We start from the raw sequence: 72,089 nt of genomic DNA, 5'->3' as shown, positions 1-72,089 counted from the left end.
GTGAAGATGAAGAATAAAACCTCTTCTGTAGAAATAACTTTACTTTTTCCCATGTCTATTTTTTAATCCTTGTCTGCAAGCTGTCTTTGTGTTTGGATGCTTCCTTCTTTCTCTGAGGCAAGCAACCTCCTCTCCATTTTCCTCTCTCATGAAACTTCACTTCTGGGTAGCTTTCAACTTTAATATAATTTTCTCCTCCTCGTTTCTTGTCTCATTCTGGGTGGCTGTGATAAAAATGAAATAAAGCCATGCTGACAAGATACACTCAAAACTGGAAAGCTACACTTCTGGTTGCTATGTGCTAGATTATATTAATTTATCTTGGAGAGACATATTTCCAAAGGCACATCAGTAACAGTTGGACAGTCCTTCTTGACCTTCTTTGCTAGTGGGGTGTTTTTGAAAATTGTCATCATTCATTGCGCTGGCAATGAATATTCTTTCTTTCAACAGTGGTATAATATTAATAGCAGATAATAACAGATAGAAGTAGCTGCATCTCTGCTTCCTCAGAGTGTTCTCCAAAATGTCAGTCATGCCTTGCCTAAAATGTCACCATTATTGCAATGCTTAATGCTATAGTGATTTTTTTCATTACTAATAAGACCCAAACAGAATGGTTCAGAAGTAATTTGAGTAACTCATAGACTTTTCTTTGATGTGTTGACTGAATTTTGCTAGTTCTGCCTCTTGTTCAAAAAATCAATATTATCTGTTACAGAAACCAATCACCGTGCTGAAGTCTTTGCAGATACATTTCAGCTCCTCTTGGTGTTTACACATTATCCCAGTAAATATGAGGTTTACACAGTAAATAAGAGCACTAGACCCATGGCTATGTTATAGTTATAAATGCAAACACTACCAAAACTGTGAGGTGTTCATGCTACCAAGGTCTTACCATAAAGGCAGCACAAGTCCTATGCCTGTTTACAAATAGCCCTGCACATCACTGCATCACACCAAACCTGCTTCTGTCTCTGCCTAATTATTGCCATCAGTTCAGGGAGATAAGACCCAATTACGCCAATACTAAGTACCCTTTTATGCTCAAGGTCCCTTGCTTGAATGTTTCTCCAAAATGATACCTGCAGTTATTTTAAACACATAACAAGGCAAATGAAAGGTAATAGCAATAATAAAAAGTTGCAACAAACCCACTGAATGTGCTATAACATTTAATTTAGCATTTGGGGATTGTAAAACTCACACTTCAGGATTACGTTTCCAATAAGCAGTGACTCTCTAGGACATTTAATTCTTTTTCATTGAGTTCAAGATACCCATCAAAATACCCATACAGACCTAGGAAGGAATTGCATCAGTATTAGCAGGCAGTTTTACTATAAAACTGTGCTATTGGAAAGCAGTCAGATTGCACCATGTTCATAACTCGTTGATGAAAAAATGCTAGGATGTTCTCAATGCTCTGAACTCTGTTCCTGCATAAAGATGGTATACCTAATATAAGGTATCATATCTGTAGACAATAAAACCTTATTTTTTGTATCTACCATCAGTCTCTCGGAAATAATTATGTTTCAGAAAATGATAGAGTAACATTTGTTCTCGGCTCTCCTCAGGATTTTCCTCAGGCAGTTGCTCTCTCTATTGTCAGCTCTGTAGTTTATTTCCTACATTTTTCTTCACATTCAAGTTTAGTTTAGATTCCAGACCACCCTGCTGATTTGCACAGAGATAAGATTGAGAGAGACAGACTTGCACAGGGCCTTGATATTTTGTGCTTGTTGTGTATAAATTCCAAAGGGATTTGTGGCTTTAAGCTTTTAATACTTTTTGATAGAGGCTTTTGTATGAAGAAAGTAAAAGACAAATAAAAAGACTACTACTAGTACATTTTCTGGTTGTTTATTTAATTTGTCTTGCAAGGGATATGTGAGAAATAGGTGTTGTTTCAATCCATTCATATTGATTACTGAACTGAGAAATAAGTTTGGAAGTTTTGTAGCCAAAATGGAAGATGCCCAGGAATTGCCCAGGATGTAATGATATACTCTTATTTCACATTAAAATGTTCAGAAAGCATCATAATAAATAAATAAATAAATATATATATATAATTTGATTTTTCCTGGAGTATATGAATATCTGAAATTAGGGACTGATGGAAAAAAAAAAGAGAGAGAGAGAGAAAGAGAGAGAGAGAAACTGAAGAGATGCCAACACAAAACAGTATGCAATAAACAAGATCCTTCTTTTTGGGCCTCTTTTAGCCATGCCTAAAATTTCTGTGTCATGATGTTAAGAGTTGTGGCACATGCTGCTTTCTTCTAAACAGGCCCTTGTTAGGTGAAGTTGTAAGACGTGACTCAGATGGTGCTTTTAGCAATCAGGCATTACGTTATTAGATCAGCTCATACAGAAAGCTGTTATTTTTAATGCTTGTGTGTACTGGCTATTGTAGTGATGAATGGGCTGAAGCCACTAACGGGAGAAAGTACCTTCACGTCATCAGAGAACGTACATTAAAGGGCTGTTAGTGGAGTGATTCAGAAGTCATTACCTGTGAATTGATCAGAGCTATACATGTAGACTGCACTTAAAGTTAAGATCATCCTTAAAAGCAGGAAATCATTTAGGATTCCAAGAAAGGAGAGATTCTTACATGGATCCTTTTAGCTCACAAAGGAGAACCCAGAGACTGGTCTTAATACTAATTTTGTGTTTGGTGAAAAATGCTACCATTGATCTATTTGCTGTCTACAGAGCTAAGTAATCCATTTTAGGCTGGTCAGCACTTACCAGAGTGACTTGATTAGCCTGTGGACTGCACCTTTCTCTCAAGAGCTCCTCAAGAATCAGCAGGGCTGCAGGTGGAATGGGTTTCTTTGGAGCCATATAATTTTGGGTCAGGATTTTCTTTAATTTCTGGGAAATGTTACACTTGTGCAGATTAAGAGTGCTGTATACATGTGATACTTCTGGTCACCTGCCAGGGAAGGAACTTCAGGCAATAGAGCTTGAAGAAAGAGGCTCTCCTCTGTTTCTCTGCAGCAAATGTGGCTTAGATGGCAGTGGAAAACTTCAGTTGTTCATGAAGCAGAGAAAAGTTTGAGCAAAAGCTGGGCTTCAGTCAAAGCCCTAATTAAATATAGCTGAGCTTTGGAAAACTTTGGTCTGAGTACTGGTTCACAGCATCTTCCTCATAACTATCTTCCTTTTTTCATCTTCATTATAGTTTGTTCTAGAAAATAAAGTAACTGGCATGTGACAAGGCAATGTTTTCAAACTGGAGAGTGCAATTTATATAAGAAACATCTGCTCTAAAATTTGTGATGGGAATGCCAAATGCCAACAAACCTAATGAAAAGCACGCAGCAATTGCTAAGCCTAATAGCATTTTACCTGAATGGCTGATCTTTGCATAAACATCCAGTCATGGAAGCATAACACCACAGCTGGCCAAAACCCTTCTAATGAAACTGCAAAAGGAAAAAATAAGTGAATATCACAGACAATCATCTATTCAAACTGAGCAGGTATTAGCAAATCTAAACATTCAGTGCCTGAATGTGGTGGTTTTACCTTGCTGGGTCGTAAAACTCAACAGCTGCTTTCTCAATTCCCCTTCTCAGAAGAAGAGGGGGAAAAGAGAGTACGATGGAAAGAACAAGAAAAGGTTTGTGGGCTGAGATAAGGATAATTTAATTAAAAGGAAAAGAAAGATGGAAAACAAACAAACAAACAAACAAACAAAAAAACAACATGAGAAAGCCATGCAGACATACAGAATTGCAGAGAGAGAGAAAAAAAATTATTTTCTACTTCCCATCAATGAATGAAGCTTGACCATATCCCAGGAAGCAGGGCTTAAGTGTAGTGATTCTTTGGGAGAACAGGTATCTTTATATAGAGAGCCACCTACTCTTTCCCCTTTCCCACATTTTATTGCTGAGTGTGACACCACATGGTATGGGGTATCCCTTTGGCCAGTTTAGGCCAGCTGCTCTGGTGATGTCCCCTCCCCACCTCTTGCTCACCCCCAGCCCACTGGCTCTGGCGAGCGTTGGATGGAGACAGAACTGTTCAGCCATAGGCAAAACATTGGTGTGATACCAGAGCTGTTCTAGCTACAAGTGCAGAGCACAACACTGTATTGGACGCTGTGGGGAAAGTTAATTCCATCCCAGCCAAACACAGTACACTGAGAAGTAGCAAACACTGCCTATGTGTAGAACTGAGGTTGCAAAGATGTACAAAATGACATTTTTTCTTTATGTCTATGAATTACCTAATATTGTCTTGCAAGTTAAAAAACCTTAATGAAATAGGAATAGTTACAGGAAAATCAATTCAGTCAAACAATCAGTAGCAAAACCCACCATCCAAATCTTAAATCCCTTTTGTTACCTTTCCATATGATTGTTAGCAGTCTATTGGCTTTTATTCCTCCAGAGACATCCTTCACGTCTTGGTTTTGATGAGGACAGAAGCCTAAAAAAGGTTATTTGGAAGCAACCAAGACCCAGTTTTCAAGGTCTTCCTACTCCAGACAGGTTTTAAACCACACTGTAACAGGATGAATCAAATCTGTAGACAAATACTCACCAAAAAAAAAAAAAAAAAGAAGAATATTACAATCTGGACTTGGACCTTTTCTTTGCAGAACTTCTGCTAAATTGTGAGCAAACTATTTCCTCCTGTGTGATGTCCAGCCTTTTTGGAAATTGTTGGTAGGGAGAATTACAAAAGCTGTAAGAATTCTTGGTGTCAAAATTTCATAATAAAGAATTATGCATTATGGTTGTAAAATTATTCTGAAGACAGCTTATCAGCAAATCTATCCCATTCTTCAGATCAACACACACAATAGTGTGTATATCTGTGTGTATGTTTGCATTCATATTTATATATATATATATGGAAACACATATGGAGCGTGTCTGTTCAGTGTAGTGTTACATTAAGCTACAACAGCAGAATATCCAGCTCTCCTCTTCTTGTCCATCTAACCCTCAGAGTTTAGAAGTTTCACCAGCTTTCTAGTTTTCTTAGTTGCAAAGTTGCTAAATGATTCGGAGCGTCTGATTCTTAAATTTATGTTCCATACCTTTCTTTTTTTCGGTTGATAGACTAACAAAGAGTCTATAAATCAGAGTCTCTAATGGACACTGATTACAACTGAAGTTATGAAATCAAGATCATGACTTTACAATATGACACTGGTAATGGTCTATAACTGATTTATAGTTCATTATTACCGCTCCTGTTTGTAATGTGCTGTGGAGAAAAAAAAGACATTAGAGTAATGGGAATTTGCCTGAATATGAAGAAAATAAAACTTCATTAAAGACTTCCTATGTGACTGTATATAAATTGCATGGAATAAATCCATACACTTTTAAGATGGGTTACTTTGTGATTTTCTTGTCAGGCTTTAACTGGTTATTCCTTCATATTTGAATAAACGCTACTTAGTACAATGAAATACTTAAAGCATAGTAAACTTTTTCTGCATTTCTTGCATTTAGTTAACTAAATAAATTTGGTGATGAAATGATAATCTGAAAGTTATAGACTGAATTATATATGTGCTTGGTAATTTCAACAGGGTATCACAAGTATTACATGTTAACCTGCGTGTCACGAAATCACGGTACATTGCATGTTACAAGATCAGCTTGGAATTGACGAGTATCTCTGTTTCATGACTTCATTTCATTCAGTGAATTTCAGAAGTGGACAATCAGTTAATACTAATAGCATTAAAAATTATCAGTCAACTACTTTATTCTGATAAGGCATAGCCAAAAGCCAATACATTTATTTTGAAGTCTAATAAATCATTTGACTGATGAACTGAAGATTTGTCTTTTTGGTCCTGGAAAATTCAGAACTGTTGATGGACCATAGCTCATCTGATCAGAAATCCTTAATCTGGGTTTCATTCTCTTAACGAATTCCACAAATAATTTGGAATTACATGAGAAGTTTCACACTTTATCTTCAATATCTTCACAGATTTTTTCTACATTATTTCTCTTAACCTTCTTTCTTCTGTTGATAACTACATCTTCCTGGCACAATCAAACTGATACCCTTGACAATGAATCTTGGGATAAAGATAATTGTTGTGGTGAAGAAATATTAATGAATATCTACTGATGAAGAAATATTATTTTGTTTCCAGATGCTGACCTTTTATTTTCCATTTCAGTAACTTCAGTACAAAGTAAAGACCTAGGCTTGTCTTCATTTCAAACTCCAGCAGAATAACACAAACAAGAAAAATCATTTACTGCAGCTATTTTATCTACCACCACCAATTAAAATGTCTTCACAGACTTTACAATCTGTTGAATGAAATCAGACCTATTTTTTACCTTTATAGACATTGTTTCTGTTTCAGAGAACTCTTCATAGCAATAAAAAATATACAAGAGGTGATAAAATTAAATATTATAATTTTTACTGTCACAATAGACTACTGTGTTGCCTATGAATGACAATGTTCATTTTATGACATCAAAATTTGTGAAACAGTGTATAAAAGAATCATTTAATATTACAGCCTTTGCTTATTTCTACTCTTATCTTCACTTTCCTTATGCTTCTCTGGTGTAGCACTTTTGAGAAAAACAATAGTGATTGATATAAGAACAATTTTTTTATGTACTATATAGTTATGATGTTATAAAATCAATATTTTACTTCAAAGAAAATTATTACCTCAGTTCAGCATGACAAAACAATATGTTTAAAAATCAGCAAGGCTTTATTAGTTATACTGCTGAATTGAAATCTGATTTTGTTACACCATTTATTTTACCTCTTTGTGAAATAAAAAGTGTCAGAAATCAAATACCGTGTCTCAATGCATACATTTTTACTGATGTCAGAATGTAGAAAAACAGAAATAATGAAGCATAATAAAAAGATTTAGGGAAGACTGATATGAATTAAGTTTATCTCAGCCTGCTCTAGTTATTGATTTCACTTGTCCTTTAGTCTGTGGAGTAGGGCTTCATAGTAAGCCTCATGTTAACTCATGTTAATATGATTTTTTTTTTTGGGGGGGGGGGAGAGGGGCACTTTTTGATTCAGATATAGCATAGAAATTAGCAAGATAAATTAGAACTTCTTGCAGATGTTGCCTCACTTCTTGGAGAATTTAACCACTGGGGATATTTAAGCTCCATTCTTCTAATCCGTGCTGGGGTTTATTTAGTTCTTTTCATTTCTGTAGCATGCTCTGGCTGGTGACCCAGCAGAGTTTACAGCCTGTCAGGCAGAATTAAAGCTAGGTAGCACGTTTATCTGAACAGCTGCCACCATGGTCGAGTCCTTAATCTTATTATGCAAACAACAGTTAAAAACTTAAAAGCATGGCCATGCCCAGTGATCTCATGTGAGTGTGCCTCCACTTAGCGTCATACAATGTCATCACAGTCACAGGGAAGCACCGAGGCTTGTCAACATTGTGGCTGTGTCCTGTTCCAAGTCTTGAAAGGGTCTATGCTGAGCACCAACTGATTGCAGGTCCCTGTTGGGGTCAGCTATAACAGAGTGCATCAGCCAGTTCATTTTGGCATACAGCTTAATGCAGAACAGAATGTCAACTGAGATTAAGACTGGTTTACATAGATGACAGCTCTCTGTTAAAAGGCAGTGATCCCAGGAAATCTTTCTACAACTCAGGCAATATTTTATCATATGATAAATGGGCTTACACAACCAGATTTATTGGTATATTTAATACTTAAAGATATAGGCAGATTTATAGCGAAGTTTTCTCAGCTGCTTTTTTAGCAAACAGAAAATGTATTTCAGCATTTTTAGAAATGCCCATAAGGGTCTGCCTACTTTTAGGTGCGTAAAACATTCCAGGCACAAGGAAAATTGTGAGAAAGAAGGAAATACTTATGGATGCATAACAGATATATGGATAATTCCTTGTGCGGATAAAAAAAGGATGATCAAAGAGGATTCATGCTTATTTGACATCAGTTCACAGTTCATCAGTATAAAATCTGATAATCTTTTATTGATGTTATTGATGTTCGCCATATTTCGTTTCTTCTTTAATTTGAATAGCCATATTGAAAGAAGTAAATGTGCATTCATTTTTCTAGCAAATTGCTAGTTTCTCTTTTAGTTATATGCCCATAAAAATTCTGATTAAAATCCATGCAGTGATTCATGGTCCACAGCAATCATATTGTAGCTCTCATAAACAGAGTCAGGCATTAAGAGTTTCATACACCTAGCAATTAATGTACACGAAAAGAAATCTGATATAGAATGCGTAAAATTAAAGCAGAAATTATACTCTTTAACAATCTATATTCTTACAAGATTTAATAAGGAAATTAAGATTGCCATCTTGCATTAAGCACATTCTCCTACTAACAGTTATGACTTGTTAGGCAATATTGCTTCTGTGAATAGCCAGTATGTTTGCTTTAAGTAAGTCAGTTTAGCCTTCATTTACCACAACACAGAGAATACTAAATGACATGTCAAGTTTTAAACATTACAGAAAAAAATCCATAGGCAACAAAAAGTTACTGAGCAAAGACTGGTATTGAAAGATGTTTTCTTATAAATTCTAATAATAAGGAAAAAAAATACATTTACATTATAATTTTTTCTTTTAAAAGAAATTCAAGAAATGTGAACAAAAACTTAAACTAAAAAATAAATAAATTGCAGCCTGTACTCTGCATTTATACACACCTCCACTAGCTATATAAACGATTAGAGTGTTTTTCTTGGGACTACACACTTATACATGTAGAATGTTGCATATGGCCAAGTTTAATGAGACACTTTCCAAATATTGTGTAGAAGAGTGTGAGAAAGAGAAATATAAATTTGATAATTTGCAATAGTATATATTTATCCTCTTTAAATTCACTTTACAACCTAGAAGTTCATCTTTTATTTTTACTATTTAAAGCCACTGAATATAATTAATTTGTATACATAAATTTAAATGGCTTGTTTTCACTCTATTTAAAAATTCATGACAAAAAGTTCTGAGATCTTCTCTTTATGCAGATTGTAAGATTTCCTTGCACTATGCATCTGGAAAAAAAGGAATGCAGTAGACTAAGCTTTGAAAGCTAAGAATGAATTTTGAATTGAATAAAAATAGGTAAAGAATAAAAGAAGAAGGGGGGGGGGAGAGGGGGGATGAAGGGAAAAATACAGTTCTATAGACCGAATTCCTTTTATTTAGATTACTTCACACTATTTTAGAATACTCTTTGCAGAGTACAGGTGAGTACTTTGGGATCTGAAGTATCCAAGGGGTATGGCTGGTACTCCCTGGGTGAGAGCAGTGCTAGATATCATTGGAAATCTGACCAGCTCTTCTTTCTGTGAGTATGATACCACAATCAAAGGCCATTTCCAAAGGGAAAGAAAAACAAAACAAAACAACAAAAAAAAAACACTGATTTTTTCACACAATCCTAGTGACTTGACATTCTGTAAGCAAAAACTGTCTTAATTTAACCTCCATTTATGAAATAAAATGATCATGATTTTGCTGCTATGATGATTAAAAAATTAGTCATACTCTACTGAAGCTGATATAAATAGCTATCACTTAGATGACTCTGCAAGAAACATTTTTCTATTGCATTTACCTGAAAGGATATGACAATTTTATCTTGCTGAATGAACATTAATCATGATTCCAGACTCAGGAGCATGCCCATGTCCATGTGAGCTCAATCATATCATTAGGAAGGAAAAACTTAGGTGCCAAATTAGTAAATGCACAATGACTCAGAACACACTATAAACATTCTCTAAAATCTGAGTTAATGAATTAGCTTCTATAGGAAAGAGATTGGCTTACACTCCTTGCAAGGTACAGAGAAGAATATTAGACACCTGCTAAACAGTAATATGCATCCTTTGGAAAGAAGAACACAACTCTGTTGTGCTAATAGTGAAATTTTGCAATAGGTTGAATTTGAAGTAAAATTTTCTTTGTACTAATTCCTTAAAATTTAACTTAAGGTCCTTAAATTCAAGTGTATTCTCGACAGCTGAATCCAAAGACATCAACTGTGTTGCAAGATGTGGCTGGGACAGAGTGATAGCAAATGGCAAGTGGGTTACGTATACATACCTATAAAATCTAAGTACCACTCAGGATTTTAAAAAGCTAAAAAGAGATAGCTTTTAAAGTTTTTGTATAAATTGTTATAATTGGAACATTAGCTCTGCCTGCAGTATTTAATGTCACTTACATATTTTCATTGTCATATTGAGAATTTTCTCACATTTCATCTCCTAGCCTTCAAAAGGTAGGAGGGACACCAGCCCTGGTATCTGCACTCAGAAAAGATCTCTGGCAAATTTCAATGCAGCTATTTAAAGCATTTTAGTGAGAGGGGACCTAGCAGTAAAATAGTGTTTTGTCCTTATAAAAAACCCTGCAATTATTGAAGTGCTCGAATATGCTGAAAGAGCCACAAAATTCAAATTTCAGAGAGAAATAATCCTCTGCAAGGGAAAATGCCATTCAATGATCCATAAAGCAGTGAATTGCTAGAGGTTTAAGACCTCTGAAAGTTCTCTTTTCTGCACACAATTGATGCGACTGCCAAGAGAATTTTAAAAAGTTTTAAGAGTGTAGGAGCCAGAATACTCTGTAAGAACAAGACAGATTAATTGCAGTACTGCTAGAACAAACCTGTAGTATACGTAAGCTCTTTAGGATCCAAATACAGCAAAAGGATCATCTGCTTTGAAACATAATCTATCTCTGTTAGATCTTCTATACAAGGTACTAGAGACCCAAACACTTTGGACATCTGGACATTGTCAGGTGGAAAAGGAACAGTAAGGAAGAAGGGTGATGCTCCAACAAACAAAATCACATATAAAGCAAGTGTTTTAAGAGAATGTGAAAAATGTAAACTGAAACATTTTCTTATTTTCTTTCCCACCAACAGGACTGGGAAACGGGACTTTTTTTTTTTTTTTTGGTTCAAATCAGTCTACATATTTCACTTACCAGTAAGACAATGGTTGGTACTTAGATGCTTCTTCAGCTATTGAAGTTGGTTTGATTCAAAGGAAAGGTTTCCATACATCTAGGCGTACCTTCACACACCTTTTAAAGTAGGATTCCCTCTGTACAGATTTGGATTGTTGTCATGGAACCAATTTTATGTCTTATTTTCTAAATGTTAGTAGTAGATATGTTTGGAAATTTTATTTTCATTATGTAGCCACAGAACTACAAATAGAATTTGCAATCCTGCTAACACCTTTTGTTCTGTGAAGTTATTGTAAAATACTATTTGCCAGGTATTTGTCTAAAAATATTTAACCCACATACTAAACTAATATTCTTTCTGGAAAATATCAGTTTGTTTACTTCTTCTTGTTCCTGACTGAAAACACAGTATTTGCTTTAGATTATAATTTACATAAGTTCAATTCATGTTGCTAGTACAAGCTACAATAATAAACCTTTGTAGTGGGTTTATGTGGCAAGGTTTTGGTAGCAGGGGGCCATAGGGGTGGTTTCTGTGAGAAGGATCTAGAAGCTGCCCCATGTTTGGGAATGGCCCCACTGCTGACCAGAGCCAAGCCAATAAGCGATGTTGTTTTGCGCCTCTGTGAGAGCATATTTAAGACAGGGAAAAAAACCGCTGCAACACACAGCAGCTGGGAGAGTGAGACGAGTGAGGAACAGCCTTGCAGGTGCCAAGGTCAGTGAAGAAGGAGGGGGAGAGGTGCTCCAGGCGCCGGAGCAGAAGTCCCCTGCTGCCTGTGGTGAGGACCATGGTGAAGCAGGATATCCCCCTGCAGCCCATGGAGTACCACGGTGGAGCAGGGTTCCACGCTGCAGCCCGTGGAGGAGACCTCGGTGGAGCAGGTGGCCCTGCACCGATGGAGGCTGCCGCCTGTGGAAGACCCCTGCCGGAGCAGATTCTGGGCCGGACCTGTAGCCCGTGGAGAGGAGACCACGCAGGAGCAGGTGACCTGGCAGGAGCTGCTACCCGTAGGGGAGCAAGGTTGGAGCAGTTTTCTCCTGAGGGACGGACCCTGTGGTATGGACCCATATCTGGAGCAGTTCTGGAAGAGCTGCTGCCTGTGGGAAGCCCACGCTGGATCAGTTCATCAAGGACTGCCTCCCGTGGGTTGGACCCCACAGCACAGGGGACGAGAGTGACCAAGAAGGAGCGGCAGAGAAGAAGTGCTGTAGACTGACCATAACCCCCATTCCCCCGTTCCCCTGCGCCGCTCGGGGGGAGGAGGTGGAAGAGGGTGGATGGGGTGGGGAGGTGCTTTTGGTTTCTTTCCTTTGTTTCTCACTTCTCTAGCTTGTTAGTAATGAGCATTAAATCTTACTATCTTCTTATGCTGAGTCTGTTTTGCCCGTTACAATAATTCTTGCATGATTTTCTCGTCCTTATCTCAACCCTTGAGCCCTTTTTACATATTTTCTCTCTATTCCTCTTTGAGGAGGGGAACTGAGAGAGTGGCTGTGGTGGAGCTCGGCTGCCCACTCGAGTGGAACCACGACAACCTTCTGACAGACCAGAAGAGATGTCACAAAAAAAAAAAAAAAAAAAAAAAAAAAAAAGTAGACTTTGTGTAAGTAATGGTAAATAGAAGAGACTTCTTAGAGTAAATGGAGTAAATGGTGTGCCAAAGTCACAAAACCAACAGACAGTTAAAACAGAGTAGAACCCTTTCATTATCTTTCAAAACATTTTTAAGTCATAGAACTTAAATAGCAAAACATAATAATGATAAAATAATAAAATGTTCATTTTGTTTTAGGTAAATTTTGTCCCATTTAATATGTCACTAAATTTTGCTATAATATGGAGTACTGCACATGGAAAAGAGTGCTTCAGAGTAGATCTTCAGAGATCAGAAGTGTGTAGTCCACAACACTGGTAAATGAGATGAGAAATGGTGCTGACCTACACATGCATTACAACAATAAATTTAGTGTAGGAAAATCACAAGATGAGATGAAATAGACGTATGGGGTACACGCATCCAAGTAGCATGGGATGCAGGGCTCTTCTGTGAGGAGAGGCTGGGGCTGTCCCATTCTGGACACAGGCTTAAATACTTGCTTTTTTTCTTTCTCAGTACCCAAATTGGTAATTAAATATTTATGGTAAAATTGAAATAAATTAAGCTAAATTTGCCTAGCTGAGTCTCTTTTGCTGAAGACAATAATAAATAGAGCATAATCTTGGTTATAGATCAGTTATTTGAATTACATTGGCCTGAGAAATAGATTTAATCTGAATTTCATTTTTGCCTCTAATGATAATTTTGTCCTTAAATATGAGCAGCCTGGATTTGTCAAGATCTTTATTAATGCCTTGCAATTGTGTAGAGATTTTCATGGTGAAATATCCCAAAATATTTTATAAATTATAGCCTACTGGACATCCATCTTCCTGTCATTTATAGTATATCCAGCAATGGAAGGTTAAGAATAATTTTTGCAATTGAGGTGACAGACATACATGATTTTCACAGGCATTTCATTTTTTTTCATGCCATTCAACATAATTTTTTCAACTGATTTTTGGGAAAAAAGAAACACAACGCCATACACTGACTGCCTTCCAGGAACAAGAATTCATTACTGGAAAATTACCCCTAATATCTTCTCAGAAAGAACATTTTGTGGAGTCAGTACAGCTAGAGGTGGGAGCAGGAGTCATGAGGCTGTCCTGCACATGTCTCTGCCATGCCTGCAGCTGGGGCTCACCAGGCCAAGAGAGAGCTTGGATGCTGAATAAAGCAAATCATGGCCAGCTTCCACGATGCCAAGAAGCAGATAGCGAGTTCAGAGAACTTCCTCCCAACAACAAGGAACCACCTCAGATTGCCTACACGTGCTCTGAGAGGTGGCCAGGGAAGAATCATGGCACACAATGATTTGGAGCAATTTCCCACACTGCCAATGTTAAATATGGTGGTGGGTTATTATCGCCCTGTATCACACAGTAGCTTTTCAATATAGGATACTAACAGCCTGTTAGGCAAATATTTACATGCACATACAGCTTTCCCAGCCTTCTGCAGAATGTTTTCTTCATTCACAATACAGCAATGACCTTTTTTTTTTTCCTTTTTTCCTTTTTTTTATTTCTTTTTCTTTTTTTTTTTTTTTCTTTCCCTGAACTTCAGCCCAATAGGAGAAAAAGAACTTTTGCTTGGATTTGTCAGTTCTGTGAGAAATACAGCTTAGTCTATTGTATTTTAGTATTGGGTCTACTTGAAACATCTCTAAAAAAATACCCGTATTCTGTTCTTGGGCAATATTCAGAAGTGTATGGTACACTTTGTAATCATACACTGTGAGGCAAGGTACTCTTCACGGTACCTGGTGAAAACAAATAGATATATAAATTCAATTTTCTTTCACTGGAACTTCATATATAGAATGTGGCAACCATTTTAACAGTGTATTGTTTTCTGGGCATTTTGGGGGTGATCATTGCTCTCACATACCTGCTAGAGAAAGGCATACTCTTCAACAAATTTTTAATATCTCAGAATGAAGTTATAACAGCTTGTAACTAGACAGTTAAGAAATACTGCAATACATAAATTTATTTATTTTTTTTAAATCTATTTTACTATATTGTATAACATATGTCAAATAAAACAATATATTCAGTTACTTTTTCAGGTTGAGGACAAGTGAGTACCTAAGGTTAACATTTTCAGGTAACAGTGCATGCAACTTTACCTATACAAGTAGAAAAAAATAGAATATTTTAGACAGAACATATTACCTTTTAGCACTCTTTGTCTTTTTAAAATTAACATAAAAATTGCAAAGCCATTATATGAATAATTCATAATGAAGTCATCCTGGGGAAGATTTTCAGAAGCAGATTTTTTGTTGTCTTCATGCTCTGAATGCAAACATAAATGCCCTTAAGTGGAATATTTGTCTGTGTACACTGGTTATACGTTCAGTGGTTTCATAGAAATGGAAGCATATTCCCTACTCTGCTCCTTAAAATTGTACAACCAAATGATTTAAAACCCAAACAAATAAACAAACAAGCCAACAAAACCACAGTGATATGAAGTTCTATCCATAGCATAATTATTTTCTGGTCCTTTCACCCTCGGTTCATTAGGGATGGGATATTTGCTAATTCATGTTAACATTTCTCTAACCCTTCTAGTCTGTTGTCCTCAGCAGATCTGTTAAAGTGCATCTGACAAAGGAAGCTCAGGATAATGAATAATCCATGACTATCAGAGGAGATGACTGGGAAAAAGGGGGAAAATGTAGCTATTCTCTGCTTAAAGTGTTTAAATTCAGTGAGATGTCTCAATCAGAATCAGATTAATGTATTATTTCACTGTTTCTCCTCTACAGTGGTTTGCTTTCAGTTTTCAGGACATTTATGGAAAGTTTATTACTGAGCTTATTACCTGAGCTTATAAATTGTTGCAGAAAAGAAGTGCTTCCTACTCCATTTTTTTTTTCCCTGAAAGCATTTGCTCCTGGTGGATGTAGGTTGCTGTTTTAGGCTATGTTATTTTCCTCACATATTATGTATGAATCTTTGATCCTTAAGTAGCGTCTGAGGGAATCACACAGAAATTAGAAAGGTCATTGATAATGAGATAATTTATTCTCCTTGTTCTTTTAGTTAATGACTAGTGATTTAATCCTGATTTTGAAATATACTACTAGATTGTACATAGTGCTCTAATCATTTAGACCAATTAATGCATTATATCTGCTCTTTTCAAATATTTGTTTCAATTATCTATTGAGAGGCAATTGTGGGAGGAAGAGAAGGTCTTTGTCAAATACACCAATATTTTCTTTGATGGTGGAAGAGAATGGCAGAATAACCAATAATTTTCAATGAAGGAATAGTGAATGACCTTCTTCCAAACCTGTTACCATCCATGTTAAAATCCCTTGGTTTTGGTACTGAAGATATTGTTATCAGTGTTACAAAGTATTCTAATTGATTAGTTATAATTACTACCACACAAACACATCAAACCACAGTTCTTTTACTCATATACACCTTTCTAACCAATTGGCTGGCTTTGCCTGCTCCCTGTGCCAAAGTATGATTGTACCAGAAAACCTGGTGCTAATTCAGCTACTATTAATTTCTAATTATTACTATGCCAGTACTTTTAAAATCAATTAGAGCCATGGATGGATTCAAGCTTGGCATGAGGCCCTCTACTTCAGTACCATACAGGTGCAGAAAGGGCCAATATTTATGCCCACTATTCATTTACCTCACGTTTCTATGTCATTTCACAGCCTCCTCTGGATTTGGTCCATGTCCTACTCCAGTATGAGTCTCCATGGGACGTAAATAAATCAAACTAATTCTCAGGTAAAGTATTTGAAATTAAATAGTCTGATGCAGCTCAGATACACCACCTGAAAGACAGTGAAAAAGCCCATGAATGTACAGAGAATTAACTTACCAGAGAACATGGCTGCTAAACACTAAGTCATCAATTTTTTTTCCTTAGATTTACAGCTAGCAGCATTTGGGAGGGGTTCATTGGAGGAGCTAAATAGAGAGGTTAATTAGATTTATCTTCCAAATTTCACTTTAAACAAGGGAAGATCAAAGAGTCTTAGGAACAAATAACTCATATTTAAATATTTTAAAAAACATAAAGTAGCTCTGAAAGAGCAGTTCAAATGTTCAAAGTTGGCCAAAATCATGAAGTCTTATAGTTGAAAGTGATTGCCAGTTTTAAAACTAGATGTTTGCATCTACATTTAATGATGCAAAACTACAGGAGTGGTAAAAATCCATGAATCCATAGATGTTTCTGCAAAGTATTAAAAAAATCCAAAGGGATTTTTTGCAACTAAAAGTAAAATTAAGCATTTTTTCTAGATTTTAACTTTTCACGCTTGCTAGAAAATAATATTTATTTCTTCTAGTAGCTTTATATATTTCAAAGACTCTTTGGTGCCATGGAGCACTAAACTAGAAAATATTTTAGACTGTCTCTAAGAAACAACAGCTGAGTATTTCAAAAAATAACCTTTGGTGCAATTTATGATAAATCTAAATTAAAGAAGGCTCCAAGAAAGGACAGCTGATGAACCTTAATTTTTCCACAAGTTATAAGGCCACACATAAACCCTTACCACAGCGCAGCTGTTTACACTCATGCTTTGCTAATAGTAGGTTTTTTATGTAAAATATTCTTACATCAGTTTCAGTAAATATCTCCTAAATAGCTCAGCAGCTCAGGTTTCAATCTTCCGTGATGTGGTAATTCTATTAGACCTCCATCCTAGCATTATTTCCACTGTTCCTTTCAGTACTGGTATATTTTGTTTCTCTGACCAGTCAATCCCATTTTCAGGAGCCAGTCTTTCATATGGCTCAACTTTTCCAGTTTTTGAATGCTGTTGTATGTTCTTAATTTTGTTTTCTTACACTGTCATAGAAAGCTCATAATCATCCTAAGAATAATTAAACTATTACTTGTCTTCTGTGAATCTACACTTAGAGAAACTATATTTCACTCTTTCATGCTTGAGGCATTTCTTTCATCTTTCTAGCGACCTTCACTTACGCTTTCTGAAATGTCTTCCATTTAATTAACCCTCTATTTTTTTTGTCTGTTAATTTGACATTAGACACCTCAGTATTTGACTTTTTCTTGTACAAGTCTCTGTCTGTAATTATCTTTCTGTTCTTTGACTTTAAAAAAAGAAAAAAAAATGTTTGTGCCCTGAATCTGTACTGGTGACCTTTCCTGCAGTAAGCTTGATAACATCGTGTATAACTGACATTTATTCCAACACCTCCTTTCCTGACAATTAGTTTCCAGGGTTCCCACAATGAAAATCTGCCATCTGTATTCTTTCGTTTCTCGTGATTTAAACAAAAAAATAAGTTCATCAGACACTCTCTCTGGGCTGCTTTGCAGCATCCCAGGGAGAGCCTAACACTGTAAGCTACAGAACAGAGTCTTCCTGTTGCCATTACACTTGCCATTTGGCTGCAGTAGGTCTGTCCACCATGAGGCAAAGGCACTTTTACGTACATAAGCCTTCAGTTGCAAGCTTACTACAGTAACCTTAGACTCTGCTTGGTTTCTGTTGCATTCTCTCACCAGGGTCAGCAGCAGAAGGACTCTAGACCCATACAAAAGGTGCAGCATGAGATTTACAGGTGAAGAAACAAAGGATCGGGCCTCCCAAATCTCAGACCCCTGCTCCACAACAGCTTCTTCTCAGACAATGTGGTTTTGTTCCACTCTGCTTAGTTTTTACAGAGTACTTTCATCTGGTCTTTTAAAATTTGACTGCACTGACTAATTTCCCATAGCAGTTCCCTGAGCACAGCTGAAGTTAGTTGCAATTTTCTTGTGATAGGTTACTTAATAACTTTATCATACCAAAATCAATTTTATGTCTAAGGTAGATGATAAATACAGTTTGCTTTCCAAGGCACAGATGAAATATAAGTCTTTGCATAGGCTTTGCTTAGACAATATACTCATGTGGATTTAATGAGCTATATAAAAAATAACATTTGACACGATTCTTTCAAGATCTATTAAAACACTTTCACATGACATGAGACAAAGCAGGACAGACTAGTATTTGCAGTGTCTCTTCTCAGATTTAGTTCTCACGTACAACAGTAACCAGAATACAAAGTAGGTTAATGCTCTGAAAGAAAAAAAATAACTACTAATGGTACCAAGAAGAGCCCTGCTTGTTTCAGCCTTATCAGCTGATAAGCATAAAGAAAACTGCATTTGCTTTTATAAAGACTGCCTGTTTTTACAAATGATTTACTGTTGACTATGTGTTAAATTACTTTCTGGCAATGTCCTTTCCCACCTGTATAAAGAACCTTCCCAGGTTGACAAGCAGTGTGTCCAGACCAAGTTAAATGAGAGAATGGGGTGAGTGATGTGGGATTACAGAGGTTCACAGTATCCCACAACCAAAAAAAGGAAAAGCATTTTCTTGAGAGCATACTGTAGGGAAAGCTTAACAAAATCAAACGTATTTAGAAAGTCTCCCTTAGCAGTCCAAACAAGGATTTATTAATCCTGAGACAGTTTTCAGCTGTGTGATATCCTGAGAAAGTGCTGCTATCAGCTGTGAGCCATCAAGACCAGAGGGATCAGCAGGTTTTCAGATCTCTTGCCTCAGATTCTCCTCCCCTATTTTTCAGGCAAAAGCCTTCATCTGAACTGCTTATTCAAAGCAGCAACAAATAACATTATTCATTCTAGTGCTTTATATGACTGGTACTTCAGAAACTTTTTTTTTTTTTTTTTTTTCCTGGAATGACATAAGAGAAAATAAAGAGTTTATTTCAAAGAGAATAAATTGTTGCAAAGGTCAGTACAAATTCCAGGTTTCCAGGTCAGTACAAATTCAGTAAATCTCTGAATTTGTTACCAAGGGGTTTCACAATAATGTTATGACAAGAAAAAAAAAAAAAGGAGGTGTGGGGGTGTGAAGTCCTTCTCTTCTCTCCTTCTCTTTCTTTTTTTTTTTTTTTTTCTTCAATTTTTGATTATTGGAATATACATCCATGAAGATCTAATTTTAAATGTCAGTACTATAAGTGGTTTTACCTTCAGCTGAAAAACTATTTCAGTTCCAGCTTCTCAATATAATGACCAAATATTAATAACATAAAACAGTAAGGATACTTTAGTTCACTTTATTGGTCAAAGGAAATCTCTCTGGCTATCAATAAACAGCATAAAAATTTCCCCAAACTAATAAAGAGTATATTATTTTTATCTGGGTGAAGCAGGATACTTCTGAGATATTAATGTTTTAGTGAGGATCAGGAAAACAGATAAGATACACAATGTGCAACGGAGATGATCAGACTTCTTTTTGAGGTCTTGCATATTAATTAAATCATCAAAATACGAAACCAAACATGATATGACCTCAAAATTTTCTTCATTTTCACTGTGCAGGAAACTGTGTTTGTGCAGAAAGGGGCAGAAAGATTTGATCTAGAGAATCACAGGCTACAAGACATACAAGAAGCACCTGTTCATCTGGTATAAGCTGATATATTTTGTCCATTTTATCACACCCAGCAGTACACTGCCCTTTACAACCATCATTTTGCCTCCATCTAGAATAGATTCAGACTAAAGAATATTCTCATAATGCATGGATATATTATCCTTGAGTCCTGGGGACCAATCGCTACAGTACTTGTATGTCCTCATGTATGTGGTAAGGAATCAAAATGTACACGTACTTATTGCAGTGAGCTGTCGGTATGAGCTATTGAGCAAGAATGACCAAATGCATCTATTAGTTGATAGATGTAGTAGACAACATAATTTTGTTTCCTTGATTTAAGTGTGATCAGAAAGGGAAAGTGTATGGAGGAGAGACATCTCATTTTTCATTGCATGTTTTGTGTATAGCTTTCTGCTTCATGCTTTACAGTGATGAGACATCACTTGTTCCAAATGATTAACTTCAAGACGGTATCTCAAGGTACTAAACAAAATATCCTTATGCCATGTAGGTAGGTCAGATTATCCAATTACCTATAAACGTTGTTTGCGTTTCCATGGTTACTCAGGTGATTCTAGCATTTTTCTTCTACACGATTGGTTGCCAAGGATACAACAAGTAGTTACAAAATACAGCAGCTACAAGTCAAGATTTGCAGGGGTACGGTCCTTCTGCATTCAACAATTGCTTGTAGCAAATCTTGCTTGATATGGCATTTGAATCCTGAAGGCATTCTCAGCAGAGTTCTTCAAGTTAACCCAGTTAAGTTTGTTATAAAGGAGAGGATGCTCACCAAAGCTATCGGACTTAACATAACATGGATGTGAGACTGGAAAAGCTGCATTGCCTGAAATAGAACACTTGGATACCTTCTGGCAAAATATGGGCATATCCTGATCCTAATTACATTATTCTCAAACAGAATCCCAAACCAAATCAATGGAAATTGATTCAGAGTAGAATGTTTTCCACATTTAGGGCCAATATTGCCTTACCAACAAGAATAATCTCATGCACTGCACAATGGCTACTTGAATTGTGAATATTTGCAAATGTCTGCTGCATTGAATAAAATGACAAAATAAGACAAAGTCTATAAATACAAAAAGGGATAAAACAGATCATGTGTTTAGCTTGGTTTATGTTTTCCACCCACAAAATTGCAAAGACAATTTTATGTGGATGTTTATATGTCAAAGTATCTGAAACGCAGGCAGAATACACAGCTGAAATAACTGAAATATATTCAGAAATGGAACATTTAATGACCTACATCAGATAACATTAAAAACATAGGTGCTAGTTGTAATTTTTCACATCAAAATATTAAAGAATTAAGTCATATATTTTCATTAGAGCACAGTTGTCTAGGATCCAAGCTTTTCAGTTATTAAAAAATGAAACAGTAAACCAATAGCTGGAATTTTCGGGTACATATAACCCAATAAAAAACAAACAACTTGCTGAAAATAAATCATTGTGTTGTGAAAAACTCCAAAACTTCTGCCTTGTGTTATAAAAAAATATATGGCCCTCATAGCTATATTTATCTTTAAGAAGACAAAGCAAAAAATAATTTAAAAAATATCACCTGTGAATGGGTGCAAACATAATATATTGCTCTTGTAAAATGACAGGTAACTTTTCTCAAGTATAATGTGACTTTGAATAATCAAAAATAACTTTCCTCCCATGAAAGAGATTTTCTTTTTTAAGGATCTTCATTTTCTGTTATAGAACAAGAAAAGGTTTTTAAATACAAATATGTATTTTTTTCTTTACTAAAACTGTCAATTTTTTTCCTATTTGTGTTTTGGAAAAAAATGTTTTTTTAAATTTCATTTTATTAAATGAAATTTTGAAATTTCATTTAATAGAGAGCTCTTGATTATAAAAGAAGGTAGGAAGGAATTTCACATGAAAGATTGTCCTCAAAATAAAATTACACCATGGGATATAAAAACACTTGAAGCTCTGCCTGGACAATTGCAAATAGCTTGTATTTTCTGTTCTGGGTCCTCTGTCATTCTCTGTAACTATAAACAGTACAGATACGGTTATAAAATGGATCCTGATGACACCTTTTCTTTTTACAAAAACCTCTACCTGCTTTAATATCACTGTCCCAGCTAACTATTCCTTATTACAAGGGTAGCCTAGCCAGGTTGTTTCTAGTGGAGTATCTTTGCCAGCCTCTTTTAAGCTTGGACCTCTTTTTAAGTCAAGGAGACAGATGAGAAATCAGAAATGCAATTTTACTGTAATTAAATATGTGCAAACTATGGCAATGTGTTTAATTCCCCTGTCCTTTCCACAGCTGACTTGTTTTCTGACATGTTTATAAGGACTTCAGTGCTATGGGAATGAACTGTTGTGGGCAACAAACTTTCACCACTCAAGGGAAAGACTGCTGATGGATGCAAAGGTAAAAGAGCCACCATCTCAGCTCCTGTCAGCACTGCGCTGCAAGGCATGGTCATTTTGGGTAGGTCAGGTTGTCGGTTGGACATGTGTATCAGGTTACCCTTGCCCTACAGCCATGGGGCTATATGACACTCAAGTAAAAATATGAGAACATAGAAGAGGGTTAGTGAGCATGAAACAATGCTTGCTCTTAAAGGCTACAGCTCTTCATTATTTTTGTCTTCTTGAAGGGCAAGCATGATATGACAGCATCTTAAAATATTACCATAATATTTTAAAGGAACTATTCTCAGCATGTTCAAAAAGCTTCGCAGCAGTAACACTGGGCTTAAAAACATTAACAAGAAGTCTCATGAAAACTAAGCCAAAAACCTCAGCACTTGATTTATTCAATCTTGTTTCCAAATAACTGAAAGCCCATAAAATCCTAAGACACGTTTTGCTTTTTATGGAAAAGCTCTGAGACATACCAGCAGGAGGGAGAATATCTGGAATTTGGAGTGGGTGTTTTTATTATTATTATTATTATGAAATGGCTTTTTATTAATTTTAATTTTAACTTATTTACCCTTGCAAGGGAAATGATGGTGTTAAAAAAGTGGGGTCTCTCTCATGGTCCCCCACTCTGTCATCCAGACATAGCCTCTCCCCTCCCCCTTCTTTTTAACACTCTGGTATTTTATACAGTGGATCACACAGAGATGTCAAGAAATATTCCTTTGACCTTTGCATGCTTTTACAAAGTATGATTCTGGTGTTAAATTCAGTTACTCCCTCCACGTTAAGTGAGAACAGTGCTAAGTTGATTGGACTGAATGCTGTGGAAGTTACACTCTCCTTTCTCTACTTTCAGCAGATGATAAATGTTAACTCCGTAAAATGTTTCTTAAAACTAAACTAGCTATGCTGATACTGACCCTACATCTCCAAGTTTGGGAGTGTTGAGACTCTGAATTTTGGTTTGTTGTAAAATTGAGTAGCAAGGTTTCTGAAACTGGAAATTCACTTTTGAATCAATAGAATTCAAGTAAGAGCACATGTTCACGACTTGAAGACAGTTTCATTTCTCTCTCTCTCTCTCTCTCTTTTTTTTTTTTTTTTAATTACCCAAAGTGCTTAAATTTCAAAAATGAGAAGAGTTGATTCAGTTTTTTATATATAACATATAAGAAACACTGGTTTGCACATTCCCATTTCATTTAAAAAATTATATATATATGTATATATATATATTCCTTTTACTTCTGAATAAAATTATGCTTGATGCACCTGACTTTTTTTCCATTATTATGAGCTTTGTACACTTCTAATATTAACTATTTAAGCAAATGTTTACTCTGTATCAATCCAATAATGTTTGCAAAGTGCTACTTCTCAGATAGAAAGACAAATAATTATTTAATTGCAAATGTACCACATTGACATGTCAAACATATGATTCATGAAAAACAAACAATTAAAGCACTGTAATTAGCCCTTAATAACTTATTGTTCATTTAGTCTATTAACATCTTAATCTAGCAGAAGAATGGACATCACAGTAATAAAAATACAAGGGTCTTATCTACCTACTAACATTGATTTAGCATTGATCAGCAAACAAATGTTCTGTTTTAAGTTCATTTTGTGTCTTTTAAATTGATTTTTTTTCAATATAGTTCAATATAATTATATAGTACAGAACGAGGCTGAGATATTTCAGAATTGTTTTTTGATAAAGAAGTCCAGCTGGTTTATCTGTAATCATGAGACATTTAATAACCCAGAGGGCAAGAAACCTAGTTAAAGGAAACCCAAGCTGCTTTTCAATATAAAGTTAACTAACATAATCTTTGGCTATTAGTTCCTTCTCCATTTTCCCTTGTTATTTCTTTGCCAACATCTGCATTTCAAACACAGGGGTTTGATTCAGATTTCTTAGTATAAACATCTAACACCATTTAAGAACTTCTGAGGTACTGAAGACACCCATATAGAGCTAGCAAATATAACATTGTCTCTGTGAGACTCAGATCTTTTAGGTGTGGTTGCTGGTGGTGGTGGGATAGGAGCTATTGCATGTTTAAGAGATTACTATGTGCTTATGGCTGGGCAACTAAATCGAAACCTAGATAGTTTTCAAATATAAGTTCTGTCACAACTAATTTATTTACTTGATATTTTTCAGCATGTGACTGAAGCTCAAAAACTTCCCATCAGCTCTTTCCACTTCTGCTGCTGCTGAACACAATTTGAATAAAAACTGCATATAAACCACATATAAATTGCAAAGATAGTAGTTGAGATCCAGACATCATTATAGTTGCCTTGTGGAACCCTTGTGTCCAAGCCAGTAAGCACAGCATTGCTTCCCTGAGGATCTAATGAGTTTTGTTCTGCATATATTGTGCAACATGGCTCTGTAAGGACAGCATGCCTTCTGGTTCTACAGCCATCCTGGGAATTGTGCAATAGTTTCTTTTATGTGATAAGAACATAAACATTATATCCTATTCTTCTGAAAGTTGTAAACTTTCAGGATAAGATTATTTTATTCCTGTGTTATCTGTTCTAAAATATTTTACTTTTTTTTTTTTTTTTTGATTTACCTGTAAGAATAGGCAAGACCACCTGATGAAACTGAAGAGGTACAAATCTATAGGGCCTGATGACATGCATCCCAGGGTCCTGAAGGAATTGGCTGACAAGATTGCCAACCCTCTCTCCATCATATTTGAAAAGTCCTCGCAGTCAGAAGTCCCTGGTGACTGGAAAAAGGGAAACATCATTCCCTTTAAAAAAAAAAAAAAAAAAAAAGTTAGAAAGGAGGACCCAGGGAACTACAGACCACTGAGCCTCACCTCTGTGCCTGGGAAGTTCATATAAAAGGTCCTCCTGGAAGCAATGCCAAGGCACGTGCAAGACAAAGAGGTGATACTACAAAAGGAAGGGCTGCCATCCAAAGGCATAAATTAGAGAAGTAGGCCCACGTGAACTTAATGAAGTTCATTAAGTCCAAGTGATGCAAGGTGCTGCATCTGGGTCAGGGCAATCCCAGACATGAGTACAGACTGGGAGAACTCATTGAGAGCAGCCCTGCAGGGAAGGACTTAGGGATTCTGGTGGATGAAATGCTCAAAGCCAGCAGTGTGTGCTTGTAGCCCAGAAGGCCGACTGCATCCCAGGCTACATCAAAAGAGGAGTGGCCAGCAGGTCGAGGGAGGTGATTGTGCCTCTCTGCTCTATGCTTGTGGAGCCCCACCTAGAGTGCTGCGTCCAAATCTGGAGCCTCCAGCACAAGAAAGATGTTGAACTGTTGGAATGGATCCAAAGGAAAACCAGGAAGATGATCAGAGGGCTGGAATACCTCTTCTATGAAGACAGGCTGAGAGAGCTGGGGTTGTTCAGCCTAAAGAAGAGAAGGCTCCAGGGTGACCTTATTGCAACTGTGGATGACCCATCCCTGGAGCTGTTCAAGACCAGGTTGGATGGAGCCCTAGGCATCTTGACCTAGTGGGTGACATTCCTGCCCATTGCAAGGGGGTTAGAACTAGGTGGTCTTTAAGGTCCCTTCCAACCTGAGCCATTCTATGACTCTTTCACAAAGTCCTAATTTTAATGGACCCATAAAAAAATAAAATGCTTTAAAAAGATGTGAAGAACAGTTTTATCTCAGTGGTTTGAAAGATTTTGCTTTTACACTAAGCGTATTGAACCAAATCATGAACTGAGGTGGAAAAGTGAATAGAAAATGATATTTAATTAAATTTTAACAAAAGCCAAAAAAGCAAACTAATGTGAAGACAAAAGCCTGGAACAGGATAATAGGTAAAGTGGGATAGCATAATCAGGTAATAGAGTAAAATGTTTTAATGTTTTTTTCATACTGAAAAGGCTCCATTCACATTAATTTCTTAAAATAATTGGCAAGGGAACATATATTGGCCAATAGCATATTCACATTGTACAATACAGATAATACATTTTATTAATAACTTAGAATTCGAATACTGTGAAATTTAAATTTTCAAATACTGGCATATTTATGAAGTCAGAGTATAACCATAGGAGATCTTTGATCTGTACTAGGTGTACATGAAAGCTCTGTGCTTGCTGGCAAAAATATATTTTTCAGTACAGAGGAGCACATCTTTGTTATAAGTAATTCCACTAATCCAACTTTTAACATTGTTCATAAAATTCAGACTCAATTCTCAATTGTGCCAACAGTATGATTTAATTAAGAGTAAGGCTACCTAAGTGGTTAATTAGAACAATGTTTTACAGGTTTTAAAAAGTATTTATATTTATTTCTACAGAAATTACATACTTATGAAACAGAATTTAAAGTATACACTAGTACTCTGGGTGCTGGCACTAGTAATAACCATTTAAGCCATTATTAAATTAACCATTTAAGCTAGGATGTATACACATCTAGATATACATCTAATTCAGTGTATTCCAGTGCTCAAAATCTGTAACAGTATGTGTGGGGCTGCTATTATGCTGATAGTGCTTTGCCTTTGTTTCATTACCACATTATATAATGGTTCCATCAGGGCAATGTCATACATTTCAGATGTGGTGTTTTCTACAGTCAGTTATCTCACTTAATTTTCTGAAGGATCTGTCTAGAAACTCAACCATCGTGTTTTCAAAACTTGAATTTCTTTGGGGATTTTGTTTCTGAAAGAGTAACATTGGTAATCTGCATCAGCCTTTTATATCATTTACCTCCATATTCTGTTATTTGCTAGTTCACAGCTAGTTCTATGCAGTACTAATTAAAGTATTAGCAGGGCTTAAAGGCTTCAAATGGAAGCAGAAGTTTATTATGGTGGTCACTATATATACACAGAGGGAGAGATAGCTACAACCACAAATAACTTGCATTTATTAATACAACTAAGCATGTAAAAAGTATTTTTGTGGAAAGACAAAAGTCATCCACAATAACAACAAAAGTTTATTTTTCAACCAAGATCTGATCTCCTAAATTGGACAATTGGACTAAATTTATTTATTTATTTTTTCCAAAATATGAGGTCAGGCAAAGGGTAACTAAAGAGATCTTCAAGGCGGCCAAGAGCTGAATAAAGTAATGCTTGCAGTTCAAAGTTAAAAAAAAAAAAAAAAAAAAAAAACCGTAAAAATTATTGTTTGCTGAGTCATTTGCTGATTACTGGTCTTACTAGTATTTAATCTGGGGGAAAAAAAAAGATGAAGAAAAAAAGATCCAGTATGAAGCCACTGACCTTGAAGGGTCAACTGTCTGAAGTAGGTTTTCCAGCCAGTATTTTTTTGTTTCTAAATACTCATCTGATATATGAAAATGCAGCATAACAACACACAGCTTATTGCTCTGCAGTGCTTTTAAGTGGAGAATAACTTTTACTAATTTAACACAAAATAAAATTCTCATTTGAAGTATAATATTAAAGAATAAGGTTAAAGAATAAACCTCAGAATTTGACTGTTTTTCTAATTCATCTAAAACAATTAGGATTGGAAAAAAATCACAATGAACTATCTACTCAATGTTCATATAATCCATAGTTATACTAAACAAGACTGACCTCACTAGTCTCTTCTAATTTTATTTTATTTTTGGAAAACAGAATCCCTTTTCACTTTTTTTCTGTACTTAGTAATATTTTTAATACTTATCAGGACATTGAATTTTGAGTTTGGTTATTCAGTTTCTTTATAACATTTTCTAAGGTACATATTCAAGACTTTTCAGAAAAAAAAAAAGTAACAAATATAAAATATTAATCATAATGCATTAGTTTGCACGAGCAGAAGCTAATTAAGGCACATGTCTTTCACATAGTCAAGCCTTCAAGACTTCACCTGTAAAGGTAACATTTAAGTACTTGTCTAATAGATTAGTAATTCAGGCCTTAACTAATCTTAGTATTGAAATTGAATTAAAATTAAAATTGTGTTGTAGTTCTCACACCTTGTCCAGCTCCTGCAATACCTGTTATTTCTTATATCTGAAACAGACAAAAAAAAAAAAAAATTAGTAAAATCCTTCCTGAAATAACTAATAACTTACACAATTAGTCTATATACTCAGATGAAGTCAGCCTAGCAACACCAACTAATAGTCAACAGGAAACACTGCCAGCATATTTCATAACATTGTCATCCATTTTTTTTTCACTGATACCAATCATCTATCACATAGCCACTGCATGCTGCAACACCACCTTTAATCCTGTGTGTTAAGGGTTTCCCAAGCACTGTTCCTAAAACACAGATCCCCAAGTCTAACTTGTTCAAAGTGTCAGTGTTTGCGCTAATCCTTGGATAGACAGGAGAAGAAAAACCTTTCACCAGTACATGGTAAGATAAACATGTTGATGAAACCATTAATAAGATTTGCCCATGTAGTCATACACACGCAGGGAAATTTAAAGGTCTCTGGGATTACTAAAAAAACCAAGATCCACAATTCACAATCCACACACAATCCACAGTATTCTTTTCACAGTATGAGCAGTTTCCAAGTGTGGATTATTTGTTTGTTCTTTTGTTTGCTTCAAGAGATGCTAGAAATAAAGATTTTGAGTAAAGTAACAGAAATGCATTAACTTGTCTGTGAAGGAAAAAGTTAAAAACTCATTTTTTCCAGCTTGTGCTGGCATACACAGGCGTTTCATTACCAGGTTTATGGTCTAGCTTTCATTAGAAACTCCATTTGCCTATCCAGGCAAACTCAAATAAGTGCACAAGTTTAAGCAGAAATTTAAAAGAAACCCAACAGAAAACCAATTTTCAAAGCACAGTCCTTTAAACAAAATAAAAACAAACAAACAAACAAAACTACACTACAACCACTAACAAAACACTGTCTGGATAAACAAATTTGAAAATAAATGTCACATTTCCAATTACATTCTTGTGTTCTTGTCATTCAAATACTATTATAAAGGTCACTTTATTGAAATTTCATGCCTGAAAAATCTATATGCATTTATTCTTGCTAGGTTTTAGAGATGGCCTTCCAGCTACCAAAATCGAGTTATGTTAAGGTCCCATGAAATGTGAGCAGTGCAACAAATCAAACTAACTGGAAATGTGTTTTGTGCTATGGTAAAATACAACAAATATATAATAAGTACAAACAGCTGATAACAAATTCAAGCTTTTTAAGTGAATACACTAAAACTACTGATAGAACAAATTATTCACATCAAACATATTCTTCTTCAGAAGAAAAATATTTCAATAAAAAGTAGAAGACTATGTAGAAGATTGTGCTTAAAGCAAGGTCTGAAAATCCACAGACTTGGATAAAATGTGTGGTGGGCAGGATCTTACTTTTGTTCCTTTTTCACGGAGCTTATCTTTAAGGCCTATTCTTAGCTGTACAGGAGAAAAGAAGGAACATCATGAATCCTAGAGAGTAAAATGCTCACAGTGATAAAAATACAGTTTCCATCTTTCATAGTGATGCAGCTCAGACAAAAAACAAATGACAAAGCTAATAGAGTCTGAAGAAATCCTTAGCTGAACAGTATTTTTCGCTATGAGACGACGAATTAAATGCATGCAACACACTATTCATACAGGAAAAGTACATTCAACAGACGAGTAAACACATCAGTATATTCATTGAATGTATTCATCACTTGTATGATGTTGTAGCCTAGACACTGAACTGCAGATCTATATTGAAATATGGTACCTGGTGCAAGACATTTGTGCATAGTAGGGTTTCATAAGCCTAATGAGTCTTGCAGTTTAAAAGAGATGCCATACACACTTTGAGGAGCACTGAAGAATGGGGCACTAGCTAATGAACTTAATACTAAAGAAGCTGACAGATAACCTGAATAGAGGCTGAATACTTATTGACTGCAACAGCTGTAATAGTGGAAAAGAGGAAATCTCCTCCATGAATACTCATACTTTAACTTACTTAGGAGTGAAGTAATATCACTTAATATCACTTGTGATGATAGGTGCCTGCCTTCTGAAGGACCCCTAAGAGAGACACAGTTACTTATCTTCAGCAAAGCCAGCTGTCTAGCTTTTCTATTCCCCCCTCCTACCCATATGCACATACAAAACAAGCAAACAAACAAATAACAACAACAACAAAAAACATCCACACTCTGGAATGTGAGGTATGGAAGAACTTTTAAGTGCTAAAAAATATGTAGAGGTTTATAACTGATATTGATATTGATCAATTAAATAATAAATTAATTAAATATATATATTACCTCATAGTAAGCAAAAAGAGCTAGACAAATTGAATTTTTCCTGAAAACAGAGGTGTCTTTTAGAAGTGTTTCTGTAGATTATTGATAGTTGAATTGTTTTTCTCATGCACTGCAGGGAATCCTACCTGGTTTTACAGAGCAGTAAGGAGCTGTTTAACATGTACTGCAGACTCTCCACTGTTTTTGATAAGCATGCTGAGATGGAAATGTAACAGATTATTCCCCATAGAACTAATCGAAGCAACTTCATGTCTCCCACCTTTTGTCTTCCTATCTCCTTATTCCCTTTTTCCTTTAAGACTTTCAGTTCAAAAAGAAGTTGCCAAAAATCTGTTACTAACTATGGCAGAAGAAATTGTGATATCATGAAAAAGAAGTTTTTTATACAGAAGTGTAGGTGACACAAATTAATTTTGCCAATAAATATGCAAAATTCAGTAGTTCCAGTGTGGTAGAAATGTGGTGTTTGAGACAACACCAGGAAATAACCATAAAGCAACCCTGGAAGATCTTTAATAGCAGAGCTTCCTTGGCTAACCCATTGTTCCACAATGTTAAATAATCCTATTTGTCATAGTTGTTGTGTAACTATTGTCATAAAAATATAATAATTTTATCATTGAGTTCACCAGCTTCTTATCTAAATGGGAGGTGCTGAGCAAAAATAGGTAGTTGCAATGCATAGCAGCTTTCAGACATTATGGTCTATTCACCATTAATTTGTACATTAATATCCACTTCAACTAATCACATAAATCAGCATACCATGAAATCCAATTCTATATGCAAATGCCTACAAATAGGGTTAGTTTCTGAACTGAATGACACAGAAAAAAAAAAAACACAAAACACAACAATCAAACAAACACAAAAACACAATCTACCAGTCAAGTTCTCTGTGCATAAAAGGATTTTAAATTTCATAAGTCAATAAGTCACTTAGTTTTGAATATAATTCCATATGTTCCACTAAAACAAACAAACAAACAAAACCAAACAAACCAAAACAACCGACCAAATAAACAAACAAACAAAAATAGGAAACCACCAAAAGAGAAGTTCTGAAATTCATTATGAGTCTTTAGAAACTTCAAAGGGTAATGGAGAAAAAAAAAAAAAGAAAGAAAGAAAACAAAAAAGTAAAGAAAAAAAAAAAGCCACGCTTAAAAACTAATAAAACAGAGTGCAAATCACTTTTTTATTTTCAGGCTTTATACAGTCTATGAAATAAAATGCGATGTCAGAATGCCCAGAGATATAGAAAAAGACATATTTTCCCTGATGAAATACCTTATTGTCCAGTTTATAAGGAAATATATTTACAGCTGAGGCAATACATTCATAAATACCCAAGGTAATGGTATACTTGGTCGTTAGCAGTGGCAAAGTTCAGTTTCAGACAAGCAAGCATTCCATTAGATTGAGTTTTCTTTTTCAAAATCTGATTAGAGGAACAAACAGAAATAAAACTGTGGTTACCCACCCTTTGAAATACTGCTTTTAAACAGATGGTGAAAAATGTTCCTATTTCTGGGTGAAAAACAAATACTGATAAATTTGACTTTCTCTACAGTGAAACTTCCCAAAGAGATAAACACAGACACATCACTGAGAGAAACAATGGGACTGTTCCCAAAGTAAGAGATAGAGATTGATGTGCACCTGACAGCCTGCCAAGTGGAGAAGACATGACCAGGAGTGTTCTGTTTTGCAATGCTCTGATTTTACTCTCAGCTGCACTAACTGCATCAGTACAAGTCATTTCCCACTGAGTGCTTCTGCGTCAGTCGGATGTAAGCTTCAGGATCCTATCTAGGGTCCTCTTGAGGCAGTCAGCACTAAAGGGCTGGGAAAAGGAAGGCGTGCTCACTGTACAAAGAAAAACATCTTCTCTTGCCTCCCAGCAGCTACAATCTGGTTGTCTCATTGCTGCCCCAAAATGATGACCCTGTCCTCTTCTTGTACTGAGGAGGATGAATGCACATAAATTTTGACATTCTGATGGCTGATAGAGTTGTCACTTGTCATGAGGGTTTCCTCTTTTATTTCCATTTCCAGTTTCCCCATTTTATTCCATTTTGTTTCTAGACCTCACAAAGGCAATCCATCTGGACCACTGGCTTTTCATAACAACTAACTTACATTTGCTTGCCATGCACCAAACTCAAATAAAACCTCACTATTGTGGCAATATATATAATCTAAATTTTGTCTCAGACTTAGTGTATTTTTGTTGTACTAATGATATACTATTTAACCCTGTGCAGTAGATTCAGCATTGAATGTATATTTCATATCATTAAAAATTGAATGCAAATATATATATATATGTATATTACAAGGAACGCCCATAAAGTGATTTTTTTCCAATCAAAAACTTCACATTTCAGCACTAAATAGATTATTTTGCATACACAGTGCAGAAAGATAGTATGATGTGGGAGAGAGCAGGCAGTGCTAGCTCTGAGAACTCTGCAGTTGATTGAGACAAAGAGTAGCTTTGCATATACCTTGCCAGGAGAGGTAAAATATCTCATATTTAATAAAGGTGTCTTTTTCTATCTGGCACAGGTACCTAGATACACGTCAGAGTTTCAGAGAGAAACCCTTTCCAATGGATAACAAAGATTTCTTCACAGCCCTTCTGTTACCATTTTTAAGCAAGCACTTTGCTTCCAGATCACACAGATAAACAGCCTGTTCAGGGGAAAAATCTCGGACAGGGGAATTACTAACATATCTTCAGCCTCTACCCTGCACCTTCCTGTCATTCATTCAGTCACAATTTCTTTTAGCCCACCTCTGCAGCATGAAGAAGAGCGGCAGACTAACAGCCCCTTATGTCTGGCAGTCCTGCTGTCTGTGTATTTGCCGTTTTCAGATTACAAAGGAGCTGATAGCACAAAAGCATTCAGCATAAAACCCACTTATGATCTCTATGGTCTCTCAGTACAAAGATGGCTTGTCAAAACACGAGAGAAAAAGCCTGAAGTCTTTGGTGCCATGGAAACGGAACAATTAACAAATGTATTTTTCTTACTTCATCTGGAACTGCACTTGAGCCAGTCTTTTAGCAGAAAACTGTCAAAAACCTCCCTGTGACTTAGGTAGTGATGGGGTGGAGTGGACAGAAAATACTTCAAAGAGCTATTTGGGAAGCACAGAGCAGCTGGCAGAAGAAGCAAGGGCAAATGACTCAGGAAAGGAGGGAGCTTGGGGGGGGTGAGGGGGGGGGGGGAAGAATTTCAAGGTGAGAACGATAAGCAAGATGACACCTTGAAGTTTTTACATAATGAAGCAACATTTTATACTACTCAGCAGCGTGTAGAAAAGGTAGGGACATGGGGGAAGATGCCAGGGATTGTAAATAGCCTTTTCTGTATGGTGTTTTGTAGCAAAGGTCACTCAATGTCCTTTCCTTTGGCACAGTACAACACCTCTAAGCAGCTCCTGTTCCACAGACCTCTGAAATAACAAGAGAATGATTTCTTCCCACCAACACTCCTCAGCTCAGGACTCACTGACAGCAGCTTCTGGGATTGCCTCTTTAAGTTAAACTCAACCAAAGGCCTTCTGCTTTATTTTTCCAACCCCAGCCATGTACCACATAACTTAAAGATGAAAAAAGGTCTGTGATACAGGACCACTCCTGCACCTTTTGAGCATCTTTGCATTTCAGTTTTGGGCCATGCTGTACAAGAAAGACATGGAAATACTGGAAAAAGTCCAATGGAGGGCCAGAAAGATGAAGGGATTGGAACATCTCTTCTATGAAGAAAGGTTGACTGGGACTGTTCAGCCTGGAAAAGAGAAGAGGGGGATCTGGTCAAGGTGTATAAATCCCTGAAGGGAGGGTGAAAAGAAGACAGAGCCAGGTTCTTTTCAGTGGTGCCCAATACCACAAGAGGAATTCAAGAGGAGGGATAACACAGCAGGGCATAGGCCTGCCTTTTCCCACAGGACAAAGCCCTGGAGGGAAGAGGGGCCCAAGAAAACTGGTTAATATTCAAGGATCACCTCCTTCAAACTCAGGAGCGAGGCATCCTAACAAAGAGAAAGTTGGGCAAAATCACCAGGATGCCTGTGTGGATGAACAAGGAACTCCTGGTCAAACTGAACAGAAAGGAGGCCTGCAGAAAGTGGGAGCAAGGACAGATAGACTGGGACATTGTCTGAGCAGCCAGGGATTGGGTTAGGGAAGCCAAAGGTCTGATAGAATTAGATTGGGCCAGGGACACCAAGGGCAACAAGAAAGGCTTCTGTAAGTAAGTCAGTGATAAAAAAAAAGTCTAGGGAAACCATGGGCCCTCTCTGGAAGGAAATGCAAGACCTGGTCACTCAGGATATGGAGGAGGCTGAGGTACTCAATGACTTTTTTCCCTCAGTCTTCACCAGCAAAAGTTCTAGGCACATAGCCTGGGCCCCAGAAGGGAATGGTAGGGACTGGAAGAATGACAAACCGCTCACTCACTATAGGAGAAGATCAGGTCTGAGACCAGCTAAGGAACCTAAAGGTGCACAGGTTGGAATTAGATGATCTTTAAGGTCCCTTCCAAACCAAACCATTCAATGATTCTGCTGAGGTTTGTGCTTTCCTTAGTGCTTTGGTGAGTAAGAGGATAATGCATCTGTTTGACCATCTCTGTTTCTGGTAGTCTGCAATTTAAACATCTCTAGAGGGCCAAAGATTGAATTGAAGATTTGGCAGCTTTTGCTGCAGTTCTGGACAAACACATTTAAGAAAACTAATTACATATAATAAAGTCACAGGAAACACCTCTAACTCTCAAGTCCCCAAGCTGAAAACTGGGTGAGGATGGGAGCCTGTCTGAAGGAATTACCATATAATCTACCCTGGTATTTATATTATTCATTAAGCATTCACCTTTGGCCATTGTCAAAAATAAGGTACTAGATTAAAGTTGGTCTCACTAAGTACAGTCAGTCTTCCAGCCTCACATTAGCTGCTGGTTCTGCTGGGCCATCTGTTAGGGCAGCCCACAAGGCAAGAAGCTCTCCAAAGCCAGATCATTTGCACTGGTCACGACATATCTAAGCAAACGCTTCGTCTTCAGGCAACAGTTTGACAATTGCTTTGCCTAGTTAGGAAGCTTATAGATAGTCAGGTAGGACTCACAAAATTTGTATGCTTTGCCCTAGGTCCCACAGTGATTAGTAATTCAGGTTGTTTTCCACAGTATACCATAGGGAAAAAATCTATAATCAAGAATTTAAGTGTTAATTTTCAGAATATCAGATTCTTCACACACAAACTTTATTGCTGCCCACATTTTTACCTTCTCTAATCACTAGCTAAAATCTAAGTACTTGCCTTTCTTAAACCTATTTTTTTTTCACTTAGCTATGAAATATGAAAGAAATGACATTGTATATGTTTCTTCCTCCTTTTATTTTCTAGATTTTCTTTATCATTGATGTCAGACAAGCTGATAAACTCAGTATCTTTTCTGCCTCCTCTGCTATCATAAGGGCAACATATATCTTCAGATCTGTCTTATAACACTGTTTTCTAGGAAAGCAGGATATTGACAGATCCCAATTTATCTCTGGACAATAATACTCCTTTGCTGCTATTCAGATACTCGAGATCTTTAAATCTATGTGCATGTTCAAACCAGCAGGCAATGCTTACTACTTCAGAAGGATCTTTCCCATTTTCAGGAAGCATTGGACTTGCTAACTGCTATTACTAGGTCTTCACTGTTCTGTCTAGCCCTACAGAATTCATGGAAACATCCATTACCACTAGGAAGTTCAGTGCTCACTGCATTGACAATGAAAAGTACATGTCTGTATCTATAGATATATTTCATATCTATACTATAAAATAAAGCACTATTTTAGATTTTCAACTTAGCTAAAACAATTATATGCTTACATAGCATAGCAGTCTTCAGCCTTAGCCAAGCCATTTAAGCAACCCATATGGCTGTGCTGACTCCGTTTTCTAGAAGTATCTCATTTGAAATTCATTCTGATCTTATTCTGAGTTTTGCAAGAGATAATGAAGACATGCTCTGAATGTATTTTTATATAGCTCTAAGTCTGTCAGTATGTAACAACATACACACACTTAACTCCTACTAAATGCTTTATGAGCAGGGGCTTTAGTCAGTAAATTTACAAGATCAAACTTCAGGTTTATGTTTGATTGCATTCCACAGGAGCCAGTTAAAATTACTGCCTTTACGTATGCAATTATGAATGCAACTAGGCAAGATTATGTTGTCCTGTTAGATAAGAAATGCAGTTACTTGCAAGTTAATATCATTTTATTGTCTCCTACTAGTGAAATAGCAATGACATCTATATCTTTCACAGCCAAGCTTCTCATAAGCACATCTGTCACAATCTCAGAACACGCTGAAGATCTCTTCTGCTTCATGTGTGACTTTTCTCAGTTCTTTCTTCCCAAGCTTTGCCTCCCCTAGTGACATTCAAGGGCTCACTTCCCTCCCCCAAATGTATTGTCGAGAAGCAATCGACTCATCTTCCAGGAGTCAGAAACATGCTGTCTTGTACTAGCTGTTAATTTTAAGGAACCTGTGGTTTACAATGGCACTGACATTTACTCTAGAGGATTTGTGCTCCTGAATACATTTATGTAATTTATTTATTCTCAGCTCTTTAGAAACCCAAATAAAGGTAAATCTTGATCATTACAAGGTACTGGCCTTGAGTGTTTGTTAACTACTTTGAGGATCCCTATGCTTCTTGCACTTCTTCCACAACTACTGTGGCACTTCAGCCATCCCTGAATACTTAATAATCTAACTTAGTATGTCTTCAATGATTTTAGATAAATAGAAAGAAATATATTTATTCCGTATCTCTGTGTGTATAAAACGCATCAATCTACATGCCTATTCACTTAGCACATATCTAATATGCTCTAAGACACCTGAAGCTTAATATAATGAATTAAAACATGAGAATTTAAAAGAAACAAAAACAACAAAATACTACAAAATAGACAGCTAGAGGAACATCTTTCAGACACCAACATTACATTGGATAACCAAAAAAAACCACAAAGCACCTTCAAGATTATGTAAACAGACAAACAAACAAAAGAGCATGAGAAGGAGGTAGGGAAAGGGAAAGAGGGAGATAGATCCAGATAGAAAGAGAAAGTAAAAAACAGGAAAGATAGTAAGCTTGCAAAGCAGGATGTCAAACCAATGGAGTACACAAAAGATGCACTTCAGGAGGCAATTATTTAAATCTACAAAGGGCCCAACTCAGTTTAAATAATTACTCTGATACAATCTTATATTTCTACACATAAACCCCTAAAAAGTCTGTACTTTTAAATTACTACTTGAGCAACCTGAAGATGATGTTAAATTTCTGTTAAACTGTTAGTTGCCTAAATACAGGAATAGGAAATAAATAAATAAATAAAACCTTTAAAGATTAAAAAATGAAAAAATGCTTTGATTTGCTACCATTTCTGTATATATTTATATGAATGTTCAATTTTGATGAAAATTGGAGCCATTAAAGTGCATATTAATATTTAAAATTTCTTCAGTTGTCATGTAAAACTATTGCTATGGCACAAACCAGAAAAATATAAATTATCAATAGTATGTGTTTTAATCTGGTTAAAATCAGGTTACACTGAAGCAATTAATAAACTGCATTAGGAATTTATACTTCTAGTCCTATACTTTAGAACTTCAATGCAATTTGGTTTCAACAATCTAAACAGTGACAGACCCCATTTCAGCAGCTAGACTTTTATTAAAACTTTAGCATTAGTTAAATTATTGCTAAGAAATACCTTAAACATTAGCAAGAAATTCAGCTTTTTTCAGCTTAATTGTAAGACTCTTAAAGCTTAGTAAACTGACATTTCAATTTTACCTTTTCATGAGCTGTGAAAACACAATTTAAAATAAATTCCAGTGTAAATGAAATAAATATTTTTCTGTTTCACTGTATGAGTATTTCTCAAAATGAAGACTGTGACAGGCAAGAGACAGAGGACTGGAATGTCCTGGTGGTGTTTCAAATACAGTAGGTAAAGTCAAATACAGTGGTATTTGTATGTTGGTGGTGGGGGTGTTTGGGTTTTTGTTGTTGTTGTTTTTGTATTATACTATGTGACTGACATCTCTAGAAATCTTGTGTGAAATTAGGAGACTACTTAGTACATACATTGTGCTTACATTTTTGTTTGGATTTATAACCTGGATTGTGACAAAATGTGGATTTGGGATTAACAGAAAACTATGTTAGTGAACTTTCTATGCAGAGTGAAAAAGCAGCTAAACACTTCTGGTGCATTTTAAGAGCAGACTTTGCAGAAGATAAGTTCTCACTGGAGTACCTCTTGGCTATCCATAGCACATCTGTTCATTGTGTCTTGATCTACAAAGTGTACTCCATCTTCACATTTGCACACAGTTTTAATGTTTTTGATATTTCTAACTTGTGCCTTTGAGGATGACAGTAAAAGTATTGTGTGTTTTTGTCCATGTTTGTCAAAGTTAATTCTTCCATTAGTCAATTATTTCAATAGCTATGTTATTTTGTTGCTCAAAGCCTAAATAAAGAGCAGACAGAAAGAAGAGGAAAATAAGGACTTTTCCAACAGAATAACCATCAATAGAAAAATACAACATTTCCATTATCAGAAAAAAATACCTGCATGGAATATTCCCCCCTCCGCTGTGATTAACTTCAAAGACACAACAAAATAAACAGTATACTTGATGCCAGTACATTTTCCTCATCTGATCTAGGAGCCACATATGATTATTTACAGTCAGAGTAACCTGACAAACCAAACCATAGACCATGATCATTGATCATTGACAGCTTGCCCTCATTTAAGAAAAAAGGTTGTGTTAGACCCTTACATCTTTTTGCAGACAGATACATGCAAAAACAGGCTAGAGATGCTGTTGCTGAATGCTAAGGAACCCTTGCTCTGAGTATAGCAGAAGGCACTGAATTGCCTAGATAGAAATGGATTGGAAATGGATGGAAATTGCTCTTCCTGCAGCACAGAGAACAGAGAAGTGAGGTAGCACAGGACTTGAGTTAAATGGGAATGAGATGGGCTGTTTTATTTCAGAAGTTTATGGGTTTGGGATAGAAGCAAAGTAATCCCTTAGGATGAATAAAAGAGAGATATCTAGTTTAGACAAGGAAGGTAAGAAAAAAAAACTCAGGAGCTAGGAAGATTTAATGTTAATCATTGCCCTTTCTACTGAACTGTTCTAAGACATCTCTGAAATCTAAAAAAACCTGTAATTTCACAACCACTTTGGAAAGACATAAAGCAGGTTCTGCTGACAAAGCAGCCAGTCCCTGTCTCCTCTCTTCAAGTATTCGTTCTTTCTAGTGGCACCCCACATTTCTACTGGCACAAATGGTATTCGTGTAGCTACATGCCAAAGCTTCTGAAGGTTATACCAGCTTAAAGTGTTGTGGTTTAAGCCCAGAAGGCAGCTCAGTATCACACAGCTGCTCACTCACCCTCCTCAGCCCTCTTCAGGTGAGACGGGGGGGCGGGGGTGGGAGGGGAAGAGAATCAGAAAGGTAAAAGAACAAGAACTCATGGGCTGAGGTAAAGACAGCTTACTAGGTAAAGAAAAAGCTGCATGCACAAGCAAGGCACGAATTCATTCTCTACTTCTCATCAGCAGGCAGGTGTTTAGCCATTCCAGGAAAGCAGTACTCATCGCACTTAATGGTTTCTTGAAGACAAATGTCACCACCCCTGATGTGTCCCCCCTCTTTTTCCTTCTTTCCCTCAGCTGTTATTGCTGCCACATGGTGTGGGACATCCCTTTGGCCAGCCGGGGCCAGCTGTCCTGGCTGTGTCCCCTCCCAGCTCCTGGGGAACCCCAGCCTCCTTGCTGCCTGAGCAGCGTGGGGAGCGGGAAAGACTTTGGTTTTGTGTAAGCACTGCTCTGCAGTGACTAAAAGAGCAGTGTGTTACCATCACTATTTTCATCAAAAATCTGAAACATAGCATCACAGAAACCTCTGCAAAGAAAATTAACTCTGTCCCAGCCAAAACCTTGACAGGCAGCCATGAAACTCATGTTACAGTTTGACTGAATGAGTGGAATCTGGCTGACAAATACTAAAATGAAATTCATACATGTCTATAGCAAGTTGTAAAAAAAAATAATTCTCTTGCTCTGTCATGTATTAGTGATCACAAACTCACATCTACCATTTTTTTTGGTGTGTCTGTAAATCCATCTGTTCCTCTCTGAAAGGCTCATTTTTTATTCTCTTGTGCTGTCAGTATATCTATGTATTCACTTACCACTCTTTTCTGCAGTTGCCAACACTTGCAATTCAGAAAAAGAAGAGATCTGAGACAGGGCTCTTGAAAAAAAGGTTTGATTTTTATAGGTAGTACAAGCCACTTTCTCTGCAGTATATCTTCTTTTTCTACTTTATATCTTTTCATTGTAAAGGTTATTTACTTTTTATTCTTTTTTTTTTTTTTTTTTTTTTTTTTTCTTTCCTAGGTTCTCTTTGTCTTTGTTCAAACAAACAATCCCCAGAGAAGATTTACAAGAGGTCTAAGGTGGAGAGATGTTCTCAACATCATTGATAATGGGAACACTTACAGCAGTTGTGAGTCTCCTTATCACTACATATATTTGAGGTAGAATCTGATATAGAATGTGTTTCTATTTAAAATTTTCTAAACCAATTTTCTAAAGAGCAGCAGCTACTTTTACCTACAATTTGTCTGAGATTTCAAGATCCCTTGATCACAGCCAAAAGACTTGTTGTTCTTCATTCAGAGTTGGAATCACTGTTGTTTTCATAGTAGTTCTTCAGCTGGCAGAGAAAGGCAAAAAAAGAAGTCAAGAGATGGAAGATGCAGCTAAACAATTGGACTAGGAATACACAGACTGAAAAGGAAGAGTTGGCTGGTATACATTTTTTATTTCTTCAGACAAAGGTTGGTCTTCTGATTTGATTTCTTCAGATCAGGGTTGGATGCCCTTTCTTGAAGATCGATTTTACTCAAATACAAAGTTATTGACCTCAGCAAAACAATATGTGGATGCAAACCTAGTTTAAATGAGCAACATACAGCTGCAATCGCCTCACATAAACAACGAGAGTAACTACACCCATCAGGTCTAACACATAAGCTTTCTGCCCTTCTCCTATTCTGACTTTTCTTTGAGAAACCTGACCTGAGGTGTTACTGAATGAATGAAAGACTTTATGTCTTGTGCTTATGACTGGTGTGATAAATGAAATCTGTCAAAAAAAAAAAAAAAAAAAAGATAATTTTTCTCCAAACTTAAAATTTACCCATCTATAATTATCATTAACTTTTCTAACTCTACAGAGAAGCAAATATTATATTCAATCAAAACAATACCATGTGCTTCATCTAATATGAAATGCACAACTTTAGTGTTGTTTAAAATGCTGGAACACTCTTGTCTATTAATAACTGTAGACTGATATTAACAGTCTACTAGTAAACAAAGATGCTCATTTATTTCCAAAAACCTCCCACTATCACACAATATAATAATTAAGAATGCTTGGTTCTAATAGCATCCTGGCAAGAAAAATGGGGAAAAAAAAGAAGCTCTATCAAAGCAAACACAGTTTCAAATATCAGTGTTACAACAACAACAGCTTGGGAATGAACAACCTACTCAGATTTTTCGATAAATAAACTTCAAAACCTGACTTGTCTAATCAGAATTTATTATTATTTTGTTTTAAAATTATTTCCGTAGTGTTTTTTTTTTATTATTATTATTTTTTCTCTTGCGTTATTTGTCAAGGTAATCTCTCTGTTGATGAATCTTTGCATGCTTGATAGAGGCATGCAAAGAATCAATGCAAAAAAATTACAGAGTAGTCTATGTAAGTGAGGATCCACCAGTTTGCCCTTTCATACATTTACCCACAGAGCCTTTGGAGTCACTAGAAAGCAAAGTGTAAAGGTAAGCAAATATAAAACTTAGAGCAAAAGCAAGCCCTAATTTAGAGAAGATTTGACTCTTGCATTGTTTGGACTCTTTTTTTTTTTTTTTTCTTTTTTTTTTTTTTTGTGTGTGTGTGTGTGTGTGTGTGTGTGTGTGTGTGAATTGTGTTGTCAGCCAGGAGGACAAAGATTCAACACAGATGTTTGGTTGGTGTTCAAGACATAGAAGCTTTAGCCAGTGTTTTACATAACAGAGGGTTTTTTTATTAGATCTTGTCTTAATTTGCCAATGCTGTAAGTAGAACTGAAGGTCTTTTTTGCTGTGAGCTTTTCTGTTTTGAAGAGGTAAAATTTCTATCTTATGACTCTTATCACCATACTCTCTTGTTTCTTGATTGTTAATATTTACCTCTGGGCACCATTCAATCACTTAGCAATACAAGTCTGATCCCTATTAGATGCAAACATATGACTGAATTTCCACTGAAATGCACAATGTGGAGTTTATGTCAGTTTATGTCAGCTTTTACACTATTTGCAGGACTTTATTCAACATAAAGTTTGATAATAAGAAGTTATCCTGTCGACTTTTTCTGAAACAAAAACAGGAGAATGAATTCTTATCAGCAATTTGTACCATGAGGCTGTAGACTTTCAGATCTTGGATGATGAGCCTAACACTAGATTTTGTCATCAGCTGGCCTTGTTTATATCTATTTTATGTTTACAGTAATGAGCAATGTTCCAAGTCCGCCATTTCAGTTGGAACCAAAATGCATGAGATAAAATCCATATGCAGAGCGATAGAAATTCTAACCAGTGTTGCTAAAAAATACCATCAGAAAAATGTGTTTTCACATCACATGAAAGTCATCATCACAGATAAATTATGACAGACATTATGAAAAAACAAATGTTTATTATCCGTGCTATACTAGAAAAATTGGACATGTAGCTGCCCGTTGGCTCTCTAGAGAAATAAACTCTCTAAATAGAAAAATAAACTTGTGATTTCTCACCCAAACTGATGAGATTTGAATAATCCCTAATCATCTCATATAAACCTTATTTAACTTTTTTCTTTCTTTTTTTTTTTTTTCATTTTTTTTCCCTGTGCTACTTCTAGGACACAAACAAGAACGTTGCAAAGATCATTAGGCAAATACTTTCCTCAGAAACAAGCCCGTAAACTAATCTGATGGATAATGATATATCCTGATATATTTTGAAAAACAAACAAACAAACAAACAAAAAAACCAACAACACAGGCATCTTTTTACAGTATCCTCAGATTTATTAGGTAAACAGGAAATATTTGCTACCTTGTACAATAAAGCATATTTTATTTGTTCATTATACTTTGTAGTTATGAGCATACAGTATTGTCTTATATGTTCGACTTCACCAAAATCATCTCTCAGCTCCTAATACACAATGAATATGTGAAAATTTCATATGGAATAAATATTTGTAATATCTAGTTTTGTAGACACAGCAATCATCTGCTCTTTCACAACTGCACAATGCTTATATTAAATTCCTACAGGGTTGTCCAGTCAGCTCTGTATCATTAGTACAAGTTAATTACTGGCTCCATCTTATGGTTAAAGTGTTGATGAGTTTATGAATAAAAATTCGAATTATTTATCTCGTGACCCTAAGTCACTGTTCCTGCCCAGTCCCTGGGTCTCCCGCATGGCCCAGGTCCCCATGTCAGCCACAGGGCTGTCAGCCCCTGCCCCAGCAAGGTGGCAGTGGGCTCCATGTCCCTTCAGCTCTGTCCTGCCTGGCTGTGGGCCTGGCTGAGCACATCACATGGATGGAGACCTCCTGGTCCAGACCCAGGGCACTGTCTGGCCATCAGTGGGTGTTGAAGCCCACTGCCCCAGGCAGAGAGAGGACTCGATGGGCCTGTGCACAGAAGGAGATATAAAGAGATTTCAGCTTACCCCAAATGGATCCAGAGAAGCTCAAACCTGCCCAGACTAAGGTCTAGTAGCAGGAGTAAGAGCAGACTTTCTGCTGAATCCTTTAAGGATGTGACTCTGGCATTTTAATTAAAATGATGAGCTCACAGATAGCAGCCTGATGAATGTTTTATGTCAACTGTTGATGTCTTTAGCACAAGACATTGCTCAATTTTCTCTTAGAGCCTTTTAAGATTTTCCTGTGTGACAATTTCCTCTAGTTGTATCTGAAAAAAAGGCCATGCAAAAAGCTAAGCATCAGTTTTTATTCATGCTCATAATGTAGCACTTTTTCATCTTTTAGGTTATTAGTTCTACTCCAGTTAACTGGAGACATCTGATCTAGATAAATGTAGTGGCATTTTGAAACATATCTGACCCCAACACTGTTGAGTGTTGTTCTAATATTTGTTTTCCTTGATTACTAGGTTATTTTTTAAACTGTCTTTGACTTTAGAGCCACTTCAGTTAGGGTCACAGGAACTCTTGAGTGTCTTCATTTGGCAGAGGAAAGGAGGGGTGAGTTATGATTAAATTCACCATCATCTATCTGGGAAATCAAAAGGTATGTGTCCATTAGATTTAAGAAGGAAAGGAGCTGTTTAACTGTCTAAAAGTTTCATACACAAGCTCAGGAAATAATACTTTGGGGCCTCAGAATTCTTAGAAAACTCTTTTTTAGAATTTTATTTTTTTTTTTCCACAATAAGCTGATATTTTTAATGCAAAGATACTTTATTCTTCAAACATTCTCCCTTCCACCCAGACCAAATCAATACAGAGCAGGGGATAAAGATTAATTTGAAGAGCTTGCAAATAAACGTGCCAGGGAGATCCTACATTTCCTACCTCTACTCACTAAAGAAAAGAACTATAAAGATCAAAATAGGATCTGGATAGGATTAGGATATAGGGTAGGATTTTCTCTGGATCATGGAGAACCTACTGTATTAAGATTAATTTATATAGATTGCAGAAAGAGGCAGAATATTTCTCCAAGTCATCATTTCATGCTTCAGCTGCATGTGGAATGTTTTGAGTATTCCCTGTGTATCTGACTCTTAAAGTCACTAATCTCACATTAAAAAACATTTTTTTTTTCCAAAAAAATATTGTGACATGCTGAAAGAAACACTGTACACTTAGTAATGCAACTCTGCGAAAAGGACATACTTTGTTCTAAGTTTACTAGAGTAGTAACACATTTATGTATCAGAATTCTAACTTGCATTATTATCTCTGTTTGAAGCTTCTCTTTATCACCCTTTGAAGTATTTGTCTCCAAGACACATTTTTAGTCCTCTTCTTGGACTGCCACTTAGCTTCTGAGATCATAAATGCAAACTTTTAACTTAAAACAAACAAATATTTAATATTCAACATTAATAAATATTAATAAATATAATTAATACACATAATATAATATCGTGTGTATAATTAATATTAATAAATAGAATTACCATACACACTTCAATATTTAATGTTAAATAAATAAATGAACAGTAAATAACTTTGTATTTGTTGAAAACATAAAATGAGTGTCTGAAGTATGAAGTTAAAGTTGTGCTGCTAATTCTTTCTATTGTTACCGTAGGTTTCTGAACACTGGCCCTGGTTTAGGAAGAGTTTTGAAGAACATGTGCTGTTTTTCTTTTCTCTCTCTCTCTCTCTTTTTTTTTTTTTTCTTTCTCCTCTGAAAGTACAGCATCAAGGATTGTGGAAACCCATTTCTGGGTTTCAGGAGTACTGCTCCAGTAAAAACAGCAAAGTGTATTAGATGCAGTATTTAGGATGTGCTATGGGCTGAGCTTGTATGGAAAAAATAAATAAATTCAAAGCATCCAAAATTTTTAAGACCTGCCAGGAGTGAGGATGTACTGGCCTGCACCAGGTAACTTTGAGAGGTCTGTCACTAGCAGAAGTCTTCCATTAGTTATATGTATTAGTTACACCATCATTTTCTTGCACTTTTCTCCTACTCAAAATAGGATAATACTATTTTTAACATCAATAAAAGTAGATGTTGACAAACAATAAGAGATTAGGATACAAAACAACAACAAAAGAAGAAACTCTGAAGACAAATTTACCAAAATAAGCTTTAAGAATGTAGCAGATAGCTGTTCTCAGTGATTTAACCAAGGCTCAACTTGGTTGACTGCAGTCACATAGCTCTTAGAGGTAAAACCTTATAACACAATTAACTTCACTGAAAACATTGTTAGAGGTAGTGAGGATTAAGCACAGCAAACAGACACGTGGAGCTACATAATGCTTTAGACACCTACTCCAGGCTGCCTGTTCCTAGTTTAATGGAACAGAATGTCTCAGAGCTCCTAATGAGTTGATAATGCTTGCAAAATAAGATGTTCCGGTGACATCTGTTTGATGTCTCTGTGGAAGATTTATTTGATTTAGACTGGTCTATTACGTTTGGATAAACCAATAGTTTCTCTCACTTGCAGAGGTATATCATAGTATTAGAGCTGGCAACCACTTCAGCAAGATTTAGGGATAGATGCAATTATATGTGTTTGATTTACTACTACTACTACTACATGTAAAAGTATACTTCAAATATCATATAAATATGTCAGATATATCAATAACTAGTTTGGTAGAACTGTGATCTGGATTTTTTAAATAAAAATATGACTCATACGAGAAAAGGAATGTTAAGTTAATAATTAAGGAAAAAAAAGTTAACTGTTAAGGAAAGTTAAGTTAATACAAAGAATAAAGTAAAACCTAAAACTACACAATGATAAAAAATAGAGAAGAGAGAACAAATGTTCTCCACTTTTTGCAACTGGCCTGATTAATATATATTGACTGCCTCTCAGACAGATTATTTTCTAATTCCTTGACTGAATTACCAATGGTATCATGCAATGTTTTGCATTTTTGTTATAATACATCACTTTTACCTGATTTTTTAGAATTGAGTATGTTACATTAAATTGGCATCAAATGTTGTCACAGAATATTTATGCATCATCTAGATATTTCTGGATATATCATTACTTCGTAAATCCATAATCTCTAACAAATGATCATCCTTTACTTAGTCTTTCCTCTCTTTTTTCTTTTTTTTTTCAGCAGTAGGGAGTCGAAGAGGTTTCATGAATTAATTTAAACCTTCAATTTCAAATTCTTCAAACGAGAACTAATGGGGTCAAGTCACATAGTGATAGACATTGGAGCTTTCTTGATATAAAGGTCAGATTTCATGACATCAAAAGCTTATTGGGAGATTTTCTTCCTCCTTAGAGCATATTTCATTTTCTGTCTTCACAAGAGTGTCATTCTGTAACATGGACAAAGACTGCACACACAGCAATTTGAACATGATTTTGTGGTGGGAGAGGGAGTTGGATCCAATTTCCACTGACATAATTGGAAAGATTCACTAATTCCATGGGAAGCTTAAAGAAAAATAAATGCATAAATAAACTGCTAGTAAAATTTGCTGACTGATAAATCATAGAAGATTCATCCTTGCCAATCCATCCCAAAACACTGCACACTAGAGAACTGTCCAAAAGCCGAGTGATAGTTTACAGGCCCAGTGTCATAATTGTTCTGTTCAAATAGAGAAACTGAAATCCCACTTATTTCTTTGAATACCTTTTACTGTGATATATTCGTGATTTTATCTTTTGTTTTCCTTCAGTAAAGTCAAGATGATTAATTTAACAATAACTCTTACGTTGCATAGGTGAAGTATATAAGTTATCAATACAACTGGAATAAGTATAACATAATAGAATTTGGTTCACAGGAAGAGTTTTCATTGTTTCTTTTAATGAAAACAAGGGATGACCTTGACTTAGTCATCTACATAAATATGCTGGATGTAAAAGAGAAGTTTTACCCTAATTACACTTCACTAATTTACTCTCTCGCTTTTCAGAATGATTTAGTATAATACCATTCTCAGCTTTAGAAATGTAGCCGTAAAAGTATTCTCCCTCTTCTTTCTGTCTTACACGCAGTTATTATTGGTAGGATAAAAGTAATTAAAAAGGTATTTTTCAGTAACTGTTATTTGTGTTTTTTTTTTCACAGATTAGAAAAGGAGGACATGCATAGGTATTCAGTTCTTTGACCTTTAATTTGACTAATACACATTTTTTTTTATAAATTTCTGTCATCAAGAAAATAATACATTCTGTTTGCATCTTTCTAGCCAGGCAGGATTAAACACTACAAATATTAATACAAAAAGAAAAGATAATTACAACTTGAAGTCAATTTTTAAAAATTAAGTACAGTATAGTTCCCCCTATAATCGTTTCCATCAGCCATGAAGCAGATATTTTATTACCATGCTCTTTTATTGTGATGGAAATTGATTTTGCTTAAAATCATTTGAAAGTTAATATTTCACAATGAAAAGTGGGGGAGGTCTCTGATTAGCATAGTTGGGTAAATCATAATCATCTGATTACTATAGGTGTGTAAATACTGTAAGATTCACATTAAAAGTGGGAAACTCCACTTTCATTTGTAATGAACCGAGACATTGATAAAATGTCTTATAAAAAGAGGAACAAAATCTTGTCTTTATATTAAATATATTAATATGTTAATAGCAACTATTGAATAAATAATTTAAATACAAGACTCTCTCTCATTTGACATTATAGAAAGTTTATGGATGTGGGAAAATTAGAAGAAGAAATTAATGAGGTTTCTGTGATTAAAAATCTTCCTAAGCAGTCTTGTATTCTTGAGCCTTTCTCTGGACATGATTTTCTGTTCATCATTTTCTGGACATATTTGTGGTATAGTTCTGCATTACTTTCAGATGTAAGTTTTTTCCAACATGGGATCCTAATATGAGCATATGATATAATACTTCATATGAAAATTCCAAGCCCATGCTTAATTCTAAGTCCATACTTGGACCTACTTGCTCTGTCTCATTTTCTCACTGAGAAGCATTTCAAGTGATGCTGGGTTATTTCCCTGTATGCTTAACAGGGAATTATACATAAACTGTGCTTTGCAGTAAGGTGTCTTCAGACCTGGAGGTAAAATAAGCCTTTTTATTTTATGATCACCACAGGAGTTACAGAAAACATTTAACTCTTCATCCACATGAATACAAGAGCAGCAGAGAACACATCTTGGGACAGCTTTTTAGAGCAACAAGGAACAAGGTAATAGAAACATGATTCTGCAAGGCTTATTCAAGATATTGAGAGACAACTACATACAAAATAATGACCAAAGTCAATAATGACCTAAACAGAAGATTCTGCTCATTTGTTATATTAATAAATTAATAGATCATCAGAAAACTTCTCAGAAGGTATTCTCTATGTAGAAGTTTAAAGTTCGAGTCTTGAGTATATTCTCTTCAACAACACTGTTGTTCTTGAACATTTACTCCCTCTCCACCTATTCTTTTTTCTTCCTGCTCTGATGTTAATAATTAGGTACTACTTTTCGTCTACTGAATGAGACCATATTATCAGAATACCCTTGGATCTATAAAAACATATTTTGTCTTTACACAGAGTTGTGGGATTAATTTATTTGAATAGCTAGAGCAAGATGAATTTTACCTAAGATGACAGATGGCAACATATGGGGAGGAGTGAGAAAAAGCATTCCTGTGACTGCTGTGATGTTGAAGAATCACAGATTTCGGGGTTGAAAGTACACAGGTCTTTTCTTTGATGCTCAAGATCCCAGTTAGGCTGCTTACTTACCATGGGACAGAACAATGTCTTTGCTGTTCTCCTGGAGCACTGAGGGTCTGGGGAGGTGAAAACCAAGGGCCTTCTCTGTATATTCTTCAGTAGTACTAGTAGCAGTCTCTTTGCTAGATGTCTCTTTTCTAGAGATGCATGTAGTACATGAAGTACAGTCTAATTGCTCATATCAGGTTAAGGGGAACTCCTCCAAAATGACAGAATGCTGTGAACAGAGCATTATACGACTCCTGCAGGGGAGAAGAATTTAAAACAGCAGAGATTTTGACGCTCTTATTCCTAACTCACTCAGGACATTAATCAGGTCTATCTAATCAGCCAACCTGTATAAATCTCCCCAATATTCTGACTGTTCTATCAGAAATGCAGTGGCAGATCATATATGTTCAGTATAGCATTAGTTTCTACAGTGCTTTTTTTAAGCAGAACTGAATTGTAAACATGATTGTGAGAGCACATAGCTTGAAAATATTTCCAACACAGTTTCCCTACAGGTTGGTAAAAAGCCTCAGCTTTGATTTATGGACTGAAACACAATTACTGCCAGGTGCTTTGAATGTGCCAGCAACAGTCAGCTTGTAGCTCTCATGAAAACTGTAATTTGCTATGCAAAAGTAATGCAGTGATTACATTTTAAGTAATTATGGCAAAAAATAACTAGGTGAAATGAGAAAAGCATGTAGTATCATTTTACTTCCTTCTCTAGCAATGGCAATACATATGACAAAGATTTCAACCATGTTAATTGCTGTACAGTATTTCCAGGATGTAGCCCAATTATTGAGTTACTCTACATACATCTACAGATGATCACTTTTAGACTGAATAATAGTTCAGCTCTGTGATGAACTTCTTAATATCTGTATAGCTCTCATACTGTTAATTACAAAAATGAGGGTAAGAATACTAATAGAGTAAGGCCAGAAGGGACCATTTTGATCGTCAGATCTAAATACTGTGTCACTTAAGCTACTTAAGCTACTTTACCAGCTAGTCCACACATGGAGACTTAAATACATAAAATCTTTTGGAGGAATATTCAAACATGATTTGAAGCAAGGGGAATATACTGCATTTGTTGATTAAGCTTTCTAGAGTTATTTATACCCATGGTTTCATAACATGCTTCCACTTTATTTACAGATGTAACTCTTCTAGTTTAATTTCACCATACTGGATCCTACTAACTCATCCACTCCTCTAAGAGTGGCATAGAACCAGGTATTTCTTTTTATGGGTACAGAGGTACATGAGGTAATTGAACTACCTAGTAACTGTCTCTCTTTGCTGAAATTTCTCTGTGAAAGCCTCTGTTTTCAGTGTCACAACCTAAGGTAGCTCCATGTTCTGAATTGACAACTTCAGGGCTTTTGCAAGTTCTTTCAGTTACAGAGTTACATTTAAATAGCTGACAATTTCAAATTCATCATTTGCCAGTTCAAAAATCAGTTCTTAAAATTTCCTCATGTTCTTCTCTCCTAAATGTATGACTTTTAATTTTACTGTATTAAAATTACCAGTTTTCTTGTGCTAAATTTACAGTGAAATTTAATGTAAAGTAATAATACTGTCTTGTTATCACCTCACCCAAAAAAGTGAAATCTACAAAAAATAAGCAAAATTTTTGTATTTTCTTTCAGAATATTAACATTAAACATAACCAGGTTAATAAAATCTCTATAGGTATTGCTAGAAATCTCTGAATTATCTCTGGAGCTCAGATGATTTATTACTAAACAAGAGATTTTACAGCAAATTTTACAGTTCATTAGATGTTTATCCGTGAATTGAATAACAACACAAAGGCAAACTCTTTCAAGAGGAGCATGCTACAGAGCTTAAGCAATGTCTATAATATGAGACCTCAATCATAGTCCTGTAAATATATATGGCCAGGATGCTCCCATGTATCTACAAATGTTAAGTACACATGTCCACAAATGATTGTGCAGAACTGCACAAGATATTTGAGTAGGTAAAACTGATAAAGTGCACATCATTTTAAATGCATGCTGATAACATTTAATTTTTTTAAAAAGTATATTTTATTAGGCATAGAACTGACCGTGTTCTGGTTTCATGCTCATCTAGACATTTTTACTGTATTGAAATAGCCATTTATCTTGGTTAATCAAGATCTACACACAAACATAGATTGATTTGACTGCATCTTTCCGAAAGTGTAGCCACACACAGGCTTTCATTTAATAAAATAAGTTTGGATTTCATATCACTGGAGTATTTTGTTTCTTTTCATATTCAAATACATGGATCTGGCTCTGGTTTTATATCTCTTAAGCAAAATGTGTCACAGAGATTGAAATTGTTTTTGAATAAGAAATATCAATGAGTTCAATCAATTTCAATTGACTTTTACCAGCCTGAATGGAGGATCATACCTCCTTCATTTACGTACTTGAAAGTGAAAATGTTTTTTTATATTAGTTAAGTTTTCATAAGGGTATTTTCAACCTATAACAACGTCTAGTCATGAAAGTCTATTGAGTATCACATACACTATTTTTTTCTGGATTTTTTCCTGAGGACAGTGCTTGTTTTCAAATATTGTGCAAGCATTTTGTAAGAAAATGAGGTTGTATTTCATATTATGAAGAGAAGCAAAACCAATACAGATCTATTGAAAAAATCACTTAAAAAATCATGCAAAGTAGAGTATATCTTAGAACAACTGCATGTTACTCTACATTCATTATACACTGAAAAAAACACAGAATTTTAATTTTTTGGTCTTCAACATTTGTATGCATTCTGAATATATAACACAAACACAACCTGTGTAAGGCAGAAGTGGATCTTTTCTCTATTTTTATACTTTCCCAAAACACAACAAATACCACTAAGTACAATGTGACACATCATACTGTGAATAAGCCACGAAGATAATGATGTTTGAAATAACGCATTTCCAACATTACCTTATATAAAGATCCCTCACTTTCCCTATAATGTGGGAGGTAAAGTAAGACTTATTTTACTATAACATTAAATATACAAAGCTTTATGTTTATCTCTTAGAGATAATTACTTTTTTTTTTTTTTTTTTTTTTCTAAATGGGTATATAATATATTATGAAAAGAATAATAATAACATTTTAAGAAAGATGTACATGTGTACAGTGAAAGTGAATATATACCTTGAAGCGTCATAACTTAAAAATCATTAAAATGTCTTATATTGGGAAAAAAATAAATGTTTTGAAATATATATGTTTTTCTCAATGTTTAAATCTGGAAGAGACTTCAGAATGATTGGTAAATAATCAATGATCCAATTAATTTAATCATACTAAAGACTGAAAGAACTTTAGGGCTAAAGATAGGAACACACTGTAACATTAAAGTTTTCTCCTTATACAGTCATAGTAATTTCTTGTATGTAATTTCAGACATTTTTGTTAGGTTTACTGTTTTCACATGTTTTTGTTACCTACCTTAGACATGAGAAAATGTTAGGAACTTCTGTATTTTTTGATATGAGAAAGAAATTTAAGGAATTCTGAATGTTTCCATTATTGCATATCATAAATGTTTAGTACATACTTCTGACTGAAACATATACATAATGTTATGACTCACATAGAAGAGACCATTAAGAGTTATTTTCACTTTGAACTAAAATTATCACCTCCTTTTGTTAAAATTTATTAAATGGATGATACATTTTCCTGTCAAGTTAGGTGCGAAAGTTCCCATCATTTTTCATCATGTTTGCAGATGATGATCCTGCATGAAACTTAATCTAGGTGATGAATCTTAACTGTTTGTTAAGTGCTGTTATTTTATTTATTATTTTTTTTTTCATTTTGAGTATGGGTTCCAAGTCTTGTTTATGTATAATTATACACAGTGTGCATATGGATCCTTACATCTTGAAGACTGCACTTATATCTTGAAGGATGTGAAATTTTTTTAAGCTGTATTAGCTGAAGAAGAGCATTGCTGTAATTTTTTGTTCAGCTGACAACTTTTATCATGCTTTAAACTCTTATCCACAAATAAGTAGGGCTAACCTTGCATGAAGAACCTCAATGGAATTGTTTCCTGACCTCCTTAAACATAAATCTTTACAATTTCCACTGATGCAGTATTTTAATGAAATTTTCACATTTTTTTTAAGGCAACAACTGTTAAAACAACAAACAAACAAACAAAAACAACCAACCAACCAACAAACAAACAAAAACCACGCTGGAATTCTAGAATATAAAATGCAAAATTGGCTAGAAACCTGCTGAAATGTCCTAGTACTACCCCAGAAGATGGACAGAACTAAGCTCCTCTACACCCTCTGCTAAAGGTGTGCAAGAAATGAGACATTCTCACATTAGCATGAGGTGCTGCAGAAGTGGTACCTTTCCAAGGGTGTTTAATACACTCTGCAGAGAAAACTGTGGAAAGAAATAACTTCTGTTTCTCTACTAAGGCACGGTTTTAAGAAGGACTGAACAACTCCTGCTACTTGATTTGATGGGATAGACTACTTCTATCATCAGTGTTAAAATGCATAATATATTTTCAAATTTTGGAGATACTTGTGAAACAGCACAAAGGAATACCATTTTGACACAATACATAAAATAAAAATTTAGGGAGTTTAAATATTAATATGTGAGTAACTTTTCTTATTTGGGCTCTCTAATTCTCACAATTTTTGAGAAATATTAATTAAGACATTAGTATAAATTTAAGTATTTTTTTAATTACACATGAATACCCTGCTTTAGTTTGAGAGGAATTAGAGTAATCATGCCTGTTGAGTATTTTAATTTGTATGGAATAATATTGTCTCCTTAATACAACAATATGGTGGAATTCACTGGGATTATTGATCTGAGTGGAAAATTCAACCGTAGTTAGAGAAAATATCTTTTTTTTTTTTTTTTTTGTGTACACTGTGATTAGTGTTTCTGGTTACAAACATGTAACAAAGCATATTAGACAAATAAGCACGGTAAACTTATTTTGCTCTTCACAAGAAACAATAATCAGTCAGTAAACTCAGAACTTAAAAGCAGGCATTTAGTCAGGGATAATTAGTGCCTATTTGCTGATTTTCTGCCCAAATTATCCATATTTCTGGCATAAACCACTGCTACTTAAGGGCTAGATGCAGTTCACAGCATACATTAACACTGTTTTTACATTAACATCCTCTGAGTCACAGATGAATACATCAAAGCCATGGTAGAGACACTGATTAAAAGGCGAGTGCTTTAGTCAAGAAACCAAGTTTTGGAGTGGCAGGTGCTTGTTAAGGTTTCTCTGATAAAAGAGGTGGAAGTTTTACTGACACTCACCAGGAATCAGGTAGGGCTTCAAAAGTATCTCTTACTGCTGGTCTTCCCCACTCCCTCATCCTCAAAATTTCAAAGAGATGAAGTCCCATTGTTGACTATCAAGCAATTGTGTTTTAAATTATTTACAGCTAAGAAAAAGACTTTTCCAGATGAAACCATAAACTCACAATGATAACCTTATATGATTTTTATATTTGAATTGTATTTTTTAATTTAAAGTAAAAGAAAAAAAAAAAAAGGAAAAAATATATAATTTTCAAAGCTGTGGGATCACCTAATATGTTATAAACTCATCTGAAGACTGATAGTTATTTAACAACCTGATTAGGACATAAAAAATCTGAAAGCTCAAAGAAACTGTAAAATTGTGATAGACTGTTTCCTATGCTCAAATTTAACCCAGAAAATAGCTTGCTGTACAGATAAGCTCTTCTTCTCCAATTAATTAATTTCATATATTTTGTGTTCCTAGCAATAACGTCATACTGTTTCTTCATATGAAGGAACTGACACAATCATGTATGCAATATTATTCCGTCATTTTTAATTCAACATCTTCAATTTTATTTTACTGGTTCCAAGCAGATAACACTTGCATGTAAACATAGACGTTTTCATGTCAGCTAACCCTCCATAACTGATTTGGAGAGACTCTCCCATAGTTATCTTTCACCACTCCAAACTTTTTTTTTTTTTTTTAGTCATGTTTGTGGAGAAAAAAGAATCTGACAGAGTATCTTGCCAACAATATTTAACACCTTCATCAAAAACCTGAACAGGGGGCAGGAAACGCTCAGCAAGTTTGCAGATGACACCAAACCTGGGCAACTGCTAGATTCAATGAAAGGCAAGGCTTCCTTTCAGAGGAGCCTCAATAAGCCAGAGGAACAGGATAAGAGTTATCAAATGTATAAAGTTCAACAAAGCCAAATCCAGAGTCCTGAAACTTGGATTGACTGAATGTAATTCTGCAGAAAAACACAGGATCTAGGGAAGCAATTAGACCCTCTACTCAGTGCTGGTGAGACCATACCTGGAACATGCTGTCCCATTTCAAACACCCCAGTATGTGAGAGGGATGGCTGGGCTGGAGCAAGCACAGTGGAAGGCCAGGGGGCTGGATCACAACAGATGAGATACAGAGAGCCTCATTTTTTCAAGTTGGTGTTGAGGAGGCTGAGAGAAAATTTAATTGCCATCTTCGATTACATTGTGATTGGTTAGACAGAAGACACTTCTGGATTGCACAGAGAAAGGACAGAAGGCAATGGTCACAAGTTACATCATGGGAAATCCCAGCTGCAGGTGGGAATCCCAGTTGCAGGTTGACCAAAAGTTGTTGAATTGCCATCCTTGGAAATTTACAAAACATGCCTAGACTAGGAAGTGATCCAGATCTGAAGGCAGCCCTGCCTTGAAAAGATGTCCAGAGGTTCTTTCAGCTTGATTTATTCTATGATTCTGTGGATCATTAATATAAATGGTAAATCATAGTCCAGCGAACAATAATGTCTTCAAAGGACTGAGTACTCTTCCACTATTTCTTTAGAGGCTTACTGCTTAGGACATATTAAGAACATTTATAAAATTGCCAAAATCACTCATGTTATTTAAGAATTTTCAGATTCTGCCATTTACATTATGCACTTTGTACTGATTTTAATACATCCTTCTGAAATTTTCCATTTTAGAGTTTCTTGATATCAAACCCCTCTTAGAACTTTTAATGGATTGTTGTTTTAAAACACTTAAACATTGCTTGGAATTTCTTTATGAAACATAGTATTTTAAAATTAATACAGATACTGCACATTTAAAACTGTACCTCCATCTCAAAGTCTACAAAGTTAACAAAACATGCACACACACATATACACACATGCAAAAACTATAGAAAAGCTTCCCTCAGAGAAATCCTCATTTTGGTACAACTACATACAGGTCATAAATAAAACCTTATATAGCGTACACAAAAGTTCTGTGTATGCAGTAAGGTAGGCATACAAAGTAGTAAAAAGTCCATCATCACTCAGTGTTTTACATTAACAAGACAGATGAACAGATAAAATCAGCATTGCCTCTCTAAAGCAGTTACCTCAAGTTGTACATGGGTTATTTCGACTCAGCATCATAGCACATCTTTACTTTAAAAAGAGAAAAAGCATTGTCAAAACAATCTGACGGAGATAATGAAAGTTTTCCTCTCTGAAATCATAGTACCATAGTATTTATTATCTCTAAGTCAGAAAATTCAGCCATCTCTTCACTTCTACAGAGTAAGATGTCAGAAAGTTCAGTGACTTGTCCATGTCAACATATCCTTGTATATATACATGAATGTTTATAGAACTTACACTTAATGAATAAGAATGCAGACATATCACCAACTTTTCTTCTGAAGTATCTTTTAAAGGTCCAGGAGCTTTATTTGGCGAAGCTAAGATACAAAGGACCAGCTCAGTTTTCTTTCATAACAGTTTCATGAAAGTTTGCTACAAATGCAATGTCAGTACATTAAATAGCTTATTAGCAATTAGCTTTATCAAGAAAAGGCTAGGATAAAGCTCATTGTGCTTTGTTTTCTAGAAGTCTCGTTCACATAGCTGAAGAGCCAACATACAGGACTTTCTGAAGTTCACACGTGTGTACAGTTGGTAGTTGGTGGTGTATCTATCTGGCTCTTATTTTCCTTAGCATCATTCAGAGGTGATTCATTACCTATCTGGCACTTGAAGACTTGTTTGTAGGCCTTCCTAAAATTTTCAGAGAGAAATGCATATATAATCGGGTTCACAGAAGAATTGCTGTAAGCCAGGCAGTGTGCAATTATCCTGAAGATAAATGAAGCTTGAGTCAGTGGGAAAACTCCAAATTCAGCCCAGAGATGAATCACGTGATGTGGCAGCCAGGAGATGCCAAAAACCACTACCACCACCAACACAGTCTGTGCTGTCTGAGACAGGGAAAGGAAAACACAGATGTCTTATAAGCACTTATAGAATTAATTTTAAACCTGCTTTAAAAGCATTGTTTATAGAAAAAAAAAAAAAAAAAAACCAACAAAAAAACATAATACACTCTTAAATATTTATTAACAATAACATTTATTATCAAATGAACCTCATTACCTATATGGACTTTATTTTGAAGTAATGCAAGAAGAATTCTAGCCTTGAAAATTCTGCAGCAAAAGGGAAATACATCTCCTTGCTCAAAAATAAAGAATGATGTTCCTCACTTCCTACACAAAATCCTAGCCTTTTCTGATGTGCATACAGGCTTGATGTAACAAAATAATAATATAGGTCTTTGGGGACTCTCATCCAGATCTAATAAGTTATATTTTAATTGGGTGCACGAGGATTTCTGACCAAAATTTCAAGAGATCTATTGTACATGAAGGCAGCTAGTGAAAGAGCTTAGAGCAATCAGATTAAACCTTTGCTCAAGAATCTAAAGAGGAGCAGAATTATTTTGAAAATCTCTCATTTGAACATAAAATTTCCATGCGAGGATCATCCAACAGCATTCTGGAATGTGACTAGGAAAAAAAAAAAGACAAATAAGGAACTTGAATGTTCCTGTAATTGTTCATTGAACACAAGGAGCAAAATATCCTTGGTGCTGCCTCATCTTTCAGTATTTTCACAAGAAAAAGATATAAAGCTCCTTAGATCCCTTCTGACAGCCACAGTATCAGTCATTATAGACATTTCAGGTGTTGCAAGCATTTTTTCAAGGCACAATGGAGTTTGATTGTTAATGTTTTCTTTACCTTTTGCTTATTTCAGAATCAGCTATTATTGCTTTGCAGTTGCTGAAAAAAAATAATACATGCATGGCTCTAACAAGTGCCACTTTCCCAATAAAAGCCTAACGGCAATTCTAAAGCATATTATGTTATTGGTCATTATAATTACTCTATTAACACTTCATAATTCTGCAGACAACTTCAGCTCTTCTTCACAGGCCAAACTAGCCCACAATGTGATATATACTGCAGCACAGACAATGCCTCCTGGATTTTTTGCTAATTTATTGACCCTAGTCTATACTTTCTTGAATTGATTAATGCTTGGTACTAATTCTTTGACCTAAATAATCACCATGTGACTTAACTTACAGAAACTTGCAGGGAAAATCTTAATTTCTGTGGCAACAGGCTGAAATAATCTATGGGAGAGATTTTACTGGTTAGCAAAATCTCACAACAGAAACCAAAGGACATACCTGTTGTAAATATTATTTTAGTCTCAAGGGTTCAAGTGTCTTCACAACCTTTTTTTATATTTAGCCCTATTTATTTTAAGTCAGTTGATGCTAAAACAGCCACACAAATATTTTCTCTTTCAGCTGTCATCAGGAAAGTAGTCTTCCTTGTGCTAACAAGGAAGTATAAATAAAGAACAGTTCATGCTCTGATCCATTTAATGCATTAATATTCTGGCTGAAAACACTGTCTGGATATTGCATGCACAGTTACTTCTTAAAATGTGTATTACTACATTTTTTTTCAAAATTAAGATGAACAAACAACAACAACAAGAAGCCTGGCACCAGGAAAATCACTGACTCTTAATACTGTATACACGGAAAGCTGAGGTTGACCATGTGTCTCTCGTAACTATTGTACTTAAGGTATTTCGTATCAGCAGCATAAGTAGGTCTGCATAATGGATCCTCACAACTTCTGTTTTTTACCATTATTTCTCCTAAGCTTCACTTCAGAGCTTACCTTTCCACTATGACTATAATTTGCAACCAAGGTAACACTAAAGGGCAGCTCCTAATGGGATCTTGCTTACGGTTCCTCATTAGCAAATAAAAAGTGCCTGAAATGAATGATGCTAATATTGCTGCTTTGTGACCAAACAGCACAAAGAATAGCATTTAGGCACTTTCATAATTTAAATTAACTTTTTTTTTTTTTTTTTTTTTTTTTTTTCCCAGACATAAGGCAAATTAATTTTAAGATTCTACTACTAAAATTTTATAAAGCTGTGAATAAAGCTAGAAATGTAGAACTGCATCTGAAATGCATTCTTGTTAACAAAACAGCAGCAGAAGAACACACAGTAACCAGATAGATAAAAAATACTAATGAAAACAGAGTTGCTTTGAAAACGTGAGTTATGGCCTTAGGATCAGAAAATTCTAAGTCCAAAAAAAAAATCATAGTTTTATGCTTCTTTTTTATTTGCCCTTTGCTCACTGAACCCTGAGGTGCCCAGGCAGTCTTGGACTTACCTGCAATGCCTCAAACTATGAAAGCAAGTTCATAGCTAGATCTGATTTTTATTTGAAATGTCAAGAGCTAGTCCTTAGAGGAAATGCACAGATATTTCCAGTTTGAGAATAATGCACATGAGAATAGAGTTGGCAACACAGAGAACACTTTTGAAAACTACACCTTTGGCCTTGATGAGAGCAAGTGCAAAATATTTATGTTGAGTGTTCTAGTGAATCAGGGATGTAATATTTTCAATTCTATAAATTAAAATCTATGACAAGATTATAATTTTTTTATTTTTTATTTTTTTTAACACAGAGAGTGCATAAATAATAGATTATTTATTCCCTGTTGAGCCCATGTATATCTCATCTACATTGCAGATGTCTGCATGCCCATATGGTAATAGTGATCAGATCAAATGAAGAGCTGTAGCCTAAGGGTTTTTTCTGACTCCACATTCATAAACTGAGAAGTTAGTCAAATGATTACTGTGGTCAAATCTGCTCAAAAATCAGAACCATATTATATTATCTGTCAAATTCTCTACATAAACACATCTTTCAAATATTGCTGTAAATTGCAAAGCTAATATTCTGCTTTAAAGACCCTTCACAATTTTACTTGTAGCCAGTATATAACTGAAGTCTTGAACTTAAAAGAAAAAAATGTTTTATGGAAAATCATAAAATAATTTAAGTTTCTTTTTAGCCTTCTATCAGGAAGTACAATTAATCTCAGTTGCAAGTCCCATCATACAAGCTAGGAATTCTTCATTAAAAATAAATCAGCTAGTTTAAGAAAAAATAAAATATTTACAAGGTAGAAAAAAAAGGTTGGTAAGGCAAAAGAAACATTTACATTAGAGAGAAGTGGTCTCTCCATATCTAAATTTCAGATGCTCCAATGTTCAAAATACAAAGATCTCACGTAATGGCTTGACCCACTATGGTAGAAAACACAGATCAAAGAAGTTTCCCATCCTGCTGAGTTCAATGAGAGACTGAATATGTCATTAAATACTTCATTTCAAATCCTCCTCTCAATTATGGCTTTGGCAACAAGCAATAGAATACCAAACTATCTTACCCATAAAACTAAAATATAAACAAATAGGAATTGTTAATGAAAGCAATCTACCTTTTTCTTGGATGCTTCTGACTTCTTTGACATGTTTCTCAACTTTTTATGCAGATGATTAAGGACCTGAAAAGATTAATTTGCATCTTGTATTTCACCATTTTCTAAAATTCAAAAACATTGTTTTTAGAGTATATTCTCCAGTACTGCATGAATTGCTTACAAACATCAAGGATACAATTTACACATTTAAGAAGAGCATGGTATAAAATCTAAAGGAATTGTATATCTGTGTCTTTGTGAATCAACAAATACAAAGAACATCACAGCTGAATTCTAGTATCAAAATACAGATGTATTACATAACAAATACACATTATGATTGAACAAGGCAATAAATTGAAACCTATCCTGTAACAAGAATTAGCAATCATTCTTCTTTCATAAAAATGTCAATGCTTGTTAATTTAGAATGACCTTTACTGCATGTAACATAAAAAGTGTATGTTTTGAGTCAGAGCTTTTCTGAGTCACCTGCATAATTTGCTTTCTTCAGATGGATGTTTGGTTAATATAATCAGGATGTTGGCACTATTTGATCTTCCAAAAAGACTAAGCTTTTTACAAATAATTTATAATAAGATGTATCTCACATGAGATACGACTTTTATGTACAATTTGATGACACTTGTCATATACCTTTCACAAATATTTTTTCACTATGTCTCAAAATGATATATCAACCAAGCATAGGGTCCAAATTTTAACATAAATGTAATGGTTTTCACATAAGGTTTTGGGTAGTGGATGCATAGTGAAGCATGCCCTTTTTCTGTAGTCTTTGTTAACTGAGTTTAATATATTCATATAGCATGATTTATAGGTATGTGGGGAGGCAGGGAATATGCTCTTCACCTGCATATATTTAACCAGTAGTAAATCACACAGAATCAAGAAAGGGAAATACTTAATTAAACTCCACGGTTTAATTATAATATGGTAAGTGTGTGTGTGTGTGTGTGTACATTTTTGCAAAAATTCAGAGTGAAGAGCTCAGTTAGATGATGACAATCTTGGGGTTAGAATTTACATAGCTATAAGATTGACTGAGAACAATTAAACAGATAAGATTATCCAGAGTTAAAGTATGCATTAAAAAGACCTTTTGAAGGAATATAATACTGTACGTGAGGGTTTCTAAGGAGTTTTCTTGAGGTTTCTCGAAAGAGTATAAATTCTCTGTTTTCTCTTATTTCTGGAATGTTTTCTCTGACTTCTTTGGGATGCATGGCTAACCACTACCAGGACAGGACAACCAGAGAAGATGACACAGTGATTTGATACCACTGTGGCATTTAAGTCTTACAAACATACAGAATGAGCTAAGAAAAATAGGATAATACTTGTGAGTAACCACAGATCACCAGTGGATTACATTTTTTAAAAGTCTGCTCTTATCTATCAGCAAACCACAAAAATATGTAAATAAATAAATAAATTTGTGACATAACATCTGAAATGCAGTTTTGCTTATCTGTATACAAATGTGTTTGTGTGTCAGCCCTGCACACTTTCCCTACTCTGAAATGCCAGTCTGGCTGCCACCAGGCTAACCTGAGCCCCAGGAAGGCAGGAAAAAAAACGAATGTGTTTTCTCTGAGAAGCTCTGGCTTTGGCTGGATCCCAGCTGTTCTTCCTTCTCCAGGATGAAGAAAACAAACAGAAAAGCATAGAAGAGCCCCTGAGATGCAGCACAGGAGCAGAGATGTGTCCCCCAGGCTCACACATTCTTTATTTGCCTGCTGTCACCATGTACAGCACAGCTGAATTGTTTAGTCTGTGGTTGTAAAAACAAAAGAGCATGGGAGAAATACAGTGAAGTTCAATTCCCATCACTTTTGCTTAAATTATTGCCCCCCTTCACATAACTTAAATAGATGAGCTTTTTCTACTGGACCTTTGCAAATCCTGTCTCCTGCCACCTTGATACTTTACTAAACTGTGATTTTCACTCAGAATCTAACGCTAAAGCTAGACATACTCTTCCCAAAACTTAGTACTGCAAAATCTTCTTTTAAGGATATAAACTTTCTTTTTCTTTTGTTCTGAACCTTGTAACACAAGCTTTTGCATTGCATCTTTCTCTGTTCCAAAGAAAGATGCAGTAAACTAAGACATTATTGAATATTTTGGGATGTTGAAGATTTAGGTGATAACCTTCCAATTAATCCTTCTCGAGTTTCCCTATTTCGGGTTATGTATGTATGTCATGAAATAAGGATGTGCAGCCTCTGCAGTGAAAACATGCTGGCTCTGTGTGGTAGTGTACCAGATGGTATGCAAACCAGCAGCAAGAGAAATAGGCAGAATTTAATTACCTATCAACAGCCGTGGAACAGTACTCAGAGACCTACACAGAAAGCTGTAGAGGGATATTAAGAACCATGTTTATGCACAAACACTACAAGGCAAATCAAAGACACCACTCCTCACTGCCCTTTAAAAACTCTCTCTTCTTTGGGCCAAGGAATAATCAATTGTTCCTCTTACAGCCACTGTCACTTCACCTGGATGAATAGTAATTCTTACATTCCTTTCATTTTGTCTCAAGTTATTCTTCTAAAGAAAGTGTTCTTCAAAATGCCCACTAATGCATTTACACATGCATATTTAACTCACAGAAACAAATATGAGCCTTGCTGGAATAAATAAATAAATAAGTCACAACCTGTTCTAATCAGATGTTACATTTTAAATAAAATCATCTCTGTGGAAAAATTAGCTCTTTACATGAAACTGCTAACTCCAGCTTTTGTGTACCTGTTGACCAGCAATCATGTTTGGCTTTTGGGGAGGGAATAGCTTTCCTGTGTTCTGGAGATGAGGAGGTTCTGGGGGATGAGAGATATGATGTTGTACCAGAGGGTGTACGGAGTCTTGCAGGATTATGAGAATAGAAGTTCCAGCCTGGTCTAGACTGTAGTACCAAAACCACCACAACAGCATTTGGGAGGCCCTTGCTTTTGCCCTCAGACTATTTCATTTTGCTCTCAGCTGTTTCAGAGACTATCTTCAGATGGCTTGAGAGTACAGTCTAAGGGATGATGATGAAATGAAGCTGGAAAAGGGATTTTCCGATAGGGAAGGGAAAAAATAGCCAAAATTATCTATGCTTATTCAAATAGGTCTGCCAAACAATATAAAAGTTTGAAGCCTGCACTGCTTCAAAGCATGTTTCTTGTCTGGCTGTAAGCAATCATTCCACTGCCTACACCTTCCTTATTTGTTAGTTTATCCATTTAAAACCATGCTGCAGGAAAGCCAGCCCAAGGTCATTATCTAATAAGAGTGAACTGCTTGTTTAACAGAGCCATAATGTGAGCATTACATTCTGAACTATATTTTATAATATGAACCCGATTTACATTCAAGTGCCTTTGACTGCAATCCACTTTTTGAAGTAATGCTGCTACTTTTATTGTCACAACAGATCCTTCACCCTCTTTCACTTAATAGTATGTCACTAACATATCATATCCTTTATTTCTCTTTTCAGTGTAGTTTAGCCTTCTCCAATAAAGTTTTCCCTCTCTGCTCAGCAAAATTTAAGATATATTGTCTCATGCCAAGAACCATGTAAGTTTGCATATTATCTTGACTCCTATTTTTTATGGCTTATTTTTAACCAACCCTGTAAATCATACATGACTTTCATGAATTCAGAATGTTCAGAATGATAGATAATAATGGAAACATTCTTCAGGCAAGAAATAAATTAAAAAGTAGCTTTTAACATTATACCTCTATAAAAGGAAAAGTTTGTTAATGATTTTAGGTGACCAACCTAGAGGCTTGAAAGAGGTCTGATGTTCAAGGACTGAAGCCTTATAGCTAGGTACTCAGAAGCAGAGACACCCAAAATCAGTTGTCACATTGCACTACCGTGACAGATGTCAATTGGTAGAAGATCACTGTGCATCAGTTATCGCTTTGCCATTTAAGAGCACATTAGTGAGCAAACATATTCGTTACGAAACACATACTAAACGTCTGTAACCAATAATATGCCAAGTCATACTCTAAGCTATAAAAAAAGAATACAGGCTGTCTATAAGTATGCAGTGCTATAACTCAGCTAATAACTATATAATCACCACACCTCTGGCTGCAGTAGTAAGCTCCTTTAAAGTAGTTCTGTGAGCTGTCTGGAGCCAATTACAGCTGGCTTCCTAAGGATTTGTGATTTCTTGACTGTGTGATCCCAAAAAGCTGAGCCTTCTCCATGAGCAAGACCTCTTCCCCATGTGACCTGTCTGGTGTTCAACAGCTGAGTGCAAACTGGCTGTCCTTAAAGGACAGAGAAGATTGAGCCTCTCCATCTTCTGCATTAGCTGCTGTTGTCACAAAACTAGGGAAATATCATTCCTTCTCACTCTCTCTCCTATATTCACTTCTGTTCCACATTTAATTAAAAATGGCACAAAGGTTTTTGTGGGAGAGAGGAAAAGCAGAGCTGTACACATATGACAGAGCATGGTCTCTGCCTTAAGAATGTATTATGTGAGATTGCCAGTTCTGATTCTGTGGCATATGCTGTTATTTAAGCACTTCTGTAGTTTGCAACAGTATTGCTCTCCACTGGGAACAACACCCCCTGAAAATGAATCTCTCCTAACATAATTTAAGAGAGACTGAGAGAGGAAAAGAACTCAATCCCCCTTAGAGTGCCTAAAAAATGAGACTTTCAAAACTGAAAGTTCAATTGCAATTTGCTTAGAAATGAAACAGAAATGTCTTAAAGGAGCCTGGAAAAGGCAATATATTCAAATAGAGAAATGCATCTCCTTTGTCTTAATCTACTGTATCAGAAAATTGCATTATTTAGCTGATTCACAGTTCATGAAAACTAGGGAAGTCCATAAGAAACTAATGTGTTTAGATTTGTAATATTTCTGAGACTCTTACACAGCAGCTATCCTCTAACCATGCATGCATTGAGAAGCTAACATATTGGTTGTACTTCAGAGTATTTTAGTGACATCAGTAAGAGCTCACAGCAATCGCTTTGATGGACACCCGGGAGAGCAGCAGTGACTTTGACAAATGTAAGACTTAGCTCTGATTTTCAACTTTTATCATTCTTAATTTCTCCCTCTCTCTACCCCATGTGCCCCACAATATTGCAGCTGGAGATGTGTCAGTGGTTCTGAAATGGGGGCAAGAACAAGCCTTTATGCTGCAGGGTGCAAACACCTTCAATATAGCCTCATGAATCAAGGCATTTTTCAGCTTTATTGACACTGGTGGGAATACAAAGTATCTCCTAGAGTTCATCCTTTTATGTTGGATCCTCCAGCTTGGCGCTGTGGCAAGTACGATTGTATATTCAGGCTCAAAACACATCAATCCTCAGACCAGGCAAGGGCGAGATCTCAGCCTGGCAGCAATCAGAGCACAAGATTTTAGTTGTAACTTGGAGTGGCCTTGTTTTTATTAACTCGTTCTAGGCATGTATTTCACACAGGTTTGTTGTTTTTTAGTTACACATATTCATATTGATACTGAGATACTTACTTTAGTATAAGTGCTTTGTAGCATGGTGTGTTCTGCTTAGTATGCTTAGATTTCCTTTTTTATTATTTATTTATTTATTTTTTTTCTATGATATGCAAGTCTGTCTTAATTTTTAAAGATTTGCTTTCAATTTTCAGTCACATAATTACATTTTGAAGGCTGATAATCTATGCTGAAATTGAAGACACTTTGGCTTTTAAAAATAAAAGAATTCTTAATGGCTGGAAAGCTTCCTCTACACACATTCAGTAATAGTCTCCCTGTAATATTCATTATTTTCTTATAGCTCCAATAATCTAAGGCAACAACAGGTTTCTTCCCTCTCACAGCTCAGTCACATTCACCACTGCAGAAGAGATGTCAGTGTATTTACTGAGGGAAAGCAGAATTCAGTTTATGCATGAAAACACACATTTTCTTCTCCCTTTGCTGGGTTGGACTTTGCTTCTAAACTACTGTTTGTAGTGAAAAAGTCCTTTGAGTTCTGCATAACTCAAAGTTTTAGCAAAGTTAAATGCCATTCCAGCACTTCCACAATTAAACTGACATAATTTATATAACACATACAGCAGAACAGAACATAAAATTATTTGTTCACATTAAATACATTAACTTTAACTATCCAGTTTGCTAATTAAAGTCACTTCTCAATACCTAAGCAGTCCTTATCTGCAAGAGCAAACCTATCCTCGTGAACACAAATTATTGCCCAAGGATAAATCTGCACTGGAGATTGCTGTCACAGAAACAGGAGGATCTGGGAGGATCCCTGTGCAGTCCAGAAGGTCACAGCCTGTGCTCCAGATCTTGTCAGAGAGCTGTGGATGCTACACTGAAGGCTGCAATTAACATTTGTAGAAAAACATCACTGTTGCCTCAGCAGAAAGCCTTTAAGCACCTCTATTCAGGCAACCTTACTAGCTGCTTTTTCCTACCCAGGTCCTCACTGCTTTCTAGCACCTGCCCGTGCTGAATTCAGAGGTAAACTTCCCATTCGCTTCAATGGGGGCAAGACCAGGCTCAGAGTGACCAGGCAACATGATGAGCCTTTTACTCTTATCAAGTATTAATCAGATCAGATCAGATTGACAGGCTTGTGTCATATTTTGTCAGCACGCTGTACTTTAAGGAACTGAAATGCTGTGTTTGAAGCCTGAACAACTTGTTGCTTGGTTGCACATGACTTGAGTTAAACTCCTCATGCAGTACTGCAAGGAAAGAGGAGAGTTGTGTTCACAGAGAAAGCTTCTGAGATTTCTCAATACTTTGCAAGGAGGATGTCTGGCAAAGGGGTCCCTCTAATTAAAGGAACAACACCCCCCACCTGTCCCCACACCCCATGCAATCCCTGACCTTTCCATGTCATACCTTGTCCCCCCCACCCCTCAGCTATAAAACCTTCCCCCTCCTTCTGCACTGCAAACACCCCTGCCCCATCACCTCCTAACACTGCTGGCTCCCACCAGTGTCATGTCCCTGCATGTTTCCAGAGATGTCCCTCAGGCTCATGGACACCCACCACCATGGTCACCCCCCCCCACTTCTTCCATATGCCCTCCACCACTACCCGCTTGCCCCACCTTGGCATAGCAGAACGAGATGAGCAGCAGCGGAAGCAGATAGCCAAAGATGAATGTGCAGACCACATAGACCTTCTTGTGGCGTGGGTTGGGCCAGTGCTCCCAGCAAAAGGTCTGGTTGCTCTTCTCACTGTGGAAGAGGCGCTGGTGGTGAGCCACGGGCGAGGCCATGGCGAAGGAGAGTGCCCAGATGAGCCCAACGCCCATCAGTGCGTTGCGGGAGACGCGCAAGGTTGAGGAGCGGCGGGAGTGCACGATGGCCACGTAGCGGTCCACGGACATGGCCGAGAGCGTGAAGATGCTCACCAGCATGGAGACGGTGAAGAAGTAATGGATGAACTTGCAGATGAAGGCGCCCAGCACCCAGGTGGGCAGCACGTAGACCGTGGACTGGAAGGGGATGCAGAAGAGCAGGTAGGCCAGGTCGGCGATGCTCAGGTTGAGGATGAAGATGTTGGTGGTGCTGCGCCGCTTGCCTGGCTTGCTCCGAGCCAGCACCGTGATCACCAGAGAGTTGCCCAGCACCCCCAGGGCGAAGATCAAGAAGAAGACGATCAAGGTGATGAAGTTCTCGATGCCCATGCCGAAAAGGGGCTTCGCCCCCGCCTCCAGCAGCCCGGAGAGGTTCAAGTCCCCGCGGGGCGGCTCTGCCCCAGCTCGCGACTGGTTGAAGGGCTCCCCGGCATCCATCCTCCCCCGTTCCCCCCGGCCAAAGTTTCCTCGGGCTGAAGGCGGAGGCGAAGCCCCCCCCCGGCCCCTCTCCCCCCTCCCCGCAAGCTCCGGGCAGGGTTGGAGGGGAGGAGGCAGAGGAGGGAGGCAAGGAGGAGGAAGGAGCCGCCGCCTCCTCTCCTCTCCGCTCCGCTCCGCGCCGCTCCGCCGCTGGGGGAGGCGGCTCCGAAGGCTCCCCCGGAGCCCCCCCAGATGCTCCCGGGCCCGCCCCGGGGGGCGGCGGAGCCTCCGCGCCTCGCCGCGATGGGAGGCCGCCGGCTCGGGGACGGAGCGCAGGGCGTGGAAGGGGGGAGCGGAGGAAGGGGGGTTGGCTTTTCTTCCTCGGTTTAGCTTCTTAATCGCAGCCGCAAGCCCCCCGCCGTGGCTGCCGGGGAGCGGAGCCCACCTCGGGAAACTTCTCGCCGCTTTTTGGGTTCGGCTTTGGGAGGCTCGGGAGGCAGCGCGCTGGCAGGTGGCTGCTGCAAAGCCGCTCCAGAGGACGTGTGTGGAGGCGCCTGCATGAACCTCCAGCAGCTGGAGGACACTAAGAGTTGGTCCGGGCCAAACAAACACCTGGTCTCGCTGTTTTCACCTCCCTCGCAGGCTGCTATTAAATATTCCGTCAGAGGCGGTAGTTCACAGGATGAAAAGTGGCTGTAACTCCATCCAAGAAGGAAAGAAAAAAACGAAATAGAGAGTTTGGCCACTTTTCACATTCGCATCACGAAGAACGTGTTTCCAAATTTCACCACTGCTCTGCTATGTGTCTTGTTAGCAATAAACTCAGAGCTGGGCAGCTGCAGGGAATTCTTCAAGCTGCCAAAATGAGAGCAACTAAAAAGTTATTCTCTTCAGAGCTGAACAAAAACTCCTTCATAAGCTGGGCGTGAGGTCTTGTAAATATGCACACACACGCATACACCTTGTCACTGAGACAGGTTTTCTTGAGAGTTTTAAAAACATTTGTTTTCAACTGTCGAGTTACATCCGATGGTACTGTTTTATCTCTCTTCTCAAGGGATCATCTTTACTGTTAAAAATCCCCTCCATCGGTGTTAATATTGCACACTGTTGAAGGTAAAAGCTGGGAGAGCTGTGGCTTTCTTCAGATAGCCTCCCTTACACATCCTATTTACTCAAGAGCTTGATGCTACTTTGCAGCAGTTTTTATGTGGAAGCAGTAGGGTCAAAGAGAACTGTTCAGATGTGCTTTTTAAAGCAACAAGCTTCTGTTTGCTCCTTTGCAATCTACAATTTTACATTTTCTTTCTGCCTTTCCTTTTGGTACTTATGGTGTAGAGCTATTGACTTTGCAGATCTCGACTCGAATTAAACCTACTTATCATCTGGTCCATTACGTCCAAAGCAAAATGTATTCAGAGAGCACAATTCAGTTTCTATAGATTTAAGAAACTTTGATTTAGGTTGAACTGCTTCCTATATCCATCATGACTCAGTTTATAAGTTACAGATATATTAAGTAAAAATAAACCAGTGCTTCTCCTAAGAGATTTGAGGACTTTTTTTTTTTTTTCCCCCTATGTGCATACCTTATCATTATGTTGACATGTTTGATTACTGTTAAACTAGATTTGAGAACAGACATTGTTAAACATTTTTAGAGTATATCAGATACTGTGGACTTTTCGGAAGTACTCCAAGAAGATTGTGAAAATGAATAGATGACTCCATAGATTTTCTTAGTGTTGCTGATGCCTGTGTTTACCACAATGAATTCCTTTATAAGATGAGATATAGGAAGCTGATGTTTTGCTTTTGAATCATGTCTTGTTGTCAGACATCACTCTTTTCTAGCATGTCAGGAGTGAAAGTCTCACGTTGCTAAAGCTAATGCTAACATTGCATTAATAACAACTCTCCATTTGAAATATGTTATTAGTCCTCATTGCTCATGTCTCTATTTTTTTGAGAAATATGTTCATTTGAATAGCACAGTCTGAAAGGTGACCAAAGAATATTAGGTGGTTGTACAGACAAATAAGCCAGAAAAGTGGCTACAGAAACAAAATCAGTTTTAAGGGAAAGCAACTTGAAAATCCTGTCAGTGGTCTGTATGGAAGTGTTGTCTCTATTAGTTCCTCATCTGTTGCATTGCCAGTGTTGCAGCTCAAGCTTTGTTTGTCTGTTATGCATATAGTGTAACATATATAGTAGTTATAAGTCAGCTGAGCATTAGGGAAAACAAACAAACAAACAACAGAGAACACAATGATATAGTAGCTTTTCTGTCATAGGAAAGGAAGCTGACAGACCCACAGGCTTAAGCTTTTATACCAGTAA

At 36.3% G+C, this 72,089-nt stretch overlaps 1 protein-coding gene across 1 annotated transcript; it reads right to left on the bottom strand.

Moving 5' to 3' along the window:
- Positions 1-49,606: 49,606 nt before the first annotated feature.
- Positions 49,607-70,531, bottom strand: GALR1 (galanin receptor 1). Its single transcript, XM_013106837.5, has 3 exons — positions 69,081-70,531; positions 61,987-62,052; positions 49,607-58,569 (listed from the first exon to the last, which is right to left on the bottom strand). The coding sequence occupies exons 1-3, from the start codon at positions 69,768-69,770 to the stop codon at positions 58,252-58,254; spliced, it is 1,074 nt and encodes a 357-aa protein (XP_012962291.3). The 5' UTR covers positions 69,771-70,531; the 3' UTR covers positions 49,607-58,251.
- Between the last annotated feature and the right edge of the window lie 1,558 nt (positions 70,532-72,089).

The sequence above is a fragment of the Anas platyrhynchos genome, chromosome 2 (genome assembly GCF_047663525.1).
Source record: "Anas platyrhynchos isolate ZD024472 breed Pekin duck chromosome 2, IASCAAS_PekinDuck_T2T, whole genome shotgun sequence".
In the NCBI taxonomy this organism is placed as follows: domain Eukaryota; kingdom Metazoa; phylum Chordata; class Aves; order Anseriformes; family Anatidae; genus Anas; species Anas platyrhynchos.
The sequence above is the reverse complement of the archived record's forward strand: the minus strand, read 5'-3'. Positions and strand labels throughout refer to the sequence as shown.

What these genes read in the sequence shown, in the direction of transcription:
- GALR1 (XM_013106837.5), bottom strand. Translation starts at nt 69,770, where the DNA reads ATGGATGCCGGGGAGCCCTTCAACCAGTCGCGAGCTGGGGCAGAGCCG. An exon ending in TCTCGTTCTGCTATGCCAAG is followed by an intron (nt 62,053 to 69,080) that starts GTGGGGCAAGCG and finishes TAATCTTTTCAG; the next exon opens with GTCCTTAATCATCTGCATAA. An exon ending in CAGAAGCATCCAAGAAAAAG is followed by an intron (nt 58,570 to 61,986) that starts GTAGATTGCTTT and finishes TCCCTGTCTCAG; the next exon opens with ACAGCACAGACTGTGTTGGT.